This window comes from Malaclemys terrapin, chromosome 21 (assembly GCF_027887155.1).
Source record: "Malaclemys terrapin pileata isolate rMalTer1 chromosome 21, rMalTer1.hap1, whole genome shotgun sequence".
NCBI classification, from domain to species: Eukaryota; Metazoa; Chordata; order Testudines; family Emydidae; genus Malaclemys; species Malaclemys terrapin.
The window spans coordinates 13821963-13892762 of record NC_071525.1 but is presented as its reverse complement, the minus strand read 5'-3'; the positions used below and the strand labels follow the sequence as shown (position 1 = coordinate 13892762).

Below are 70800 nucleotides of genomic sequence, written 5' to 3'. Positions count from 1 at the left end.
AATGGTGATCATGAAGCTTGGTTGAGGTGGTGAAGTCAGAGGGTGGGATATTTCCCAGGGAGCCTTACTGCTAAATGATGAACTAGCACTCGGCTGAGCCCTCAAGGCTTAACTCATTGTTAATGTAGCCTCACACTCTACAAGGCAGCATGGAGGGAGGGGACACACACACTATTTCCCCTTTAAGTATGCTGACTGCACTCTTAAGTACATTGCCTTGTTAAGTTAATCAGCAAGCTGAGCTGCAGCTGCTGCCAGGAAGCTCCTTCGTCCTGACCCCTGTCATGTGTCCCCCCTGCTCTATGGAGATGGGGTAAACAGTGGGGAGGGGGACACCCTGACATTAGCCCCCTTCTCTTCTCTCCCCCTCCCCCCGCCCCCCCCCGTGCGCACAGCAAGCAGGAGGCTCCAAGGCAGAGGGCAGGAGCAGCACATGGCAGTGGGGGGAAGGACAGCTGAACAGCTGGCAATTGGTAGCCTGCTGGGTGGCTGCTACACAGGGAACTTAGGGGAATGGGGAGCTGATGGGGCTGCCAGTCCACCCTGGTTCCAAGCCCCCATCACCTAGCTGCAACGAGCTGCTCTTCCTGCAAGCAGTGGACAAAGCAGGCGGCTGCCAAAGTTTATACGGGAGCATTGTACAACTTGAAACGAGCATGTTCCCTAATTGATCAGCAATGTAACAACATTAACCGGGATGACTTTAAATGAGGAGTTACTGTACTTAACTAGATCTGGTGCATTGTGTAATGCTAGTAGCCATAGTTACTTCCTGGGCACAGCTGGGTCCAGAGTGGCTTCTTATAGGGTGAGGTGCAAAAGTCACAACTTTCCAAAGTGCCTGAACTGAGGCCTTACTACTTTTGGCAGGGTGGGTGTGGGTGGGGGGAGGCAAGATGGCTGTACCAGAGCCCCCAAAACCTCTCTGTAAATAAATGGAAAAGGGTGGGGCTCCAGTGACCATGATGTATTGGGGGGCAGGGCCCCAAACTTCTCTTGACAGGCTTAGGTTTTTTTGGTGCCCAATTTCAGACTTTAATGGGGTTTGGGTTTTTTTGTGTGCCTCTTCTGGAACTGTCCCCCAAAACTGCTAGCCATTCCCAGAAATCCAGGCTGGCCCAGGGGCTAGGACAGTAGCTTAAGACTTGGCAGACCTAATCTGCCACTGCCTTCTTGGGCAAGTCAGTCTGTGCCTCCCTTTCCCATCTGTAGAACGGTACTAACAGCACTGCCCTGCCTCCCAGGGGGTGTTGTGGGGATAAATACACTAAGGAAGGTGAGGTGGCCCAGTGCTATGGTAATGGGGTGGCATAGACAGACACTAAGTTAGCTGTTTGCCCTCCTGGATTTAATGTTCCCCTGTGTTGTGTTCCAGATGTGCCAGCCAAAAAACTGTTACTGTGGCTTATCCTGGCCTTGCTATTGGGTGAGTAAAGGGTCTGAAACTGATTAGCTAAGTGTGCTAATGAATGGGCTAGTGCATCCACTGGCGAGGACAAGCCTGGGACTGCTCAGCTGTCTCATGCTCCCTATAGTGTAACATCTTGTGATGTTTTTTGTTTAAGTGATCTAGGTCCTATTTCACTTGCTGCTGAGCAGTGACAGGGTTGTAACCACCATAAGGTTTTGAGCACATGGATTTCTGCTGCTACAGTCTGAGCTTAATAAAAACCCTAGACAGGGCAGGGACTTACCCATGGTCACCAGCAGAACTGGAAAGAGAACCCAGGTGTCCTGATTCTCAGCCTTATTCACTGGGCCACACTGCCTCCCCTAGGCTAATGGAGCATATAGCCTTTTGCAATGTGCCTCACCCTCAGGGCCAGCCAAAGTGAACAGACTACTGCTGCTGGCTAGTGGAGTTAATCCCTTCTAAATCCTAGAGGTCCAGGTTGTGGCTAATAGGTCCTGAATTGATACTAGAGTTGAGTCAATAGATTTTTATTGTTTGGGAACCAAACTGTGAAATCCAATCTGATTCAAATCAAAATCAACTTGGAATAAAAAACTCCAGTTCATTTTGGTCAAAACATTTAAGTTGTCTCAAAACAACTTCTAAGTTTGTCTTTTCAGTTTGACCAGCACTGGGGTGTTCATCCTCTTTGGCTTTAAAAATCAGCAAAATTTTGAAATTAAATGACACTTTGCCTCTTCTGGGAAGGAAGAAAAATCAGTTTTCAGTTCAATTTGACACATTGTCAGATTTCAGAACACTTCGACAATCTAGTTGAGAACTTCACCAGCTCTCATCAAAACCCTGCCAGTGACCCACGTTATGTCTATATCAGGCTCTATTCTTTTCCTGCTAGGACCCTGAACAGGGCAGGGAGGAACTTACCCCAGTAAACAGACCTGATTCATCTCCCTCCAGGTCCTTGCTCGGCAGACCCACTGGGCAAGGACTTTGTCACTGTTTTCATGCAGAACTTTGTCTCTTCCTACGGCCTGCCCAACCTGGAGCTCCACATTGCCAGCTACTCGCCTAACACCACGGTTGACATCACAGTGAGTAGCTCCTCTTTCCACAGCCGGCTGCTGCTGCTCCAGCCGGGGGAACCAGTCTCTGTGCAGCTTCCCTCCTACACAGAGATGCTACGCAGCTCCAGAACCAACCACACGGTTCTGGTGGTGGCAGATAAGGAGGTCTCGGTTGTAGCCTTCAATGATAAGCTCTACACAACAGCTGCCTCTGTTCTGTACCCAGTGCGGGAGTGGGGCCAGGAGTACTACATCTTCACCCCATCTGGATCAATAAAGAACTTGAAGCCGTCTTCTAGACTCCCGTGCCTCCTTGGGGTAATTGGGCAGCTCCAGGGGGAAACGAGCCCATTTGGCTAACAAATGGCGACTCCGCCGGGACTTCTCTCCCTGTAGAGGGCACTGACCGACGGCCGAGGGCGATTCCGAGGAGTGGCCACCTCGAGCGGTTGGTTTGCTTGGGCCTCGGATCGTCACAATCGGCCGGGGCGGCTGTGTCCTCTCTAAAGAGAACTCTGAAGGACACGGAAGCAAGACGGCTTCAGAAGAAGGGGAAGTCTGACTGCCGGACGCGGCCACTTCGGGCGGTAAGTGCGTTTACCTCCTGGGTTTGAGGAATAATGCCCCCGAGGTGTGGGTTGGACGGTGGAAATCCCCTAGGCAGCCCGTATAAGGGAAGGTATATTAATATTGTCGTAGTATTGTAAGTGTATTGTCGTCGTGTTTGTGGGTAAAGGGAAAGCAGCCAACGGCCAATGAGTAACGTCACTAACTCCACTAGTTCATGGGCCGTTCTTAACAACTGTTGGGACTTGGAGCAGCCTCAGGGATTGCTCTTGTTTGTGGGAGGGGTAATCTTGTTTCTCCTCTTGATGGTGTGTTGGAAGCCAAGATTGTAACTGATTAAGGGATCTGTGTAAAATGAGTAAGTGCCGCTGACAGGTCTGAGGCTTAAGCTGACTTCAGCCGCCCCAAGACTCCTGCAAGGGGAAACCCGGTGACCAGGATATCTTGATTGCAAGGGGGGTCAGCTGAACCTCGTGGCCCAGTGGATATCTGAGTTAAAACTAGATCCCTAAAAACCCCTTGATACCTTTGTCTTGAACGAACCCCTGGGTAGAACATAATGGGGTCTGGACAAAGCTCCTTCTCCAGTACGCCCCTGGGGTGTATGCTGGATAACTGGAAGGCGTTTAGACGCCAGGCTGATTATGGAACTGTATTATGTAAAGACAATCTTGTAAGATTTTGTACTCTTGAGTGGACAACCTTCGGGGTGGAATGGCCCGAAGGGGGGACACTCAAGCCAGAAATTGTACAAGCAGTACATAGCATTGTGACCCGGGATGGGCATTGGGACCAATATCCCTATATAGATATATGGCAGGACCTCGTAGCCAATCCTCCCCCATGGTTACAGAAATGTAAAATACAAACTATTAAAACCTTAAGGGCCCATGCCCCTGTTAGGAAACCCTGTTTCCCTGTTAAGAAATCTTGTCTGCGGGCTGTGATTCCCTCTGCCCCTGATCCTATGCCCCCTCCCCCTTTGTATCCTGGCCTCCCCGTTCTGGCATCCTCAATTGAAATCCCCACCCCTCCTCTGAGGATAATGCCTCAACTGAAAGGGGTGAGCCAAGCGACCAGGACTTTTCCAAACGGGAACCCCCTCCGATCTCTCTGAGCTCCCAGGTGTCTAACCACACCAGGAGAAAGACTGGCCCTGTGACAGCTCAGAGCTCCGAAACGCAGTGGAACTTGTCATCTGACTATAACCCTGGGGATATTCAGTTTACCCTTATTAGCTCATCGAGCAAGGGTGGCCCAGTACTCCAAGGGCCCCTGCAACAGAATTATTTGTGTCCACTGCGGGAAACTGTAGCCCCTGAGGGCAATCTCACTATGGTATATGTTCCCTTTACCACTAGTGATCTATATAATTGGAAGCAACAGAATCCCCCGTTCTCGGAAGAAAGGGGCCTGCATTTTAGCCATGGCCCTAAGGGAAGGATATGAAGAAAGGGGGGACAAAGTTAAGGGACGGCCAGGGCCACCGGGGCCCCCGCCTGGGTCGAAATCAGTGCGCTATCTGTAGGAAAGAGGGGCACTGGAAGAATGAATGTCCCCGGTGACAGGCCATGGGAAAGGAACGTAAAGATAAAACCCCGTCCCTTCCCATCCTCTACAACAGTACAGGACGTTCAGGGGAGGGATCTTCCCCATAGGGAAGCTGAGGGACCCAGCGGCCCCTCCTGGCGGCACAAGCTGCCAGTCTGGATCCCACGGTAAAAATTAATGTGGAGGGCCGCCCAATTGAAGCCCTTATTGATACTGGGGCCACTCTTAGTTTGTTCCCCCTTAGTAAGGCTCCCCGAGGTAGAGCTCGGGAATGTGCCATGGTACAGGGGATAGAGGGACAAACTACAGCTTTGGAAAAAACTTTGCCTCTCCTAGTAAAGGTAGGGGACCGCCAAATTTCCCACCAATTTGTTTGCAGCCCCTCTTGCCCCATCGCGCTGCTCGGACGAGATATTCTTACTAAACTACAGGCAGAAATCTCGTTTGATAAAGGGACTATGGAAGTTAGAATCCCTAAGCAGCAAGCCTCAAATTACCAGATGGCCCTGATAAGTGCTGGAAATCACTTCCCGGAGTGCCGGGGGAGGAATGAAGAAAGCCAGCTGTCAGGGGTTAACCTTGAGGTTTGGGCAGAGGAGGGAGGCGTCGCTCGAACCCGGAATGCTTCACCAGTGCATATTTCCCTTAAGGAAGGAAGCAGCCCGGTCCGAATTTGACAATACCCTCTTAAGCTGACTACTAGAATCGGGTTAAAACCTCTGATTCAAAAGTTTCTGCAGTGTGGGTGGATCAGGGAAGGCACGTCCCCATATAACACTCCGATAATGGGAGTGCCTAAACCTAATGGGCAGTATCGGTTGGTCCAGGACCTAAGACAGGTTAACAAGTTAATAGAGGCTCCCTATCCAGTCGTCCCAAATCCCCATACTATTTTGGGCCAAGTTCCCAAAGAGCACAGTTGGTTCTCTGTAATAGACCTAAAAGATGCCTTCTTTTCCATCCCCCTTGATTTGGAATCTCAGAAACTGTTTGCCTTCGAGTGGGAGGACCCAGATACTCACTATAAGGCTCAATACCTCTGGACCGTGGTCCCACAGGGACTTACCTGTGCACCCGAGATTTTTGGCAGCCAGTTAAGAAGGGACCTTGCCCCATTCCTGGCTAGACACCCCTCATGTAACATAGTCCAGTATTGCGATGATTTGCTCTTAAGTACTGAAACAGAGGCAGCCTGTAAAGAGCAGACTGTAAAACTCCTGAATTACCTTGGGGCACAGGGGTATAAGGTCTCAAAGGAAAAAGCCCAACTGGTTAAGCAGCAGGTCACTTTCTTGGGTATCATTTGTGTCAGGGAAGTCGTAGTCTAGGTAAAGAAAGAATCCAGGTGATACTCAATAGCCCTCAACCCCGGCACCCCCGAGAATTAAGGGCTTTTCTGGGATTGACTGGCTTTTGTCGGCTCTGGATCCCTGACTACGGGGGACGAGCCAAACCACTGTATGAATCCTTAACTAAAGAAGGTCTGCTCCATTGGACGTGGGAGATGGGAAAAGCATTTCGAGAGCTAAAAGAAGCCTTGGTTCAGCCTCCCGCTCTAGCCCTCCCAGACCTCCGGAGGCTGAACAACGTAGATATAATACTATGGAAACAGGTTTCCGGGTTGCAATCTGTCTTGTTGCAGCTTTATCGATACGCGGCGCCATTCCAGGCTCTCCCCTTGGACCAGACCGTGCATCCGTTCCAGATCGGTGACCAGGTCCTTGTCAAGAAGTGGAAACGCGACCCCCTTACACCACGGTGGGACAGCCCGCACACTGTCTCGCTCATCAGCCAAACTGCGGTCAAAGTTCTCGGGAGCGACAAATGGACACACCATACACGGGTAGAGCGGTTTCTGAGCCCTAGCCCGGAGACTGAACTAGCAGAAGAGGACACCGGCCCTCTGCCCACCCCGGCTCCGGACGCCCGGGGTGGCACAGGTGAAGACTCTACCTGGGAGTACCAGTACTTGGACGGACTAAAGGGACTGTTTAGAAAGAGATAATGAAATTGCTGCTAATATCTTTGTTTATATGCTTCCACCACTATTATGGTTGGGAGAATAGGTTTTTATAGCTAGGGGAGACAATAGCGAGTTCCTTCAATCTTAGTAGCTGCTGGGTTTGTGGAGGTCCAGGGGATTGGAATGAATGGCCTTGGGTAGCCCAGCCAGTGCCAGCTAAATGGTGGATTAGTAATTTAAGTATAGTCCACAAAGGAACAGAAGTTTGGGATGAGGATAGTATCCCTTGGCGACTCTATTCCTCTGAGATGGGGATCCTTTGTCTCAACCGAACAAAACCAGAAGGGGTGTATGTGGGCAAAAGCCAATGTGACTGGACTCTATGACTAGGATTTGACTGCTATGATCACCCTAGTTGCCATACGTATGACTGTTCTAAATATCAAGGACGGTGGAACCATACCCACGTAAAACTCACTAATCATAGCTGGGTACAATGTTCCTACCAACAGCATACTGGCGAAGGCTGTAAGGCAGTTGGACAAGATGGGTTCTTTGATGCCCTCTTTCTAAGTTGCCAGCGAGATAATACCGACAGTAAGGATCACGTGGTACGCTGGTATCAGTGGGCATGGCAACATTCTAATGGAACTCGGGTAACCCATTTTAATCATTTTTGGTCTACTACCAATAGCCCTAAATTTGGTTGTAATTGCGCTTGGAAGGAAGGGGCTGGGCCTTGGAAATGTGACTATTGTAATCCTGACGGTACATCTATTGTATTAGGGGGACCCCTGGAGATGGGTAACTCTTTGTATTACGAAGAACCAGGCCCCGAGGACTATCCCGAAACCTGGGATGGCCCCTTTGCGAATGGACAATGGGCCCTAAAAGGCCATTACTGGATATGTGGGCAACATGCTTATCGGAGATTGCCTCCAAATTGGTCGGGAATATGTTATGTTGGGTACATTAGGCCCTTGTTCTTTCTACTACCCCAAATTCAGGGAAATAAGTTAGGAATTAAGGTATATGACTTGATTAGGGAAAAGCGGTCCGTTGATTCCGCATTAACAGCTGGAAGCTCCCAAAAGTGGGGAGCTCAAGAGTGGCCCCCTGAAAGAATTATACAGCATTATGGTCCAGCCACATGGAATCCTAATGAGTGGATATCAGGGGCAAGGGAGCCCATTTACAATTTGAATCGGATAATTAGGCTGCAAGCCATCTTAGAAATAATAACTAATCAGACGGCTGCAGCTCTTGATCTTTTGGCCGATCAGTCCACTCAGATGAGGAATGTGCTCTACCAGCACCATCTAGTTCTTGATTATTTGCTGGCAGAGGAAGGGGGAATCTGTGCAAAATTAAACGAATCTAATTGCTGTTTACAAATAGATGATAATGGAAAGGCGGTAAAACAGCTAACAAAAGAAATGAGGAAGCTAGCCCATGTCCCAGTCCAAGCATGGGGTGGGTGGAATACGGACTGGTTCCCGTCCTGGTTACCGCAACTGGGATGGCTCCGAGAAGGCCTTCTTCTCTTTATACTCTTTATTACAACCCTATTATCCCTAGCTTGCTTTGCTCCCTGTGTAGTTGCATTAGTCCGACGAATGGCTAATCAAATTGTACGCCAACGCATGATGGCACTATATCAACCGGTTAAAGTTGAGGATTGGGGGCCATAGGGCTCTCAAAATGCTTTTAAGGGGGGAGAACCTTGTTAGAACAAAGGCCAAATACTCGCCTATTATTTCAGCTGTTCCCCATGGCCATAAACTCCCTTTCCCATATATGAACATATAGCAAGACAATCAATCAAAGAGGCTCAACAAATGTATCCTATTTACGGCCCCAACAGATGTATTCTATATACCCCTAAAAGGGAATTTAAAAATTCCATAGGTCAGCAGAATGTATGCACGTTAAGTCATTTGTTACTGGGTATAAAAAGGCTTGCTCTACGCTTGTAAGGTGTGCTCCTCCCTCTGGCATGAGTCGAGGGGGACACCCGCTCAGCTGACTGATCAATAAAGAACTTGAAGCCGTCTTCTAGACTCCCGTGCCTCCTTGGGGTAATTGGGCAGCTCCAGGGGGAAACGAGCCCATTTGGCTAACACAAGGGGTTCACATGTCTATCCCACCACATGTCTTGGTTGGACACTCTGATTACCTTCTCCAGACCTGAGACACACTTTTGGGCTTCAAAGCTCTCCAACAGAAGTTGGTCCAATAAAATATTACCTCACCCACCTAGTCTGTCTCCAAATCTTGGTTTTTGGTCTCCATGTGATGGGTAAGGTAATCTTTTTAGACCAACTTCTGTTGGTGAGAGACTGCTTTTGAACATTGCAATCAAATTTCACCTACAGGGGAAGCCATCCTAAGATCTGCACCTTCATTTCCATTATGTGTGGCTGGCTTCCAGCTGCAGTCCCCATATTTGCGTGCAGGTAGTTGGCCCAGCATGCTGTCTAATAGTGGCAAAGCCTCATGCATGCACCTCCTTTATTGCCTTGGCTAGAGCCATGCAGGAAAAGGCTCTCACATTCTGTGCAACTCCAAAATGTCTCCTTCCAAATCCGAATGAAGAAAAACCATTGAGATTTTTCACAGGCAGCAAATGCTAGAAAACTGGCTTAGAGAACCAAAACAGGACTGGTTTTTAGGCAGCTGGAGAGGTGCTCTGGTGGGTGCTAGTCCTAAGCAGGAAAACCCCACAAACAGAATTCCTCTGTTCCCAACCCCTGCAGCTAATCATGTCCCTCTGTCCCCTTCCAGGTGGATGGGATATTGGTCCACCTCCCCTATCTCCTGAAGAACCAGCTTGTGGTCTTCTGCACCAGCTGGGACGTGCTGGTGAAGACAGACTCTGGCCTCATGGTTGCTTTTGACTGGGACAGTCAGCTCCAGCTCAGCCTCCCTGCTGCCCACATTGCTGGGGTGTGTGGCCTATGCAGCAACATGTCTGGGAGCGGAGGATCAGCCACAGGAGTTGGGGGAGAGGCACTCCCCCAGAGTGTGGCCCTGCCACGTGCAATGGGAACTGCACTGCTTGCAATGGGACTCAGAGATACAGGGCCAGGGACCTCTGTGGCATGATGATGGCTGAGAACGGGCCCTTCATGTGGTGCCACAGCACCATAGACCCCAACCAGTATTTCCAGGTCTGCATCTCTGACCTCTGCTCCCACCAGGGGAACGAGACTGTTCTGTGTCGTGCTCTGGCAGCTTACGCAGCTTCCTGTCAGAAGCTCAGGTGCCTGTCGGCCTGTGGAGAAACCAGAGCTTCTGCAGTAAGTGGAAGGGCTGGACCTGGGAGTGGGGTCTGGGTAGAGCAGGCAGGCTGGGAGCCAGGATGCCTGGGTTCTGTTGCTGGGCAGTGAATGGGTGGCCCGGGGCTCCCATCTACATGAGTGTGAAAGGGATGGGCAGGCTGGGGGGGAAGGGGATGGGATCCAGACTTTCCCTCCATTATATGGGTTTTGATCACTGCATCCACCTCCCAGCTGTGCTGTTATTGCACAACAGATGGGAACATAGGTGGATCAGTGGCAAGCCCAGACCTGAGTCTGCCCCTGTGCATTTTTTGGGGGGGCAGTGGGGGGGGCAATACTCCTGTTTGGAAATAGGAACAGGGGTCTGAGCAATCTCCACCTAGACAACCATGGCTCTTCTCCATATGCCCCCCAGTGGGGTGGTGAAGCCCCAGAGAGCCACCTCCCCTCACACCAGTGGAACCCTCCAGTGCTGGAATAGGGTGGCACAGTGGCTGCAGGGGGGTGCTGTTGCTCATACAAGAGGCTGGGGGTGGGGATAAGTTGCCCCTCTAGCTCCAGTGTCAAAGGCCCTGGGCTCAGTCCCTGCCCATGGTGGGATGGTCAGGCAGCATTCTTGACGCTATTGGGGGGAGGGGAGGACTTCACCCAACTCTCTGCCTCTCTTGCAGGTCCCAACTGCCCTCCAAACAGTCGCTATGACCCCTGTGCCCCAGCATGCCCTGCCACCTGCTGCACTATCTCCTGCCCACTGCCATGCCAGGAGGGCTGTCAGTGCACCCCAGGCCATGTGCTCAGCGGCAACCAGTGTGTACCCCAAGCAGGCTGTGGCAACCAGTGTGTACCCCACTAGGCAGCTCCTTCTACACAGCAGCCTGCGAGGAGAGGTGCAGCTGCCAGGCCCCTGGGAGGGTGGCATGCAAGCCCCACGCCTGCAGGGCCCATGAGGAGTGCAGCATCCAGGCAGGAGTGCGAAGCTGCTACCCTGCCCTCTTCAGGACCTGCTCAGCCTTTGGCAGGAGCAACTACATCTCCTTTGACCAGACAGCATTCTTCCTCTGGGGGAACTGCAGCCATGTCCTGGCTGAGACACAGGCTGGGGGTAACCTGACCAGCTTTGCTGTCTGGCTGCTCAGAGGTCTATGGCCATAGACTTACCTTGTCCCAGGGCACCGCAGCCATCCAGGTGAGTAACAAGCATGTCCTGTGGGCTCTGATGCTGGTTTGGATGGAAAGGGGGGGGGAGGCTAGTGGCTGGGAGCAGGGGGTCAGGATTCCTGGTTTCTCTTCATGTTCTGGGAAGGGACTGGGAGCTGCTGCCAGAACAGGGAGTTGGACTCCTTGGTCCCACTCCAGGAAGGGAGCATGGGCTGATTATCCCAAGCTTGTGGGGGTGGAAATTCCAGCCTGGTCCCTGATCTGAGGTTGAGCCCTCTGGGACTCATGGTACCCCCTCACTAAAATGGGGTTAATCCCATCTGAGATATCAGCAATGCAATGTGTGCCCTCCCCCGAAAACTGATGGAGCAGAAGACCTAGGAAGTGAGGGTTTGCAAAACCTGGTGCAGGAGGCTTCCCGCCAGCTGAGATTGCAGATAATGGTGGGGAGAGACTGAGATCTTCTCTTCCCTCCCCCCCCTTGGCTAGCAAGGAGATGGCCAAGGCAACCACAAGTACTGGGCCCATGTCCATAGCTCATAGTGGCTGCTCCTGCAAAGAACAGCTGCCCCCTGCTAGCTCTAGTGGCCGCCCTGTGCCAAAGACCGATTCAGATCCCGCTGGTGACCTGAGGGTTGAGGTTTTTATAGCCCACGGCCTTGCTGAGCACAGGTGCCTGTTCCTCCCCAGGTGGGATGGGGTGCAGGGCTATCTGCCCCTGGATCTGAGTGGCTCAGTGCGTGTCTTCCTGCACGGCAGAATTCTCCGCCTGGAGACTGACTTCAGCCTCCAGGTTGCCTATGATGGGGCCTCGCTTGTAACGATCAGCATCCCAGGACCTTACCAGGGGCACGTGGCTGGCCTCTGTGGCAATTACAGTGGTGTCTCGAGTGATGACTTCACACTGCTGGATGGCTCAGTCTCACCCAACGCATCTGCCTTTGCCTCTGCTTGGAGAGCCGACGTGGGACGGGACTGCTACACGGAAGAGGGGGGCTGGCAGCCCCCATGCACCAGCCATGAAAGCCAACATTGCCGCCTCCTCCTGGCCAGGGATGGCCCATTCAGCAGTTGCCACTCTACTGTTGAACCCACAGCCTTGGTCAATGGCTGCCTCTATGATGTCTGCCTGGGGAACAGCACCGCCATACACTGCAGTGTGATGGCAAGCTACACAACCATGTACCAAGGTGCAGGGGTAACAATTGGCCACTGGAGGGACCTGGCTTCCTGCTGTGAGTTCCACCCTCCCCTTCCCTGGAATAGATGGTGGGTGGGCAAAAGGGAATGGGTTAGTGGAACCCTTCCTCAGCCAGATCAGAACCAGCACTCTAGGAGAAAGAGGGTCCAGTTATGCCAAGCACCATGCAATGTAGTGAGGCCTCTTCCCAGGCAAGGACTAAAGGAAGGTTCTACCTCTGGGTATGGTGCTACACAGCAGTGTAAGGCCAGGGTTTCAAGCCTGAGTCAAGCTGAGACCCGGGATTCAAGCCCTATTGCTTACCTGTGTAGACACAGCCTCTGAGGATCACCTAGACGAGGTGTGAAATATTCCAAACTCCCACTGAATTAGACCATGTCTAAGGTCTGGTCTATGCTACAGGCTTATAACATGTATGTCACTCAGGGTATGAAAAATCCACAATGTAGACAACAAGAGCCTCTCCTGTCTAATCCTCCTCCATGATAGGCAGTAGGTATGTGACTAGTGATGGAGCATTCTCCCATCAGCATAGTCTTCATAAAAGCACTGCAGCTGTGCTGATGCCATGTTGAGTGTAGGTGTCAGGGGTGTGAAGAGGTGTGATCCCTTCTTCCAATGTTGGAAGAAGCTACTCATGTAAATGCAGCTGTACCAGCAAGTTGATCCATTTTAATTTTGTAGTCTAGACATGCCCATACAGAGCTAGTCAAACTTGCATCAAAAATATGTGGCCTGAGTATTAACTTTCACAAAGCTTCCACCTTGATCAGAACTGTCTCCTGTCCAACCAAAGCCAAATTGAACTTTAGGGGATTTTTTTAAAAACTTTTCTGGAGTTGATTAAATCAACACTTGCCCATGCAGGGGAGAACTGGCTTTGAGATCTCATAGACTCATAGACTTTAAGGTCAGAAGGGACCATTATGATCATCTGGTTTGACCCCCCTGCATGCTGCAGGCCACAAAACGCTTCCCTGGACTCTGCCGTTGAAGTCCCCAATCCTGTGTTTCCGTGACTTCAATCGGCAGAGACCCTCCTGTTAGTGATCCCTGCCCCATGCTGCGGAGGAAGGCGAAAAACCTCCAGAGGCTCTGCCAATCTACCCTGGAGGAAAATTCCTTCCCGACCCCAAATATGGCGATCAGTAAGACCCCGAGCATGTAGGCAAGAGTCTCCAGCCTGACTCCTGTTGGCCATTATACTATTTACGTACCATTACTTGGTTTTCCTTGGCTACTATGTTTTACCATTAAACCATTCCCTCCATAAACTTATCTAACTTAATCTTAAAATCAGACAGGTCCTTCGCCCCACCGTTTCCCTCGGAAGGCTGTTCCAATATTTCACCCCTCTGACGGTCAGAAACCTTCGTCTAATTTCAAGCCTGAACTTCCCCATGGCCAGTTTATATCCATTCGTTCTCGTGTCCACATTAGTACTAAGCTGGAATAATTCCTCTCCCTCCCTTGTATTTATCCCTCTGACATATTTAAAGATAGCAATCATATCCCCCCTCAGCCTTCGCTTTGTCAGACTAAACAACCCAAGCTCCTCTAGTCTCCTTTCATACGACAGGTTTTCCATTCCTCTGATCATCCTAGTAGCCCTTCTCTGCACTCGTTCCAGTTTAAGTTCATCTTTTTTAAACATGGGAGACCAGAACTGCACACAGTATTCCAAATGAGGTCTCACCAGCGCCTTATACAAAGGAAGCAGGACCTCCTTATCCCTACTAGATATCCCTCGCCTAATGCATCCCAAGACCGCATTGGCTTTTTTCACCGCCACATCACATTGTCGACTCATAGTCATCCTGCGGTCTACAAGGACCCCTAGGTCCTTCTCCTCTTCCGTTACTTCTAACCAATGCAACCCCAGCTTGTAACTAAAATTGTTATTAGTCATCCCCAAGTGCATCACCTTACACTTTTCACTATTAAATTTCATCCTATTTCTGATACTCCAATTCTCAAGCTCATTCAAGTCTCCCTGCAGAATATCCCTATCCTCCTCCGAATTTGCAACGCCTCCCACCTTCGTATCATCCGCAAACTTTATCAGCCCACTCCTGCAATCGGTTCCGAGGTCAGTTATAAATAGATTAAATAAAATGGGTCCCAAAATCGCTCTAGTAAAGACTCTGGTATCTACCCTGGTGTAGAGAATCTCCCCACAGTGTGGAGGAAGCTTTTATTGGCTCAGGCTGGTAAGGATTCACTTGATATCACACCATAACCTGGGCAGTGTGGCCTAGTGGATAGGGCTCTGGGATGCAGGAGACCAGAGACCTATTCCCAGCTCAGTCACTGACTTCCCAGATGCTGGGCAGGTACGGCCCATCTGTACAATGGGGATCGTGACTTGTTTTGTGAAGTGACTTGACATCTATGGATGAACAGAGCTATAGAAGAGCTGGGTGTTATGAATGCAGGTGCTAACAGTACTGCCTAGTAGTTAAGACCCAGGAGTCCTGACACCCAGCACTCTGCCCAGCTGTAGGCAAGGAGTGGGAGCTGGGGGCCTGGGCTCCTGGGTTCTGTTCCTAGCTCTGGGAGGGAGAGTCCTGTGGCTGGAGCAGGTGAAGTCAGTACAGTGGCATGTCCTGGCAGGGCTGGCTCAGCTTTTTTATGCCCCGAGTGGCAAATGGAGAGAGGGCCGCAATCAGCGGCACTTCAGGGGCTGCTCTACCGCACTGCTTCATTCTTTCTTTAGCAGCAATTCAGCTGGTCCTTCCCTCCAGGAGGGACTGAGGGACCCACTGCCGAAGACCTGGACGCACCACCCCTTTCCATTGGCTGCCCCAAGCACCTGCTTCCTGTGCTGGTGCCTGGAGCCGGCCCTGTGTCCTGGTGCACTAGAGTTGCAGACTGATGTCTGGCTTTTTCCACCTAGCCCTGGCCTGCCCTGAGAACAGCCACTCTGCTCTGTGCATGGACCCGTGCTCTGCAGCTTGTCTGGCAAAGGAGGCTGGAGTCCCATGTCAGCGGGGGTGCATGGAAGGCTGTGAGTGCCACAGGGGCTACTACTGGGATAGCCAGGCCTGCGTAAGGCCAGGAAGCTGCAGCTGCTACAGCAATGGCACCACCTACAAGGTAGGGAACAAACATGGCATTGTCACCACAGGGGCAGTGTCCCAGCCTTTCCCAGAGCTGCAGCTGGGAATCTGAAAGGAAGCTGATGGTGCTTCATCCTATGGGAAAAGCTGGGTGAGGCCAAAACCACCAAGCTCTTCCATGGAAGCAACTTCCCAGTGACTGCTTTGCCCAACTGCTCCAACTCAGCTGAAGATAGGGCTTGATTGATGGGCTGGCTGCAACAGCAGGGACTGATGTGCAGGCCTGTGTGAAGAATGGGACTTGGGTCCAGACTCTCCATTGTAGATCATAAAATATCAGGGTTGGAAGGGACCTCGGGAGATCATCTAGTCCAACCCCCTGCTCAAAGCAGGACAAATCCCCAGACAGTGGTATTGAGTTTTTTGTTTGTTTACCCCAGTTCCCTAAATGGCCCCCTCAAGGATTGAACTCACAACCCTGGGTTTAGCAGGCCAATGCTCAAACCACTGAGCTATCCCTCCCCCTTCCAATGGCACCTCTCTAACTACAACAGCTCAGTACACCGCTAGCAGCCTCATCTGCCCCCAGGGGCACAGATCCTGCTGGGATCTCCTGGGCACTGGCAACAGGAGAAACTGAAGTGTCTTCTGCATGTGGCATGCACACTCCTCCCTGGAGACTCTCACTCTAGTCTAATTGCGGTCGTTGGGCCCAAGACCAGGGCATCTGGGTGAAACTGATGCTGCCTTCTGGCCTCAGGATCCCAGACTGGAGCCAAGCAATGGCATGTTGGCCTGTTTTTCTCCCCTAGCCTAGCTCTAGGCAAAGCCGGCCCTGCTGGAGATGAGGTTAAAGGCAACCCTCTAACCCCAATGGGTTATGCTAGCTCTGCCTGGGTTGGCACTAGGTCTCCCTGCAGGTAGCTGGCATAATGGCACTAGCCTGGCTTCAATTCCTTCTACCACTGTCCTCTTCTCTCCAGCTGGGGGAATCACTCCTGTCTGCCTCCTGCAACCTGCAGTGCGTCTGCCTGCCCTCAGGGAGTCTGACCTGCAGCCCTCACCGGTGCCCCAGCAGGAAGCCCTGTGGGCTGAGGAATGGCGTGCAAGGCTGCTACGCAGAGCAGCATCCCTGCCTGGTGGCCCCCGGGCAGCTCCTCTCTACCTTCGATGGCTTGTCTGGAGCAGCCCCGACCAGTGGAGCCCATGATGTGAGCAGGGTCTGCAAGCAGAACGCCACCAGCTGGTTCAGGATCCAGCTAGAGAGCTGGCAATGCCCGCCAGATGCCAGACATGTGGCCAGTGTACATGTTCCTCAGTGCAGTCTTCATTGCCATTGACACAGAGGGCACAGCCTGGGTAAGGACTGCCTCAGCAGGGGAGGTTAGATGATCCCTTTGATCCATGGGGCTGTAATTTAGGATTGCCTTTATCCCAAAGGCACAGATCTAGCCACTCTAGCATCAGGAAAATCACCTGGCTCCCTGCAGCATAGGGATTATGAAACATGGCTGGACAGCTTTTTCCAGCCAGTAGATCGCAATAGTACACTAGCAGGACATCTCTAGCCACATGAAAACTACTGAATGGTGAGGGAGGTGACTCATACATGAGAACCAAAGGCACTGGGATGAGGAGGTAGGCCAGGCCAGGCCAGGGGCCCATTTACTGTGGTATCTGGTCTCCAAAGGTGCAAGCAACCCGACAGCAGCCAACATCTAGAGAATCAGAAGTGAAGCACTAGAAGGAACCCCAAATCCAGCCCTCTGTGTTAAGGCATCTTGCTCAGCTCTGGTCTCTAGAGCTTTGTAACCGCCTCCTAATCTGTTCCTTCTCCTCACCCATTAGGTCAATGGCCACACGGTCTCGCTACCCACCAGCATCGATGCTGAACTGTATCTAACCAGGTTGCAGCAGGGCATGGTGGTCCAGTGGCTGGAAAAAGTGCAGGTCCATCTCAATGCCAGCAGGGTGCTGGACGTGGCTGCAAATGGGTCCTACGCTGCTGAACTCTGTGGCATTTGTGGGAACTTCAATGGTGATAGCATGGATGACTTGATGACATGTGGAGGGACACCAGCCTCAGACACCCAGGAGGTCCTGGCTTCCTGGGTAGCTGAGGACTTTGCCTCTTCATGGTAAGTCTTAGCTAGCAGGGTGACACATTCCCTCTGGGGAGGGGATGACAGAGGGCTGCTATACAAGCTACTTATAGAGGCAGGATGGCAGTTTTTCAGGGACTCAGACACAGGTTCAATTCCCCAGCTCTACCACAAGCTCCATGTGACTTTGGGCAGTCCCTTAGCTTCTGTGTTGGTGCCCCATGATCAGGGCCGGTGCAACCCATTAGGCGACCTAGGCAGTAGCATTTGGGGGGCAGCATTTCGGGTCCTTCGGCAGTGGCCAGATCTTTGGCCGCCCCAGTCGTCATTGGCATTAGGCAGAGGGAGCTGGGGCAGGGGGGTGCAGGGAGGGCCACCTACAGCAAGTAAGGGGGGGGGCAGAGGGGGCATGCAGGGGAACTCCCTGCCCCAGCTCACCTCTGGTCCACCTCCTCCCCTGAGCACACTGCCCCGCTCTGATTCTCTCCCTCCCAGGCTTGCAGCACCAAACAGCTGATTGGCGCCGCAAGCCTATGAGGCGGGAGAAGTGGAGCGGTAACGACGGCGTGCTCGGGGAGGAGGCAGATCAGAGGTGAGCTGGGGTGGGGAGCTGCCACGGGGGGGGGGGACTTTAGGGCAGGGTGGGGGAAGTTGCCACAGGGCTTGGGGGTGGGGGGGCAAGGTGGAAGTCTTGCCTAGGGCGTGAAACATCCTTGCACCTGCCCTGCTCATGGTACAAATGGGGCACTATTAGCCTCCCACCCCTGGGGAGATGGGGTAACAGAAATATAGGGCAGGAAGAGACCAAGAGGTCATCCAGTCCAACCCCTGCACTGAGGTAGGACCAAGTAAACCTAGACCATCCCTGGCAGGTCTGTCTAACCCAGGGCTGGGCAAACTTTTTATCCCAAGAGCCCCATCTGGGTGGGGAAATTGTATGCAGGGCCATGAGCATAGGGCTGGAGCATGGGGTTGGGGTGCAGCAGGGGGCTCAAGGGAGGGCTTTGGGGTGCAGGCTCCAGCCTGGCACTGCTTGCCTCAAGCAGCTCCAGGGTGGCAGCAGGGCTGAGGCAGTCTCCCTGCCTGCCCTGGCTCCATGCTGCTCCCAGAAGTGGCCAGCATGTCCAGCAGTGGCTCGGGGGGGGGGGGGGGGGGGCAGGCAGCTCCACCACATGCTGCCCTTGCCTGTGGGTACCCCCCCCCCAAGCTCCCGTTAGCTGCAGTTTCCTGTTCCCAGCCAATGGGAGCTGTGAGGGGCAGTGCCAGTAGGCAAGAGCACTGCACAGAGCCCTCTGGCCGGCCACAGGGACATGGTGCAGGCTGCTTCCAGGAGCAGCACGGGGCCAGGGGAGGCAGGGAGCCTGCCTTAGTCCCACTGCACCCCAGAGCTGGCAATCCTGTGGATAGGATTGAAAGCCCTCATGGGCCAGATCCAGCCCATGGGCCATACTTTGCCCTCCCCTGGTCTAACCTGTTCTTAAACCTCCCTGACGGGGATTCCACAACCTCCCTTAGGCTCTGGAATAGGCTTCCAACTTGCCTTACAATTAAATTTTGTTTCCCTAACTAATAAAATAAAAAAAATCTCCCTTCCTGCAAATAAAGTTGCATTATTGCCTGTCCTACTTTCAGTGGACATGGAGACCAATTGATCACTGTCCTCTAACAGCCCTCAGCCTTCAACTATGTTCTCAGGTCCCCACTTGCTCTTGTCTCAAGACTAAAGGTGCAGTTTTTTAACTTTTCCTCATAGGTCAGGTTTTCTAACCCTTTGATCCTCTTTGTTGCTGTCCTCTGGTCTCTGTCCAGTTTGGCTCCCTCTTTCCTGCAGCCTGGTGCCCAGAACTGGACACTGTACTTGAGCAGAGCAGGACAGTGACCTCCCATGCCCTACATACAACCCTCCTGTTAATACAGCCCCAGAACGATATTAGCCTTGTTTGCAACTGCATCATATTGGACCAGATTCAATTTGTGATCTTACACCCAGCTTCTTGTCAGCAGTGCACCCAACTTGCACTAACTCCCTGGTTTGTAGCTGTGCATTGGGCTTTCTCCTTCCTAAGAAGTTATGGGCTGGGTGCAGGATCCCTGCCTGATATCTAGTCTGTGCCATGCAAGTGCTCAGACTGGATGGGCCATCATGGTCCCTCCTGCCCTTAAATCTATGAAGCAACTTCTCCAGCTGGCTCTGTGGACCAGCCACTAGATGAGGGTGTTGCCCTTTGCTATATAAATGTGAAGCACTTGGCTGCTGGCTTCCTCCCTGACCCAGGCTCATGTCTACAGCTGGAGCTGAGAAAGACATGCAACCCTAACCCCAACCCAATACCAACTGCTGCCTGGTTACTTGCTGTGTAATGCCCTCCACATGGAAGGGCAAGTACCACTAGTTCCTACCCCTCCTCTTGGTAGAAGGGTCTAGTGGGTAGTGCACAGGGGGAGGGAAGGATCTGGGGGCCAGGACTCCAGGCTTCTGTCCCCTGTTCTGGGAGGGGAGTGGGTTGGAGACAGGGGGATGGGTTGGGGCACTGGGCATCAATTCCTGGGTTCTAGTTAATTCTCATGGGGTGGGGGAGCTGCTAGGTGTGACGCGCTCTTGAAATCTGGTGACACCGGGTATGATCCTGACTGCAACTAAACTAAACTGCACTGGGACTAGAGCCATGCTCCTAATCCAGGCATAAGAAGAGCTTCCACTTGCAGGGGGACTCAACTGACCTGCTATGGCATCTCCTGAGGCCACTTGTTCCAGCCATGTCAGACCTACTGCTCCCCACTGATCTAGATTCCCCTTGGCTTTTTTTTTTCTAGCAGTGGCAGAATCCTAACTGGAGGGTCCAGTCCAGATCAGAGGCTCAGAGCTGCAAACTAAGACTTCAGTGTTCAAATGTAACCAAATAAAGCTGAAATCTCTTGGAACAGTCTGGTCCCTTGTTCATTCCTCTGGTGTCACCTTCAAGTGCCAGGGCAGTGTTGTCAATAAGGACCTAATACAAGGAAACATTGAATGATTCACTGCAGGGGAACATGGATAACAGAATGTACTGCATGGCATGTCACACTGGGGGCAGCCCTGACTTTGAGGCAAGTTCAGGTCCATGTATAGTACTCGCCAAGCCATTCACATGCTGTGAACTAGATCTTGGGGGACTCGTCCAGCTTTACACTGACTCTAATGGGAGTCGCTCTGGATTCACACCAGAGAACTGGGGTGTCCATGTACCATGCAAAGGGTGATCTCTGCTGTGTTGCCCAGACATGAGACCCTCATGGAAAGGTGAGTTTCTAAACTTCACTGCCCTCCTACCATCCATACAGCTAGTGGAGGTTTTCCAGCCTCTCCAACTAGGGGTTTTTGGCAACTTTTCTCAAAAGAAAATTGGGGGGGAGGGGCTGACTCTCTGGCTATTTTTTTTTTCTCTCAAAAATAAAGCTTTGCAGTCATGGGCCATGCTCAGCTTCTCTTCTTCCATTCCCTGTGTTGGCTGGGCTGGGGAGGAAGGCACTTTGTAAGAGATTGGTCTGATTTTTAGGGTGGGGGTGGTGCTGGTGTCTCCTGACATGCATACAGGAGGGCAGACTAGAGCTGGTGACTTCCCCCTTGCTAACTTGCCATGTAATGCCCTTTACATGAAAGGGCAGTACCACTAGTTCTACCAAGAGGAAGGGTCTTGGGGCGGGGGGGTAGGCCCAGGGGGAGGGAAGGAGCTGGAAGCCAGGATCAGGGCGCCTTTTTAAGTTATTCAGCCTTTCTCCCACCCCAGGGAGCAGGGCCGGCTTTAGGCCGATTTGGCTGAATTGGGCCCCGTGCCAAGAGGGCCCCGCGCTGCAGCTCTCCACCCCGCCCCCAGCTCACTTCCCCCTCCTCCCCTCTCCTGAACGCTCCACCCTCTCCCCTGCTTCCTGCGAATCAGAGATTCGCGGGAAGTCTGAAAAGAAGCAGGGGCGGGCCGGCAGCACCAGGTAAGTGTGGTGGTGGGGGCGCAAGAAAGGCTCCGGGGAGGCGCCGCCCGTTCCCGCCAAGCATGCAGGCCCCAGCCGCTCTGCCCCGGGTCGGGCCCGGCCCGGTCCCCGCGGCGCGGCTCCAGGTCGGACCCAAGCCCGTCAACCTCTGCCGGAGCGCGGCTCGATTCCTGGGGGCGGGGCTTGCAGCAAGCCCCGCCCCCAGGAATCGGGCCCCGCTCTTGCTAAAGCTGGCCCTGCCAGGGAGGTGGGAAGAAACTAAGGAACAAGCTACACTTTTTGGGGCTTGGTGTTCAGTGGCTTTTTTCCTCTCCACTTGTAAGACTTTTTTTCTCTAAGGCAGTGGTTTTCAACATGGGGGTTGCAGACGGTCTCAGATTTCCAAAGGGGGCTGCACCTTTATTTGAGATTTTTAGCAGGGCTGGAAATGAGAAGTTGAAAATCACTCCTCTAGGGCATAAATCAGGGATCTTTCCAGAGGAGGAGGAGCCTCAATTGTCAAACGCTCACAAAATCTCTACTTCCAGGAAATGTAGGCTGAGCTCAGCCTACTGCTCCTTCTCTCATCCCCCTCTGTCTGAGGGACTCTGTCCTCCTTTACCATCACCACAGCAGCAGGTCTGTGCCCCCCACACTTATCTCCATTCTTCCCCATGCCAGGGTCCCTGTGGGTACCTCCTTTCTGTGAGGTTATTCAGGTTTTCAGCCTGTTAAAAGCCAGTGAGAGGATGGGCTGAGATGGAAGGGTCTTGACAGAATAAGGAGTAATGGTCTCAAGTTGCAGTGCAGGGCTGGAAATGAGAAGTTGAAAATCACTCCTCTAGGGCATAAATCAGGGATCTTTCCAGAGGAGGAGCAGCCTCAATTGTCAAACGCTCACAAAATCTCTACTTCCAGGAGATGTAGGCTGAGCTCAGCCTACTGCTCCTTCTCTCATCCCCCTCTGTCTGAGGGACTCTGTCCTCCTTTACCATCACCACAGCAGCAGGTCTGTGCCCCCCACACTTATCTCCATTCTTCCCCATGCCAGGGTCCCTGTGGGTACCTCCTTTCTGTGAGGTTATTCAGGTTTTCAGCCTGTTAAAAGCCAGTGAGAGGATGGGCTGAGATGGAAGGGTCTTGATAGAATAAGGAGTAATGGTCTCAAGTTGCAGTGCAGGAGGTCTAGGTTGGATATTAGGAAACACTGTTTCACTAGGAGGGTGGCAAAGCACTGGAATGGGTTACCTAGGGAGGTGGTGGAATCTCCATCCTTGGAGGTTTTTAAGGTCAGGCTTGACAAAGCCCTGGCTGGGATGATTTAGTTGAGGTTGGTCCTGTTCTGAGCAGAGGGTTGGACTAGATGACTTCCTGAGGTCCCTTCCAACCCTGATATTCTGATTCTCTTTAGTGGAAAGTAATAGACCTGGTTGCAGCTGTTCAATCATCAGCTGTGTCCTTTTTCTCTTCTCCTCCCCCACCCCCTATCAATTTTGAACCAAAATGGCTAGGGTTGTGCGTAGGGCTGGCAGAACCCTTCCTGATACTAAGACTTGATCTACTGTGGTGTCTAAAAGTTGTTTAAGGCCTTACTGTGCTTAGTCAATGGAAACACGGCCTGATGCAAAAACCCATTGATTGACTTCTTAAAAACATCCATCAGTTTCCTCCTGTAAGCTCTGGAGCCTGGCCAGCCAGTGAGAGTTGTCCTAACAGTGCTTTGAGATGGCCTTGGACTGAAAGGCAGTGGAATATGCCGGTTTGAATCCCAGATCTACCCTGGGGCTTCCTTCAGTCAAGGTGACTTCATGCTGCTGATGGCTATCTGAGAATCAGGAACTCTGCCTTGGTTCCCCATATGTGATCATTTCACCTATTTATACCATGGGCTCAGCAGGGTAGGTACCAACATGGCTGGCCCTGTTCAGACATAGTGAGGTTCTGATCTGTCTAGGACTCTATTGTGTGCTGGAGCAGAAGCTTGGTAGAGGTTCTTCAATCTCACAAACTAAGGCCTAACAAGATCCAAGGGATGGAAACTGATATGTTCAGAAGTAAGGCGCAAAATGTTTAACGGGGAGGGTAACTAACATGGGGGAACATTTTACCAGGGGTCATGGGCAATTCTCCATACACTTTTAAATCAAGATTGGATGTTCTTTCAAAGAGATCTGCTCTCATTCAATGAATTGGTGTGGGAATTAAATTCAGTGAAGTCCTGTTTTCTGCAGGATTCCAGTGTGTGTAGATGACTACAATGGTCTGGGCTTGTCTATGAAATCACAGTTCCCTGTGGCTCTGAAATGCTCTGCCAAAACCTTCCGCGCATGCCTTGCTAAGAGGGATAACGAACACAGGGTGAGACAATAAAGCTGCACAATGGTATTGGAAGGATTGCAAGGATTTATTGCTCTAGAGACACTGACTGATATTACTGTGTCTTACAACTGGCCCTCAGGTATCACAAATACCTTGGGGTGGTTAGCAATTGTTTAGACAATGGGCCGAGTCCAATGTAGATGCAGGGTTGATCTTTGATGGTTCCAGGTGGAGCTGCTATTTGCTAAAAGAGAGAAAATAGTAATTAGCATCCACATTGATCAAAAACACCCGTGAACTAGAGCTGGGCTGCTGCTGGGTTGGGGGGTCCGCAGGGCAAAAATTCATTTTGGGTCGGAGCAAAAAGGTTCAAGCTCTCAGCAAACTGAAAACTCAAAATTGGTGTCCGCTGGAACACAATTTGTTTTGACCAAATCAGAACAGTGTCTGGCCACATTTAAAATGTAACGGAGGTAAAGGAGACCTTGAAAAGTCCATTTGGAAGCAAAATCAAAACTTTTTGTTTCAAAAACTGTCAAAATAATGTTTTAATTTAGCAGAACTGTAAAAGGTTTTTACACACGCAAACAATTCAACAGTCAAAACTCTTTCATTGTTGCTCAATCTGCATTTTTTGGTGCCAAAAATTTCAAGCAAAAAGTTTCACCCAGCTGTAGAAGATAGAAGCGGCCACACTGCATCAGACCAATGGTCCATCCCAGCCCAATAGCCTGCCTCTGATGGGCCAATGCACCAGAGGGAATGAAAAGAATGGGGCATTTTAGAGTGATCCAGCCCCTGTTGTCCAGCCCCAGGTTCTGGCAGTTGGAGGCTTAAGGCTTGTGTTCCTGGCTATCCACCGTGAACTTCTCTAGTTCTTTTTGAACCCAATTATACTTTTGGCCTTCACGAGACTAGAATAGACTCTACCCGTATGGGGGGACCCTTTGCTGAGCACTTCAAAATACTTGGACCATCTGCAGCTCCTGCTACAGCTGCTCTATCTATTCCTGGAGGGCTTGGGTTAGCATACCACCCCATGCAGAAGGTTGATTGCTCCACCAGTAAGATGTAGAGCCAAGTTTTCCAGGAGTTCCAGGCAACCTGCAGCCCTGTCTACACCACCACCACCCAGAGAGAACCTCCATCTCAAAGAGGCCTCCTTTCCCCCCAGAGATGAGCTGCCCCGTAGCAGCATCACCGTCCTCCGCTATGATAAGAGATGGGGGCTAGTAGAGTGACGTGTTGGCAAAGGGGAAGCATGGGGTTCTAGGAGGGAAGAGTTGGTGATTGGAGATGGAAGAATTGTTTGATCTAGTGCATCAGAGCTGGACGGGGACCAGGAGCCCCTAGGTTCTATCCCCAGCTCTCCCACAAGCCTGCTGGGTGAGCTAAAGCAAGTCTCTGTGCCTCCATTTCCCTATCTGTAAAAGAGGGTAACTCTGACATGCTTTGAGATCCACCAATAAAAAGTGCCACAGCAGAGCTTAGGGTTACTAGGAGTACTGAACTGATGGGTTCTGAGAGGGAAAACATGCAACTGCAAAAGACATCAGTTGTCTTTAGTGGGGAGAGTAATTTTTCTTTTTTCCTGTCGCTAAAGGGGAAGGTGTCTTTGTATTTTTCCCGTGGAAAAATGATAAAAAAATGAAAATGTTGGGGTCTTGGCAAACAGAAAATCAACAACAAATTAGGGTTGGGTGAAAAATTTTTCCCGGAAAACTGAATGAATTTTCTGCTTGTTGTCCATCGAACGTGTTTGGAGTTTTTTGGTCAAAAAAAAACAAAGCCCCCAAACTGAAATATTTCAATTTTGAAATGTTGTTGCAGTACCTTATGGACGCTGTAGTTCAGGTTTCTCATACCCATTCTCTTCTATAGGCCAGGCTCCCTGGCAGGAATATATCTCCCATGATGCACCAGTCTTTCCTCTTGGTGAAGGGAGAGGGTCTATCATGGCAGTCGCCTGGCTGTGCTGTATCATGGGAGATGTACTCCAGCAAAAGAGCCCAGCCTATCCACAAGAATGGTGACATGAGGCACCTGAACTACAACGCCCATCAAAAAGAACAGGAGTACTTGTGGCACCTTAGAGACTAACAAATTTATTTGGGCATAAGCTTTCGTGGGCTACAGCCCACTTCTTTGGATGCATAGAATGGAACATATATTGAGGAGATGTGTATATATACACATACAGAGAGCATAAACAGGTGGGAGTTGTCTTACCAACTCTGAGAGGCCAATTAAGTAAGAGAAAAAAAACTTTTGAAGTGATAATCAAGCTAGCCCAGTACAGACAGTTTGATAAGAAGTGTGAGAATACTTACAAGGGGAGATAGATTCAATGTTTGTAATGGCTCAGCCATTCCCAGTCTCTATTCAAGCCTAAGTTGATTGTATCTAGTTTGCATATCAATTCCAGCTCAGCAGTTTCTCGCTGGAGTCTGTTTTTGAAGCTTTTCTGTTGCAAAATTGCCACCTTTAAGTCTGTTACTGAGCGACCAGAGAGGCTGAAGTGTTCTCCTATTGGTTTTTGAATGTTATGATTCCTGATGTCAGATTTGTGTCCATTAATTCTTTTGCGCAGAGACTGTCTGGTTTGGCCAATGTACATGGCAGAGGGGCATTGCTCCCATCAGGCACTATAGCACCAATTCAAAATCTAAATATTTTGGTTTTCCAGTATTCAGTTTTCAATTAATCTCTTTGTCATAGGAAACGGACACTTTTGGGGAGAGAGAGAGAGAGAGAGAGAGAGAGAGAGAGTGTGTGTGTGTGAATGAGGAAATAGTTTCAACATAACCCCAATTTTTCAAATCAGTTTTGGTAGAAATTTTTCAACCTATTCTAATTTTTACACAAGGCTCATCCCATCCCCACACGGTGGCCTTGTAATTAAAACACTGCATTCGGATGTGGGAGATCTCGCTTCAGTCCCCGGCTGGGAAACAGGCTTCCTAGGTTCTCAAATGCTACAGCAGTCTCTGCTCCTGTTCTGGGCCATGTTGTAAATCACAATTTCTGGGTCTCTTGTTTCCCCACGTATGAAACAGGCATGATCATCCTTCACTTTGTCTAGTTGGAGACACTGGAGCAGGGAGCTCTCTTGCTATGTAGCAGGAGATCTGTGTTGGTGGCAGCGGGAGGCACCTGCAATTCATGCAATCGCAGGAGGTGCCTGACCTGGTGACAAAGGGAAAGCATCCCAGAGGGATGGGGGGCAACACTGCCAGGGATCCCGGAAGTGAGCTCTGCAGTGGGCACCACTACCAGAGTACTGATAGAGCTGAGATATGGTGGGAAGCCATGTTGGCTAGATGGCTTGAGAGAGAGGTTGGGAACGAGTTGGGTGTGGGTCTGAAAATCAATGGGATTTGGGCATCCTCTGGAGACGCAGAATGGGGTGTTGAGGTTGCCAAAATAGGCTGTCTGCAGAGCCACTCACCACCCGGAGAAATCTCTGGCCTTCCAGGCAGCAACGACCTCCATGAGGTTCCCCGTGACCTGCCCGCTGGGCAGCCGCAGGTCATCGGAGATGTCGCTGTTGAAGTTCCCACAGGGTGCGCACAGCTTGTTAGCTAGGCTCTCAACAACTCTCAACGTCACCTCCCCGCTGGGGCCGAACAGAACCTGCAGTCCCGAGGCCTGGACCACGGCCACACCGCCCTGAGACTCGCTCACAGACACGTTAGAGATCTTCGCTGGGAGCGGCACCGGACGCCCGTTCACCTGGAACACACAGACTGGGAGGTCAGGAAGACATGGGGATGAGTGAGATGGAGCGACATCGCAGGGCAGCGGGGCCTGGAGTCCGTGGGCCGTGTTGCAGGGCAGCGGGATCAGCTGGTTCCATCAGAAAGTGGAATTCCTCACCCCTCCTATTTGGAAAATGTCCGGTTTGGGCATAGAAACAATTTGATAAATTGGTGAAAAACGTCAAGAAAAACCTGGCCCATTTCCAAAACGGGCAGCACAAAAATTGCTTCCTGTGGATGTTCGATATTCCCACGATTTTAATTTCCAGCAGCTCTGTCTGCAATAATTGTAAAAAGCCGCTATGTCCACGCACAACAGGAGGGGCAATGGACGTCTTGGGTCTGTGCAGAGTCAGTTCTAGTAGGTTAGAGGAGTTGGGTAGGGAGGGTTTGAGAGCCAGGACTTCTGGGTTCTGTCCCCCGCTCTGGGAGGGGAGTGGGGTCTAGTGGGTTAGAGCAGGGGGGCTGAGAGCCAGGACTCCTGGGTTCTGTCCCCAGCTCAGGGAGGGGAGTGGTGGGGTCTAGTGGGATAGAGCAGCACAGGGGGAGAGGCTGGGAGCGAGGACTCCTGGATTTTATTATTTAGTTAGAGCGTGGCTCTAATAGAAGGAAGCTCTCCCCTGTGTCTCAGCCAGTTCTGACCCGGTCCCCTCTTACCCACGTCTCCTTGTTCCTCTTGACAACGACAAAAGCCTCCTGGAAGAAGATGTAGACGGCTGCACCAGCCACCACTCCCCCGTTGCTGCACTGCTGGACCTCTACCACCACCCTAAACCAGGAGGGGGCGCTGCTGTTGCAGAGTGAAGCCACCTCATAGGCCCCACTGTTGAGGATCTTCCCCGAGGCACCGTCGAAGGAGGTGAGCCCGCCTCCAGGGAGCAGTGTGCACCGGCCTTCCCGCTTCACACAGCCACGCACCCCATCCTGGAGCGCGCAGGCCTCTCCAGCAGGGCAGCTGTGTGGCTCGCAGACGAGCCCGCTTGAGGCCTGGCAGGTGCACTTCTCAGAGCAAGCGCCGGAGACGACGCTTTCCCCGGCCTGCAGGGAAATTCCCAAACAACTTCGTTAAATTTTCACTGGCGAGAGTGTCAAGTCTCCATATCAACGGCAGGAAGCAGCCATATCTCCCTCCCCAACACTCCTGATGCAGGCAACGGATGGGGACTCTGCTAAGAACAGATGCAGAAGCACTGATAATACCAAGACAGACTGCCCAACTCAGCTGGGAGAGGCCTGATTTCAGGTGCCCACTCCCAGCCTCTCAAGCAGCTGCTTGTCTCGCCCTTCATCTTTCAGCTTAAGGGAGTCAAATCTCAACATCTCTGGAATCAGTGATATCAAAACACCCCCCTAGAGTGAAGCAGCGAGCAAACAGAAAACAGCAACAAAGATACGAGTGAGCTGTGTGAACAGCAATTTTTTTGCCTTGCTGGCAACTCCAAAAGAAATTGTTTCAGGTCAAACTGAAAATGAAATTTGTCAAAACTTTCAGCGCATTGAAAAGTCCAAAAAATATAGTTTTAGGTCAAACCAACTATTTTGTTTCAACAAAATCAAAATGTTTTGTTTCAATGTCCACCATTTTTAAACCCTCGAGATTGGCTTTATTCATACAACTGAAGGAAATTTTGAAACAGAAAAGCTGATTTGGACCAAAAAAAAAAATCAAAATGTTTTGTTTCACAGCTGACCCTTTTAAAACATTTGCGATTGGTTCAAACAGTGGCATGCCCCAGAATTCACAAAAAACCTGGTCCAATTGGCAGCCCATGGGATGGATCCAGCCTACAGGATTATTCCATCCAGCCCACAACCACACGTTCTACAACAAAACAGTGTTCTAATCTCTGCACAATGTAGGGTGACCAGATGTCCCGATTTTATAGGGACAGTCCTGATTTTTGTGTCTTTTTCTTATATAGGCTCCTATTACCCCCCAGCCCCTGTCCCGATTTTTCACACTTGCTGTCTGGTCACCATCCATGCGAGGTCACTCCACATGGAGGAGGCACTTCTGTGGAACATCACTAAAAAGGTTGGACAACCAACAGCGTGGAAGCGTAAAATTGAATCACCCATGATAGGACAGAGCCAGTGGCAGGAATTCTTCATCGGGATGGAAAGTTTAGTGCAAAATTTGTTCATTTAAAAAGTTGTTGCATGCCTCACTCATCACAAGCCACTGGTCTCAAGATTTCCTTTAATTTTATTAACAAAAACAATCACAACTGTTTGAGACCTCTCTGGCTTTAAGATTAAGCTAGATAAGTTTATGGAGGGAATGGTTTGATGGGATAATGTGATTATAGTCAATTAATCAACAACGTGCCATCGCTAGTAAATAGTATCAATGGTCAATGAGGGTCTGGCTGGAGAATCTTGCCTGCATGCTCGGGGTTCTACTGATCGCCATATTTGGGGTCGGGAAGGAATTTTCCTCCAGGGTAGATTGGCAGAGGCCCTGGAGGTTTTTCGCCTTCCTCCACAGCATGGGGCGGGGGTCGCTAGCTGGAGGATTCTCTGTGACTGAAGTCTTTAAATCACAGGATTTGGGGACTTCAACAGCTGAGTCAAGGGAAAGGGGGTGGGTCAGCTTTTGTGGCCTGCATCATGCGGGAAGTCAGACTAGATGATCATAATGGTCCCTTCTGACCTTAAAGTCTATGAGTCTATGAGAATGCTCAACACGGAAACAAAACTTTCCCATATTTTTAGTTCAAATCAACTTGGTTTCAAAAATTTCCTTTAATTTTATTTTAAAAGAGAAAACCAAACTGAAAAATCAAAATGTTCCATTTAGAAAATGGTGAAACGAAACACTTGGATTTTTTCTGAATTTTTTGTAAGTTTGTTTTTGGCTGAAACAATTCAGCTAAACCAACACTAATTCGCAAAACAATTTGATGTCACTGAATCTGCATTTTTCTCCAGTGGGGGGCAAAAGGTCTTGGGCAAAAATTCACCCAGCTCTAGTTGCAAGACCACCACTGCTCCACAGATTTCCAGATGCAAAGGACAAAATTCAGCCAGGTCGTGTGGATTGCAACCCTCTGATGTTGAAAGAAGCTGTCAATTCATTAGTTCAGAGCTAGAAATAGCCAGATGCAATTAGTTCTATAGTAGGAATTTCAGAGTTCTGTGTGCATTTCCCAGTTCCTGCCCCTAGCAGCCATTAGTCCCTGGCTGGCAGCTGCAAGGAACCAGCTTTGAAGGTCTGTACAAGCCAAGCAGTGACTCGTGGGCGGAGCTTATTCTGTGGGTGGAGCTTAGGGAAGTACTGTGCCCTCTTCTGTTTTTCCAGTTAAACCCCTTGTGTCCTCAACTCAGCTCCTCTCCCTCTTCCTCCCGCTTCAGTCCTGTGCTAACCCTGCAGGTCAGCAGGTAGCAACGGCAGCAGCCAGCCTGAGAAACTTCACACCCTGATAACCTAGCACCCACCTTGATGTAGCGTCCGTCGCGCACACAGCCGCACCTATCCATGGCCACGCACCCCTCCCCATCGGCCGCGTAGCCCACGTCGCACTGGCAGCCTTCAAAGCACTTCCTGGTGCATTGGGCAGGGGTGGACAAGCCAGCACAGGTGAAATCACAGGATCTAGTGCACAGCTCGTAGTGGCTGTTGGCTGGGCAAGCCAGGGCTGGAGAGAGAAACAGATGTGAGAGAGAGGAATAAAACAGAGTAAATGCCCAAGCAACATTGCAGCGAACCCATGTGTTTTAGATCCATCACATGCACCCACACATAGGGGAGTGGGTCTGGTACAGCAAAGCCAGGTGAATAAGGGTATGTCTACGCTACAGACTTAAGCCGACCCATGTAATTACTGCCATGGCTGATGTCCACACTACCCTCCTTCTGTCAGTAATGCGCGTCCTCACCAGGAGCACTTCCACCGGCTGAAGAGGGCCAGTGAGGGGGGCTGAGCGCCAAGGGTGTCGGCTCCCTGCAGCTCCCCGCTGGGAGCCCATCTGCCCTTCTAGCTCCCGGCTCCCAACTGGGTGCAGGGGCCAGCCGCCTGGGCTTCTTGGCTCCCTGCTGGGATTAGGGAGACAGCCACTCGGGCTTCTCGCCTCCCTGAGCAGGGAGCTGGGCAGGCACAGCCTGGCTCAGAGCAGGGAGCCAGGGGCAGCTAACTGCCCAGCTTTCTGCATGGAGCCGTTTAAACTGAAGACAGCCAACAGCCGTGGTAAGGAGCACAGTGTCTACACAGACACTGCCTTGCCCTAACTACACTGACAAAAGCCCGCCGCCGCTAATGGAGGTGGAGTTATGATGTCAGTGTATTAAGGCACTTACACCTGTGGGACAAGGCTGTAGTGTGTACACTGACCTAGCGAGGTCGCCTATGCTGCTACAGCTGGTACAAACAGGCAACTTGTGGTTATCTGTCAGCACTTTAGCTTATAACAGCACTCTTGACATCTTGAGACAGATGGTCACAAGACACCTTTTGGTTAGTTGCTTGTATCAAATCTTTAGGCCTTGAACCTTAGCTAGTTTGGCGATGCTACTGTTACAGGATCCTGTAGGCTTTTCCATTACTGCCTTCAGCCACACCTACAACTTACTTAGCGTCTGCCCATATACCTATAGCAACATGGGTCAATAGCAGTGCAGATGTTCCCACCAAGGCTCTGAGACCCACCCCCCGAATCCTATTCACAGCCTGAGCTCTGGTTTTTTGGCTGGGTCAGTTGGTTGGTTGTGTTGCCATGGAAATGCACCTTTTAAGACACCAGTGTTCTGGGTTCAATTCCCAGCTCCACCAGGGACTCCTTGGCCTGAGCAAGTCAAGTTATTTTTGTTTGGGTTTTTAAAGACCAAGTTGCTGATAATAAGCAGGTTTTTGGGGGGATGGGGCAGTGGGAGGGTGGAGAGAGGGTTGGGATCAGGAGATCTGAGGTCCCAGGGAGTGGGGATGATGGGGGCGGGGGCAGACAGAGGAGGGAAAAGGTCAGGGAAGTTATCTCAGCCCAGGGCTGTAGGTTGCTCTATAAACTTACGGCAGAAGGAGGCCGTTCTCCAGGCTCTGATCTTGGCCCCAGCTGCCTGGCACGCGGCCACGTAGGACTGGAGGCTCTGGCACAGGGTCTCTCCCGCTCCATTGGTGGCACACATGTCGTAGAGACAATGGTTGAAGTACTCAGCAGGGCTGACCAGCAAGTGACAGTCTCTGAAGGGACCTGCGGCGGCTCTGATCAGTCCACAGGAGCTCTCGACCTGGTATGGCGCCGTCTTCGCTGCATCACAGACGAGGCATCTTTCCCCACAGCCATCGGTGCACGTGGCACCATCAACGGGCACCTTCCAGGAGGCCCCAAACTCATCTGCGTTCCGGGTGCTCTTCCCACTGGGCAGCAGGAAGTCGTCGTTCTTGTCGCCATTGAAGTTGCTGCACAAGCCGCACACATGTCCCTTGTAGGAGCTGGGGACAGACACCAAGGCGTAGTAGGAAGCATCGTAAAGGACTTTGAGGCCAAAATCGGTCTGGACAACGACATTCTTCCCCTCCTGGTTCACATGGATTCTCCCGTTGTCTAGGGCCAGCGGCAGAGCATAGAGCTCCCTGTTCACCTGTGCCAAGGAAAGGGACGTTCACCCATCACTGCATTAGATTCCGGAAAGACTGACCTGAGCTTTGTCATGTAGCTTCCATAGGCTGATTTACTGGGGCTTCCTGGGACTCTCCTCTAGCTAGTCCTCCAGGACACACACCTGGGTGAGACAAATCACCAAGGCCTCTCTCATTGCTGTCAATTTCTTTATTTATCTCGTCTTAGCTTAATGCAGGATCTTGATTTAAATGCAGTTGGTAGAGGTTGGGTGGATTTTGGGGAGAGGCTGCCCTAATGTTCGTGAAGACGTAACCCATACTACCACCATTTTTGGTCCCACTCTTGGGGCTAGACTACATCTAGACTCGGCGTAGAAGACCACCAGCATTTCTGAGTTAGTAGAACTGCTCTGAAAATGGGCTTTTTCCCACCCCGGCCCCAAAGAAAATTTCAACTTTTTTCAGCAAAACACCAAATTATTTCTGACATGGTGCCGCAGGGGAGTTTGTTATACAGTTGGGGAAAATGAGACACATAAAGGGGAAGGGACCGGCCCACGCTCAACCAGCAGAGCAGCTGGGAATAGAGCCCAGGTGCCCTTGCTCTATTCTAGGTCCTTATCTGGCCTGCATTAATTTGGTATCTGAGCAGCACTTTAGCATATTTATTGGGACAATCTGCCTGGGAAGCAAGGCAGTGCCATTATCCCCATTGTACAACTGGGGAAACTGAGGCACAGATGGACAAAGAATCTGTCTTCATTGCACAGCTAACCCGAGTGATTGGTACTCGATTCTGAGCTTAGCCGAGCCTGGGTGTGTCCCTCCCCACTGCACAGCCCTCCCCACATTCCCAGGCCCTTGCCCTCACCAGGCTCGCCCTTGTCTGCCTGGGGATGTAGCTTGAGTGATGAGACACTCTGGGATCCTTTCCCAGTCAACTGCGAGAGAACTTGCCTGTCCTTAGGCAGGGATTGTGGGAAGGCACTGGAGGACCATCCACACTTGAATGACTGAGCCTGCGTCAGCTTCCAGCCCACGCTGAAATTCTAACCCACCAGGAGCTAGATCAGCTAGCCAGGGTTTAAAGCCCCAGCTCAGAGGTTTTTCCATGTGGACTGTAGAAAGGTCTGGGCTAACACACAGGTTACATGTATAGGGACTTGCTCAAGGTCACACAGCAAGCCTCTGACGGAGCAGGGACTGGCACCCAAATCTCCAAGCACCCTCACCACGGGGGCTATCCCTCTCTTCCACTCCAGCCACTAAGCTATGCTACCTCTGGACGTCAGGGCACCCAGGTCAGGCTGAGGAACAACCAGCAAACGTGGAGTTGGCCAGCAACGGGGCTCAAAGCACACAGGGACCTTACCACGACTGTCCATTTCCTCCCCCTCTCCACAGTGATGGTGTAGCCTTGGACAGAGACTACCAGCGACCTCATCCGAGCCACGCGACCATCGCCAGAGCTCTCCTTCTCCACCACCAAAGAGAAGTTCGCCAGTCGGGGGACACTGCTGCAGAGCTCGGCTAAGGTGTAAGTGCAGGAGCCCTGGAAGTCAAAGGCCCGTCCATCGAAGGTCAGGTAGTGGGAATCGCCAGACACTACACATTTGCCGCAGTCCATGGGGTGGCAGCCTAGGATTCCATTCTCCACCCTGCACTGCTCATTGGCTCCGCAGGAGGCCTCCTGGCACTCGACGACCCCGTTGTCTTTGCATCGGCACCACTTCTGGCAGGAGGCGCTGGCATAGAACTCCTCTTCCTTCCTGTAGTACCTGCCCTGGTGCACACAGCCGCACTGCGCGACGGGGACACACCGGTCTCCGCTCAGGAGGAACCCGGCGTCGCAGAAACACCCTTCGGTACAGGGGGCATCGCAGCTGTCCGGCGCCGAGAGCCCGTGGCAGGTAGCAGGGCAGCCGCTCCCACAGAGCTCGTAGTGGGAGTTACGGGGGCAGGTGGGGCCTGCAGGAGAAGATCAGAGGGAACGTGCAGGTGTGGGTGAGATAAAAGGCCCATTAAGGTACAGTGGACAGAACTGGGGTGGGTGTGAAACTGGGAGTCAGGACTCCTGGGTTCTATCCCTGGCCCGGCTGCATGAGCCTCAGGCCAATCTCCATTAGATAACAATAAGCCACAAATGTGAGTGGCATGTGGGTGAGAAATTCTGAGACACACCCACCGCGTCCCCAGCAGCAGGGCTGGTGCGCCTGCGCCCGTCCCTAAAGCAGAGTCCCAAAGGCAACACTCACTGCAAAATGAGGCCATTCTCCAAGGCCCTATCTGGATGCCCCCAGCCTGGCAGGCTGTCGTGTAGGCACCGATCGCGTCGCACAGAGCCGAGTGATGCCCCTTGTACTGGCAGGTGTCGGAGAGACAATCATTGAGGAAGGGGGCTGGGTCGATGGCCCCATGGCACTGTCTGAATGGCCCGTCCCCTCTGGTGATGACCCCGCAGTACTGGTCTCCCTTGTAGGGTTGTCTCTGAGCCTCACTGCAGACTAGGCAGTCCCCGGTGCAGCTGTCCGAGCACCCTGGGACCTCCCTCACCTTCCAGCTCTCTGCGAACTGGACAGCATTGGCAGCCCGGCTCCCATCCCTCATGATCAGATCTTGGCCGGGGCTCTGGTTGCCGTTGCCACACAGACCGCAGAGGGCATTGGTGTAGGTGTTGGGCATGGTGACCCTGACCAGGCCGCTCCCGTCGAAGGTCACCCTCAGGTCGAAAGCAGTCTTGATGAGGACTTGGGCTCCGCTGACGTAGGCCTGGAGCGTCTCCTCGTGGTAGAAAGGCAGGTCCACAAAGACTCCATCCACCTGGAACAGACATGGCAGAGCCTGGGCTTAATTTTGAATGAACATCGCAAGGAGGGGGCAGGGGACAGGGACCCAGGACTCCAGAGTTCTATCCTGTGATGAAGTTGAGGATTTTTGTCGTGTTTCACATGACTAGTGTGTGTGTGTGCCTCAGTTTCTCTGTGTTGCCTGTTTAACAAGGTGGTGGGAGAGGGTTTGTTGTTGCAGAGGACCAGGGGAGACCTCGCAGCCGGAACCCCCAGACAATGGCCTGGAGATGGGGAACCCTAACAACTGGTGACCTTGTGACTAAGTGGCCCATCCCAGCTTGGCAGTCAGCTGGTTCTGGCCAGTGGGAGGACAAAGGACTGAGGAGAGAGGACCCCGGTGACCCGACCAGCCAGAGGGGAACAAAGGACGGAAGAGAGAGGGACCCAGCGACCTGTCTACCTGGGACAGAGGACAAAGGACAGGGGAGGAACTGTTGGGGGAGGGGATATAGGATGCCTAGCTGGAAGGAGGGGGCTGCTGGACTGGAGAGAGAGGGAGCAGGCAGAGCCCACCTGGATGCAGGGGAGATTTAGATGTTCTGTGCTGAGGGAGGCCAGGCCTGAGGGCCCTGAGAGTTTCCTGTGCTGGGTTCAGATGCTCAATAAACCCTCCTGTGTTACTCTGGCTGAGAGTCGCTCCAGTCTAGAGAACAGGGTGGCATTGTTCCCTCTGAGTATGGAGGCCCTGGGGGTCCAGAGCGAGTGGACTCCCTGAAGAGGCCCACGGCGAGAGACGTGCTGAGGGCTCAGGGAGGTGCGGTTCCAGGAGGAGGAGGGGCCTACAGCTTGACCCCCAAGAAGGGCTGTCGCACTGAAGGAGGTTGCCCCCAGGTATCGTATGGAGCTGAGAGAGAGCACGAGTCCTGTGAGTCCATGACACATCCACAGCTCTGGGTGGGAGTGGTGTCTAGTTGTTAGGGCTGGGAGCCAGGACTCCTGGGCTCTATTCCCAGCTCTTCCACTGACTGTCTATGTAATTTTGGGCAAGTCTTTGTCCTGCTGTATGCCTCAGTTTCCCTGTTAATTAAACAGGAATGATACGTATTCTTTCTGCAGAGCCTGGAGACCTGTGCCTGAAAATCACCAAGGAACGGCTGAGTAGAATCCATGACCGTTGTAACAGTAATCTCCTCCCCGTTCCCTGCACCACAGCTCTGCGCTGGGCAGCTGGGCTGAGCACTGACATCGAGGGGAGAGCGCCCCCTACTGAGCCCCCACCCCCATTATGTAGTGTGGATCATACACACAACATGGCACTGAAATTTTCCAACATACCAGCTACCTGCTTAACTATGGGCTCCTTGGTTTACACAGACATCAGAGCTCACATCCTCTGTGGATTTCCACCAGCTGGGATCTGGCCCCATTGACCCCAATAGAGCTATGGCTGATTGACCCCCGCTGGGATCTGGTTCTATTGACTCCAATGGAGCTATGGCCGATAGACCCCAGCTGGGATCCGGCCCCATTGACTCCACTTCAGTGATGGCCCATTCCCACCCACTGGGGATCTGGCCCCAAGAGCCCCGCTCTTCAGAGGGCCATGGTTGCGTCCCTACCTGGATCCTGCGAGGGTGCTGCTGGCTGACAGCGATGGTTCTGCCGTACACCTCCACGGTCACCACCTTGGCAAAGGACAAGGCCCTGCTGCCACGGTTGTTCCAGATTGTGATGTTGAACGGGGTGAGCGTGGGGTCCTTGGAGCAGAGCCCAGCCAGCTGGTAGATGCACGTGCCCTGGAAGTCATATCTTCGCCCAGTGAAGGTGGTGTAGTGGTGGTCCCCGGAGGCCGTGCACGTGGAGTAGCTGATTGCGTGGCAGCCACGGACCCCATTGATCACGGCGCATCTCTCGCTGGCCTTGCAGCTGGTCTCCTGGCAAACCACCATGCCCAAGCTGGGGTCACACCTGCACCGAGAGCGGCAGTTCTCATCGGCCCAGAACTCCTCACTAGGTTTGTAGTATCGGCCGTTGTAGTCGCATCCGCAGCTCCCCACAGGGACACACTGGCCAGCACTGAGGATGTAACCATTGTCACACTGGCAGGTCTCCACGCAGGGCTCCCGGCAGGAGGAGGGGGCAGTTCGGTCAGAGCAGCTGGCAGGGCAGGCGTTCCCACAGGCCTCATAGTGGCTGTTCTCAGGGCAGGGCAGGGCTGGGATCAGAGTTGGGCGAGAATTAACAACAGCCAAACTGATCAAACAGCTATCCTGATGCATAAGACCGTGGTCCAGCCAATTCTGTATCCCACTTCCCTTTGAGGATGCTACACACTCAAGTATCACACCTGCAGCAGCTAGCTGCAGACTGGAGTAAAATCCCTTCCTGACCCTGCAGTCAGTCATACCCTGAAACCTGAGAGCTGATTGAAAAATGAGGGCTTTCCCCCCATGGAAAATGTCAATTTTGGGTGAAAATTTCAGCTGACAACAAAGAAAGAGAAATCTAAAAAGTTCTATTCAGAAATGCTGTCCTAGTGCCTCCTGGGGGCCATAGTTCAGGTGCCTCATTCTCCTCCATAAACCAAGCTTTGTGTTGGACTGCATCACTTTTGGAAAGGGGGAGCAGTGCATCATGGGAGTCGATAGCCCTGGTGCATCATGGGAGATGTAGAGCTGAGGATAGAACCCAGAAATCCAGACTCCCAGCCCACCCTGCTCTGACCCACTAGACCCCACTTCCCTCCCACAGATGGGATAGAACCCATGAGTCCTGGCGCCTAGCCCCCCCGCACCCTCCCCGCTCTAACCCTCTCCCCACTGGCCCCACACTCACTGCAGCCGGATTGCGTCCTCCAATCGCGGACCACGACCCCCTCCTTGCGGCAGCTGGCAGCATAGGCACCCAGCGCCTGGCATAGCATGCTCTTGGCACCCCCGTTGAGGCAGACATCGTAGATGCAGCTGTCGAAGAAGTTGTCCGGGCTGAGCTTGCGGTGGCATTCGCGGTAGGGGCCATCCACCTTGGCAATCAGCCCGCAGGCCTCGTCCCGGTGGTAGCGCTGCCGCTGCTCCTCCTCGCAGGTGGGGCATTTCCCCTGGCAGACATGCCAGCAGAATGGGTCGCGGTCCCTCACCTTCCAGCTGGCGGCCCACTCCACCACCGTGCTGAGCCGGGCACCGGCCGGCGTCGCCATGTCGTCTGCTGGGTCCTGGTTGTAATTCCCACACAATCCGCAGGTGGCGCCATAGTAGCTGCTGGGCAGGGTCACCTGCAGCAGCCAGTTCCAGTCGAAGGAGACCTCCAGGCCAAAGGCAGTCTGCAGCACGGCGCTCAGGCCGCTCTGGAAAAGCCGCAGCTTGCCGTCGGCCAGGGTCAGTGGCAGGCTGGTGACGACATCATTCAGCTGCAAAAGGTAAGGGTGGGGGCATTAGGGTCGCGGCCATCCACACCCGGGACAGGAAAGGGCATGCATGACAATGCAGCGGTGGGGCGCAGCACGTTAGGGTACGGGTACTCCGGAAGATGCTCTATACAATATAGGTTGGCGTTGTGTGTTGTGTTAGGAGTACACATGTATTGGAAGATGCCATACACAATACATGGTAGCCTTGTGTGCTGGGGGTATGGGTGCTACAGAGGATGCAATACACAGTAGAGTGGTAGTGTGGTGTGTTGGGGATGACAGTGTATTGGAAGACTGGGGAGGTCTAGGTTGGATATTAGGAAACACTATTTCACTAGAAGGGTGATGAAGCACTGGAATGGGTTACCTTGGGAGGTGGTGGGATCTCCATCCTTAAAGGTTTTTAAGGCCCAGCTTGACAAGGCCCTGGCTGGGATGATTTAGTTGGGGTTGGTCCTGCTTTGAGCAAGGGGTTGGACTAAATGACCTCCTGAGGTCTCTTCCAACCCTAATCTTCTGTGATTCTGTGCCATACACAATACAGTGGCAGCCTTGTGTGCTGGGGGTATGGGTGCTACGGAGGATGCAATACACGGTTCAGTGGTAGCGTTGTGTGTTGGGGGTGACAGTGTATTGGAAGATGCCATACACAATACAGTGGCGGCCTTGTGTGCTGGGGATACAGATGCTATGGAGGAGGCTATAAGCAATATATTAAGTGTTGTGCTGGAAGTACAGGTGTATTGGAAGATGCTATATAGCACACAGTGGCAGCATTGTGTGTTGTGTTGGGAGTACAGATGTTACAGAAGATGCTACACAATACAGTGGTGGTGTATTGTGTTGCAGGTACCAGTGCTACAGAAGATGCTATACACAATACAGCAGCAATGTTGTGGTGCTGTGTTGTGTTGAGGGTACCAGTCTATTGGAAGATACTATATTCAATACCATTGCAGTACTGGGTGTTGTGGTGTGTTGGGGGTACCAGTGCTACAGAAAATGCTATATAGAATATTGTGTCAGTGTTGTCTGTTGTGGTATATTGTGTTGTAGGTGCTATGGAAGATACTATACACAATACAGTGGCAGCACTGTGTGTTGTGTTGGGGGTACAGGTGTATAAGAATATGTTGTGTTGCTGTGAAGTGTGTTGTGGTGGCGTGATGCTATGTGTGCTGTCTGGTGCCACGGATGCACTGTGCAAAGGTGCGTTGTATTGCCATGAGGTTTTGTGTGTTGCAACTGTGCTATGCTGTGTTGTGTTGGTGTGAAGCATGTTGTGTTGCAGTTGTGCTATGCTGTGTTGTGTTGGTGTGAAGCGTGGTGTGTTGCCCTTGGGCTGGCTGGAAGCCCGACCCGACCCGGGAGACTCACTCGGACTTTGCCGACTTCTTTCTTGTAGATGGAGATGTTGTACCCATAGACGTAGATGTTGGTCAGGCGCACGTAGGAGACAACCTGGTTACCCCCTCTGTTATCGTTCTTCTCGTCGATGGTGAAGGGCTCCAGGGTGGGGTCGGTCCCGCAGTACTTGGCCAGGGTGTAGGTGCAGGTACCCTGGAAGTTGAAGTTCAGCCCGTCGAAGGTGTGATAGTGTGGGTCCCCCCAGCCCCAGCAGGTCGTCTTGTAGTCAGGGACACACGTTGCACGACCATTCTCGACCTTACATGTCTCCTTGGTCCGGCATCTCAGGGATTTGCAGGGGTCTGAAGGGAGAGAGCCCAGCCGGGGCAGGACAGAGGGGTAAGAGCTGGTTGGGGAGCTGGCATGGGGTACGCTCAGAGCCGCCCCCATCAGCCTAAGGAGGTGTCCAGCCAAAATGTTCAGCAGAACTTAGCTCAGTAGAACAAAGCAGTTAGGGCTAGACTTTAAATAACTGCAAGGCAGTAGCAGATCTGGGGAAAGAACCCAGGAGTCCTGGCCCCTAGCCTCCATTCCTGCTCTAACCCACTAGGCCCCATTCCCTGCCCAGAGCTGGGATACAACCCAGGAGTCCTGACTCCCAGCTCCCCACCCCAACCACTAGACCCAACTCCCCACCTAGAGCTGGGATAGACTCCAGGAGTCCTGACTCCCAGCCCTGCCCCCCGCTCTAACCCTTAGACCCCACTCTTAGCTGGTAGCATTGACAATCATCTATATACTCTGGTCCCGATAACCCCTCACAACATGTTTACATCAGCCACTGTCCTTTACCTTTGTTGATGCAGCCCATGACACCATCTTTGATCTCACAGGTTTCATCACTGGCACAGCTGTGGGACTCGCAGCTCAGCCCTCGGGCCGGGCTGCAGCTGCATCTTTGCTGACACTCGCTTGCCAGCACCGTCTCGTTGGGCTGTTTGGAAAAGGGGAAATAATCCCATGTCACAGAGCAGAAAAATCAAGTTTTCAGTTTCACTGGTGAGAACTTCTGTTGGAGATAAACCAAAGCTAAGGATAGAATCCTGGCTGTCAGCCCCCCTGCTCTAGCCACTAGACCCTGCTCTCCTCCCAGAGCTGGGGATAGAACACAGGAGTCCTGGCTCCTAGCCCCCTCCTCTAACTCACTCGACCCCCTTCCCCAAAGTTACCCCTTTTCTTTCCCAATTGTAAGAAACAACTCATGGTGTATTAAGCTAGAAAGAAGCAGAGATGTGGAGGCATGAAGTGAGGCCTGGATGATTAAGAAGGAACCATCCATTGCCTCCTTTAGACCCGGAGAATACATGGGTCACTCCCCTAAAATTGATGGCCAGAGAATTTAGGACATTCTGCTTCATCAACCTGTGGAACCCACTGCTGCAGGAGGTTAGAGAGAGGATCCTGCAGTGGGAGCTTGCTTAGATTTCTACTGGATCATCTCGTCTGATCTCCTGTAGAACACAGGCCAGGGAACTTCCCCCAGTTATTCCCGGGTTGAGCCCAATCACTCGTGTTTGGCTAAAGCATCTTCCACAAAGGCAACCAGACAGGGTTGGAAGACACCAAGGGACGGAGAATCCAGCACTTCCCTTGGGAGTTTGTCCCACTGGTTAATCACCCACGCTGCTAAACAACTGTGCCTTATTTCCAATTTGAATTTGTCTGGTGACAAAAAGAAGAAAGAGCAAGTTACAGGAGGTTCCGGTCTCTTTCAGGGAACAAGCCAATCAGGGAGATGACCCCAGCACTGTGGGATAGTGTTGACCAATATATGTGGGGCTAACATTTAAAAAATCACATTAATGATATGTATTATTCCCACCACGCACATTAATATGTGGGGGTCAGGATGGATAATCAGCTAAACATGAGCCGTGGCCAAAAGAGCTAATGTGATCCTGAGATGCATAAACAGAGGAGACTCAAGTAGGATCAGAGATTATTTTGACCTCTATATCTGGCCCTAGTGCGACTGATGATGGAATCCTGTGTCCAGTTTTGGTGACTGCAGGTCAAGAAGGATGTTGATAAATTGGAGAGGAGACAGAGAGCAGCCAGGAGAATGATGAAAACATTAGAAAACACGGCTTCTAGTGATAGACTCAAGGAGCTCAGTTTCTTTGATCCCAGTCTATAAGTATCTACCCAGGGAACAACTAGTTAATAATGGGCTCTTTGCTCTAGCAGAAAAAAATCTTACATGATCCAATGGCTGGAACTTGAAGCTAGACAAATTCCGACGGGAATGAAGGCATCCATTTTTAATGGTGAGAGCAATTAACCACTGAAACTATTTCCCACGGGTGAGGTCCATGACTGACAATCTTTAAATTACGACTGGATGTTTTTTTCTAACAGATCTGCTCTAGGAATGGTCTGGGGGCAGCTCTCTGGACAGTGGTCCTTTCTGGCCTTGGAATATACAAATCGATTAATCGATGACTATGCATTAAGCAGACAAAGCACTATAACATTATATTGTGTGCGTATTTCTGGCAGTTTCAGGGCCCGAACTGGCCTACATCTTCCTATAAACCGGTTTACTTGTGCTAAGTATCACATAATGCCCTGCATTGACTTTGGCTGAAGCTGATAGAAAAACTGTCAGGATTAAGATAGGGGTGTTACCCTGGTACAAGCCGAAGAGATGCCTTCACACCCATGTGTCAGAACACAGGGATAAGAGGTACACCACGGTACCCAAAAAACAAGATACAAAGATGATTGGTTACATCTAGCCTCCGGATGATGCTTTTTATCTGTAAACAGGATGGGCGTAAAAAGGAGCAGTAACTTTGGACACATACCTTCTTTCTAGGGGGAATTCAACAATGTGGCATGCGACAACTTCCCAGAAATTTCTATTGTATTGAACTCTTTTTTCCTGTACTAGTTTTTAGGCTTGGCAGGATTAGATTTGTACCGGCAAATGTCAACAAACATTGTTTTCACCATACACACAAACCAAGGACAAAAATATTTCCATCCATAATAGTCGAAATTCGTAGCTAGGCAAAGTAAGAAAAATGCTGCAACTTATCAGAGTTTGATTTAACGCTGTTCACTTTGTGTATTTTGATGTGAGGTTGACAATTTGTGTTTTAATGGTTATAAAGTTTAACTTTTTGAATCTCAGCAGCTACTGTCATTAATTAATTATAGTGTGACACCCCCCCCCATAATTTTGTGCAACTGTGAAAACTTAAATCCGTTAAAAAAATTAAAAATGCTTCAAATCCACAAATGTTGTGCAACTGTTCATTTTTTATATTTATTTAAAGTTTAAATGGTTAAAACCCACAGCTTTGCACAACTGTGAAATAAGCCAAAATAAAATGAATGTTTAAAACCCACAATTTTACAAATTGTGAAAATTTAAATTGATTAAAAACAAAAATTGCTTAAACATAAACATCGATATTATCGGTTGAAATTATAAAACCATAAAAACCAAATTCTGCCAAGCTGAACTGCAAGGGGGTGACAACACTCCTATAAAGGACGACGAGAAGACCTCCCACCACAGTTTACCCAGGAATTGAAGGAGATCATCAAATCCTTCCCCAAACAACTCCAAGAGAAACTCTACAAACTCATCCACTCTCCAATATCCTGGGACAGACACCGCTACACCCACACTGCATCAGCCTAGCTCTACTGCTATTCACTGTTATCGAGAAAGCTAACTGCGGTTGGTTATTTGATCTCTTGAGTATCTTTCACAACACATCAACGTGTGATCAAGGAGCTGACTACAGAATGTAGCGACAAGCGGCACATCAGGGTTCTTTGCTTGTCTCTAGAGCATGGCCAATGGTTTGGATGCCAAGCCCAGGGGACCAATGTTTTGATCCAGCATACGCGCCCCTGGACTGTAGATCTGCTTCATCCCAACTGAGGAGCTAGCCTTTCCCAGTTCGGAGGAACAGGATCAGATCCTCATCTACCAGCAGGGGGCAGTACCTTGTAGTATCTCCCCTCCTCGAAGCAGCCACAACTCTCCACAGTCACGCAGCCCTGGCCATTGAAGAAGAAGCCATCGTCGCACTGGCAGCCTTCGGCGCAGATCTCCAGGCACGGGGTGGAGTCGGTGATCCCGGCGCAGGTCGCAGTGCAGAGGTCGGCACACACCTCATAGTGGCTGTTGGCTGGGCAACTCAGAGCTAAAATAAAGAGAGAAATTATTGATTCACAGAGCCATAGATTTGCAGGAACCATCCTGAGCAACCAGTCTGCCCCAGCCCAGATCTGATGGTCGAGCTAGAGCACAGCTTTTAGAGGGAGATCTCCCTAGAAAGCCTCAGAGGCCTGGAAACTGCCCTGTCCTGGGGCAGCCATTCCCAGGGTCAGTTCTCCTCCCTGGGGAAAATCTGCCCTTTATTCCCAGTCTCGATTTCTCTGACTTCATCCCCCAACCCACCAACCGTCAACTCTCGCTCTGCTTCTGTCTATTGGGTTAACGAGCCCTCCGCTCCCCGAAATCTCCTCTCCAGGTAAGTGCTGATAGACCGGGACTAGCCTCTGAGCCTTCTCTGAGTTAAACACACTAGATCGAGCTCCTTCAGTCCCTGACTCTCGGGCAGGTTTTCCAGCCCTCAGATCATTCCCGTAACCCTTCTCTGACCCCTCCCCCATTTCGAACGTCCTGTCTGACGTGCGGCACCCCAGAGCTGGGCACAGTCTCCAAACGTGGACTCCCCAATGCTGTATCTCAAGGGGACCCCATCTCCCTGCTTCTCCTCACTATCCCCTGCTTCTCCAGACCAGGGTCATGCTCACCCTCTTGGCCACAGCTCATGGGCAGCTGCTTTCCAGGGTACAGCCCCTCCCCCACAATCTGCGAATCTGACCCACAGTCTGTATCCCTCTGTGCATAACTTTAGGACTAAGGAACATGTGGCTCAGATTATTCTGTGCACCAGCATGGATGGAAAGGGAGCAAAAGTGGGAGGGTGAGGAGAGACTGGGTGAGAAGAAACAGATAAGCTGTGAGATGCCCAGACCTGATGCTCCCCAGATCAAGGGGGGGTGAGCGGGACAGCCCCCCACACCCCATCAGCATCGCAGCACTTACGACAGAAGGAGGTGCTCCTCCAGGGCTGGATGGTGACCTTGGCCTCTTGGCAGGCTGTCACGTAGCTGTGGATGCTCTGGCACAGGAGCTGGGAGTCCCCGTTGCCCAGGCACAGATCATACAGGCAGTTGTTGAAATACATGCTGGGGCTGACTGTGCTGTGGCAGGCGGCAAAGGGACCGTCGGGGGCCGTGAGCAGCCCGCAGTAGTTGCGCTGTTTGAAGATGTCCTTTTTGGTCTCTTCGCAAACCGGACAGCTGTTCCCAGCGCATCCGTCCGCACAGGCCACGCCTGGGACTGGGATTTTCCAGGCGGAAGCGAACGCTGCCACGTTAGGGGCCGCCCTGCCATCGGGGAGCAGGAACTCATCGTCCCGACGCCCGTTGTAGTTCCCGCACAGGCCGCACATCTGACCCTGGTAGTTCCCCGGGACGGTGACTCTCACGTTGTACAAGAGGTTGTAGCTCACGGTGAGGCCGAAGTCGGTTTGCACCAGCACGTTCCCGCCGTGCTGATACGCCCAGAGCCTCCCGTCGGCCACGACCACAGGCAGGTTGTGGGACACCCCATCCACCTGGGAGAGAGAGAGAGCAAGCATTCCCTGTGAGTGGGGGAGCGGACACTGGGGCGGGGGAGAGATCATAGAATCATAGAATATCAGGGTTGGAAGGGACCTCAGGAGGTCATCTAGTCCAACCCCCTGCACAAAGCAGGACCAATCCCCAACTAAATCATCCCAGCCAGGGCTTTGTCAAGACTGAGCTTAATGCAACAGGAAAACATGCAGGCTGAAATCCACTCTGTTCTACGCGCGTAAATCCCAACAGAGCCAGGGCCAGATTCGGTGTAAATCCAGAGTCACCCCTGACTGCAATAGGGTCAAGGCTGGATTCTTATTGCAGCTTCCCCAGGATAAATCCAGAGCCGGCTCACAGATTTCAGAGGGATGACTCCAGAGTCACTCAGGATCAACCCCTCTCTTCCCACACCCCAGGTCTCTGAACCCGTGTAGGGGGTCTAATTCTACGGCCTTGCAGGGGCCAGTCCCAGATGCAGACGAGGGACAGAGCTCAGCTGGGGGCACCCCTCTTAGGCAGCAGGCACTCTGCTGTCTCCGATATGTAGGGACCAGCCCTGCTGTTCTGCCCACCCCACTATGGAGTCCACCCCTCCTTGGCCCATCCCATGAGCAAGACTTACCCCGATCAGCCCCCTCATGCCCTGCAGCAGGGCAAGGGTGGTCCCATAGAGGCGGATGGACACCAGCTTGGCCACAGAGACCTGCCCGGTGCCCCACGGCTTGTTCTCCAGGTGGACAGCGAAGGGCGTCAGCGTCTGAGCGTTGGGGCAGGTCGTGGCCAGGGCATAGGTGCAAGTACCCTGGAAGTTGGCGGCAGTGCCGTCGAAGGTGATGTAGCGGGAGCTGCCAGAGATGGTGCAGGTGGCGGATCCCACAGGGTGGCATCTCCGGATGCCGCCCACCACCTTGCACTCCTCGTTGGGGCCACAGGACAAGCCCTTGCAGGCCACATCCCCACCGGCCCGGCAGACGCACTGCTCCTGGCATGTCGGGTGGAAGGTCTCCCCGGCCTGGTAGTAAAAGCCCTGGTGGATGCAGCCGCACTGGGACATGGGCACGCAGCGGTCGCCGCTCAGCACGAAGCCCTCGTCACAGATGCAGCCCTCCCAGCACTGGGCTGAGCACTGAACTGGGGCGTAGAGGCTGCTGCAGGTCGGCTGGCAGCCCTGGGCGCAGATCTCATAGTGGCTGTTCCGGGGACAGGCTGGCTCTGCAACGGGAGCAGAATGAGGTGACATTGCAGCAGCTTCTGATCTCAGCTGGCGCCCCCTGAAGGGGGGGCATTCCCTGCCACCCTGAGCCAGCCAACCCAACAACCTGGGGCAGGATCAGAGCCGGCACCCCCTGGAGGGGAAAGGCCCCATGCCCCATTCCCCGCTCCCCTCCCCACCCCCTAGCCAGCCAGTCCCTGCCCTGGGGCTGGATAGGAACCAGCACCTCCTGGAGGGGAAAGAACATAAGAATGGCCGTACTGGGTCAGACCAAAGGTCCATCCAGCCCAGTATCCTGTCTACTGACAGTGGCCAATGCCAGATGCCCCAGAGGGAGTGAACCTAACAGGTAATGATCAAGTGATCTCTCTCCTGTCATCCATCTCCACCCTCTGACAAACAGAGGCTAGGGACACCATTCCTTACCCATCCTGGCTAATAGCCATTAATGGACTTAACCTCCATGAATGTATCCAGTTCTCTTTTAAACCCTGTTATAGTCCTAGCCTTCACAACCTCCTCAGGCAAGGAGTTCCACGGGTTGACTCTGCGCTGTGTGAAGAAGAACTTCCTTTTATTTGTTTTAAACCTGCTGCCCATTAATTTCATTTGGTGGCCCCTAGTTCTGATGATATGGGAACAAGTAAATAACTTTTCCTTATTCACTTTCTCCACACCACTCATGACTTTATGTACCTCTATCATATCCCCCCTTAGTCTCCTCTGTTCCAAGCTGAAAAGTCCTAGCCTCTGTAATCTCTCCTCATATGGGACCTGTTCCAAACCCCTAATCATTTTAGTTGCCCTTCTCTGAACCTTTTCTAAGGCCAGTATATCTTTTTTGAGATGAAGAGACCACATCTGTACGCAATATTCAAGATGTGGGCGTACCATGGATTTAAATACGGGCAATAAGATGTTCTCCATCTTATTCTCTATCCCTTTTTTAATGATTCCTAACATCCTGTTTGCTTTTTTGACTGCCGCTACACACTGCGTGGACGTCTTCAGAGAACTATCCACGATGACTCCAAGATCTCTTTCCTGATTAGTTGTAACTAAATTAGCCCCCATCATATTGTACGTATAGTTGGGGTTATTTTTTCCAATGTGCATTACTTTACATTTATCCACATTAAATTTCATTTGCCATTTTGTTGCCCAATCACTTAGTTTTGTGAGATCTTTTTGAAGTTCTTCACGGTCTGCTTTGGTCTTAACTATCTTGAGCAAACTTTGCCACCTTACTGTTTACCCCTTTCTCCAGCTCATTTATGAATAAGTTGAATAGGATTGGTCCTAGGACTGACCCTTGGGGAGCACCACTAGTTACCCCTCTCCATTCTGAAAATTTACCATTTATTCCTACCCTTTGTTCCCTGTCTTTAACCAGTTCTCAATCCATGAAAGGATCTTCCCTCTTATCCCATGACAACTTAATTTACGTAAGAGCCTTTGGTGAGGGACCTTGTCAAAGGCTTTCTGGAAATCTAAGTACACTATGTCCACTGGATCCCCCTTGTCCACATGTTTATTGACCCCTTCAAAGAACTCTAATAGATTAGTAACACATGATTTCGCTTTACAGAAACCATGTTGACTTTTGCCCAACAATTTATGTTCTTCTATGTGTTTGACAATTTTATTCTTTATTATTCTTTCAACTAATATGCCCAGTACTGACGTTAGACTTACCACTCTGTAATTGCCGGGATCACCCTAGAGCCCTTTTTAAATATTGGCGTTACATTAGCTAGCTTCCAGTCATTGGGTACAGAAGCGATTTAAAGGACAGGTTACAAACCATAGTTAATAGTTCCGCAATTTCACATTTGAGTTCTTTCAGAACTCTTGGGTGAATGCCATCTGGTCCCAGTGACTTGTTAATGTTAAGTTTATCAATTAATTCCAAAACTTCCTCTAGTGACACTTCAATCTCAGGTTTGTCACCTACAAAGAATGGCTCAGGTTTGGGAATCTCCCTAACATCCTCAGCCGTGAAGACTGAAGCAAAGAATTCATTTAGTTTCTCTGCAATGACTTTATCGTCTTTAAGTGCTCCTTTTGTATCTCGATCATCAAGGGGCCCCACTGGTTATTTAGCAGGCTTCCTGCTTCTGATGTACTTAAAAAACATTTTGTTATTACCTTTTGAGTTTTTGGCTAGCTGTTCTTCAAACTCCTTTTTGGCTTTTCTTATTACATTTTTACACTTAATTTGGTAGTGTTTATTGTCCTTTCTATTTACCTCTCTAGGATTTGACTTCCACTTTTTAAAAGATGCCTTTTTATCTCTCACTGCTTCTTTTACATGGTTGTTAAGCCAGGGTGGCTCTTTTTTAGTTCTTTTACTGTGTTTTTTAATTTGGAGTATACATTTAAGTTGGGCCTCTCTTATGATGTCTTTGAAAAGTGTCCATGCAGCTTGCATGGATTTCACTCTAGTCACTGTACCTTTTAATATCTATTTAACTAACCTCCTCATTTTTGCATAGTTCCCCTTTCTGAAATTAAATGCCACAGTGTTGGGCTGTTGAGATGTTCTTCCCGCCACAGGAATGTTAAATGTTATTATATTATGGTCACTATTTCCAAGCGGTCCTGTTATAGTTACCTCTTGGACCAGATCCTGCGCTCCACTCAGGACTAAATCAAGAATTGCCTCTCCCCTTGTGGGTTCCCGTACCAGCTGCTCCAAGAAGCAGTCATTTAAAGTATCGAGAAATTTTGTCTCTGCATTTCATCCTGAGGTGACATGTACCCAGTCAATATGGGGATAATTGAAATCCCCCACTATTACTGAGTTCTTTATTTTGATAGCCTCTCTAATCTCCCTTAGCATTTCATCATCACTATCACTGTCCTGGTCAGGTGGTCGATAATAGATCCCTACTGTTATATTCTTATTAGAGCATGGAAATACTATCCATAGAGATTCTATGGAACATGTGGATTCATTGAAGATTTTTACTTCATTTGATTCTACATTTTCTTTCACATATAGTGCCACATGACCCCCCCATTGACCTGTTCTGTCCTTCTGATATATTTTGTACCCCGTAATGATTGTTTCCCATTGATTGTCCTCACTCCACCAGGTTTCTGTGATGCCTATTATATCAATATCCTCCTTTAACACGAGGCACTCTAGTTCACCCATCTTATTATTTAGACTTCTAGCATTTGTGTACAAGCACTTTAAAACTTGTCACCGTTTATTTGTCCGCCCTTTTCTAATGTGTCAGATTCTTTTTTATGTGAATGTTTCTCATCTGATCTGGCCCCTACTTTATCCTCTTCCATCCTCTCCTCCTGACTAAAACCTAGAGAAAGGCCCCATTACTTGCCCCCCACCCCCACCCCTCGAGCCAGCCAGTCCCTGCCCTGGGGCTGGATGGGAGCCAGCACCTCCTGGAGGGAAAAGGCCCCATGCCTCATTCCCTGCCCACCCTGAGCCAGCCAGCTCCCCACCCTGGGGCAGGATTGGAGACAGCGCCCCCTAGAGAGGAAAGGCCCATTCTCTCAGCCAGCTCAGGGGATAAAAACAGAGCAAAACCTCAGTTGCTGTTTGTCGGCGTAACACAATTGGTTTGAATGCAATGGTGCAGATTCACACCAGCTGGGATCCAGCCCCATTGACTCCAATGGGGCTACAGCTGATTGACCCCAGCTGGGATCTGGTTGGACTTATCTAGGTTTATAAATATTCTACCTCATCAGGGATAAAGCAAGGCATAGGGTCATGCATTGGAGCCCAGGAGGGCACCTCATGCCAGCCAGCCTGCCCTGTGCGGTAGCCCGGCTCAGGAACCCTGCCCAGCGGACACTCACTCCAGAAGACGTGGTATCTCCAGGGATATACAGTCAGCCCAGCGGCCTGGCAGGCTGAGGCGTAGCCGGCGACCACCTGCCCTAGCACAGCCAACTGCCCCTTGGATGCACAGTAGTCGGACACGCAGTCGAGGAAGAAGCCCTCGGGGTCAATTTTGTTGTGGCACTCCCTGAAGGGGCCAGTTTTCTCCAGGATGATCCCACACTCGGTGTTGATGCCCCGCTGGCGATTGGCGAGGGCTTCCAGGTCGGGACAGGCCCCCACGTCGACTTCGCCGCAGCCCAGGGGCTCGGCCACCCTCCAGCTGCGTCCGGCACCCGCGCTGTCCTTCCCAGCTGGCTCGTCACTCCTGTCCCCATTGAAGTTGCCGCACAGACCACCCAGGGCACCAGCGTAGGTGCTGGGCACGGTGACGGTGGCCCGGCTGTGCCAGTCAAAGGTGACAGTGAGGCCAAAATCTGTCTGGATCACGGCATCCCAGCCTCTCTGGTACATGGAGATCTTCCCTGTGCCTATTTGGTATGGCAGATTGGTCAAAACACCATTCACCTAGGGATAAACAGACACCTTGATACAAGACTGTGCAGCTTTCACTGAGCCCCAGTGCAGAAATGCAGTTGCCTCTAAGGTGGGGCAACTGGGGAACAGCCACACATAATGCCACATAGGGATGGCTCGCCCGGCTCTGAGATGCAGCCACATCTGGGGTAGGGCAGCTGATTCACAGACCACAAGTTACTGAGGAGGACAGATGGTCTCTAGGTTAAGGCACAGTATTGGGAGCTCTGGGTTCTCTCCCCAGCTCTGGGAGGGCAGTGGGGTCTAGTGGTTAGAGCGGAGGGGGCTGGGAGCCAGGATTCTTGGGTTCTCTCCCTGACTCTGGGAGGGGAGTGGAGTCTAGTGGGTTAGAGCAGGGGGTGCTGGGAGCTAGGACTCTTGAGTTCTGTTCCCATCTTTGAGGTGAGTGGGGTCTACTGGTTACAGTGGCGGTGTAATGATAGGTTCTAGTCCAGACTTGCTGGGTGATTGTGTGACAGTTCCTTAATCTGTCAATGCCTCAGTTTCCCCAGCTGTGAAATGGGCACTTCCCAGCCTCAGGAAGGGGTTGTGTCGACGTCTGTGCTTTGGACTTCTCTGATAGGGCCGGGTGGAGGCTACTACTGGACAGAGAGTTTAGGACAGGAAGTGTAGAAACTCAGGATGATGTAGAATCAAACCAGCTGGGGAGCCAGCCCTTGCCCTTGACTGGTTGGTGTCTCCCCAGTCCAGGCTCACAGACTCACCATGATCTTGCCTCGATAGGCCCAGCTGATGGTGGTCTCCACTCCGTAGACATGGACCTGCACTACTTTGCTGAAGGACACCGATCGGCCACCCCGACGGGCGTTCTGCACCAGGACCCGGAAATCCACCAGCTCCTGGCTCTTCTTGCTCAGCCCGGCAAGTTGGTACTGGCAGGTGCCCTGGAACTCGAACCTCTGCCCATCAAAGCTGCGGTAGTGGGAATACCCGCTGGTCGCACAGCTGGCGTAGCTGATAGGGTAGCAGTTCTGGATGCCTTTCTCCACCCGGCACTGCTCCCCAGTCCTGCATCCCGCGACCTGGCAGCTCGCCTGCCTGCTTTGTGGGTTGCAGATGCAGCGTCTCATGCAGGCACCGTCCCCCCAGAATTGCTCTCCAGGGGCGTAGAGGCGGCCCTCAAACTCGCACCCGCAGCCAGCCTTGGGGATGCATTTCCCAGCATCCAGCACGAAGCCCTCGTTGCACTGGCAGGTCTCCACGCAGGGCAAGGAGCAGTTGCTAGGGGCTGCTCGGTCGTTGCAGGTGGCAGGACACGCGGAGCCACAGAGCTGGTACCGGCTGTTCTCCGGGCAGGGCAGAGCTGTCAAAGGGATGGGACATGGGTCACTGGGAATATTGCTGCATTCAACACATGCTGCAGCTTGAACCACCAGCTTCTTGCATCAGCCTCAGAGACAGGATAAGAGCTCTACTATTGCTGCCCACTGAGGGAGCTCTCCTTTAGCTCAAGCACCAGAGGCCAAGCATGACACTTAAAATAATCCCCCTGCCAGCCCACTGAAAAATGGAGAGATTGGTCAAAACTCATAAAACTTTTGTAGGTTAAATTAAATAAATATCCTGTGTCAGATGGGCGTTGGTTGTTTCCAGCTTCTGTAACCTGCAGCTCCACACCACCAACAACAACTGTTGTTAGGAGTTATCTGCAACGCGGCAGAGGCCAGAGTCCTGAGAAAACAGCCCTGTCCTGAGGGAGGTGTGGGAGGGTGCATTGCAAAACAGTCTCAGGTTAAGAGAGAGAGAGAGAGCGAGAGAGAGAACACTGCCCTCTGTTGGAGGGGATGGGTCCTGCTGTGTGTGTGTGTGTACACTGCCCCCTGCTGGAGGGTATGGACACTGATCTGTGTGTGTGTCCCTGCTGCCCCCCTTTCTGCTCCATCTTTTCCTTCCTGCCCCCTAACCTCAGACCCTTCTGGACCCCAAACATCCAGCTTTCCACTCATCTGCTCTCCCACATTTCTCCCCACCACACTCTGTCCCCCCCAAACTCTCCTTGTCCCCCATATTATTCCCCCCACATTCCTGTCCCCCAGACCCTTTTCCTTTCCCTCCTGCCTCCCATATCTGTCTGCTCCCTAGTCTCCTCCCTGCTGCCTCCTCTACCCCACAAATTAACCATCTTCCAAGCTTATCCCCCCATCCCCCATTGCCTGGAAGCAGAGCCCCATAAGCACATCCTGGTGTCAGTACCACTGGAGGGGGTGGGAGTTGTTGCCTTATTTATTAAGGGCAACGTTGTGATACCATGGCGCGCAGTGGTTCTCAACCTGCAGCCCAATCAGCACACAGCTGCGGCCCATGTGACACCCTCAGGGCCATACAGGTCGTATTAGATGCAGCCCATATCATAGGCACCAACTCCGTGGGGAAAAATTAGTGGGTGCTTTGCACCCACTGGCAGCCAAGCTCCCTGCCCAGCCCAGCCCAGCCTCACCTCACATCCTCCTCTGCCTCCTCCCCTGAGCATGCCACGTCCCTGCTCCTCCATCTGCCTCCCAGCGCTTGCCGCCACCAAACAGCTGTAGTAAACTCCGGGAGGGAGGGGGAGGAGCAGGAACGTGGCATGCTCAGGGGAGGAGGTGGGGAAGGGGTGGGGCCTGGGGCGGGGATTTGGGAAAGGAGTCAGAATAGAGGCAGGGAGGGGGCGGAGTTGGAGCGGGGACTTTGGGGAAGGGGTTGGAATGGGGGCGGGAGGGGGGGCGGCAGGGGTGGAGTTGGGGTGGGGCCGGGGGCAGAGGGGGATCAAGCACCCACCAGCGCCATTAGAAGTTGGCACCTATGGCCCACATAACACATTGTTATGCAGCCCACCATGGTAAATAGGTTGAGAACCACTGTTGCAGCTCTGAGGGGCGACAGACGCGGCTTCCAGGTCTCCTCCCCAAACCGGGTGCGCTAGTAAATGGATCCGTTCTCTCCAGCCCCTTGTTACAGGCAAATGTGTAACAAGGATCTGCCACAAATTCCTCGCCAGAATCGGGCCAGCATGTTCCCACCTCCCTAAAACAGCCCATCTCCCAACGGCGCCCCCTATAGGGGAAAGGCCACATGCCCCATTCCAAGCCCCCCCAGAGCCAGCCAGTCTCCCCCCTGCGGCCAGATGGGAGCCACTGCCCCCTGGAGGGGAAAGACTCCATGCCCCATCCCCTGAGCAGCCAGTGCTCTGAATTTCTTTGGCACTAGCTGCCATGATCAAACCAGGGGTTAACCCCACTCACTGCAGCCTGTGAGACTTCTCCACTCAGAGATATCCACCCCCTCTCTCCGGCAGGCATCAGCGTAGGCCGTCAGCGCCCAGCACAGCATCTCCTTGAGGCCGTCATTCATGCACAGATCATAGACGCAGTTGTCCAGGTAGATTTTGGGGTCGATCACGGAGTGGCATCGGCTGAAGGGGCCACCCGCCCCTTTGGTGATCCAGCCACAGAAGGGCTCAGCTTTGTACCTGCCGACCAGCTCTGGGGAGCAGCTCTTGCACACCCCATGGCAGTCGTCCCAGCAGAACCTGTCCCCGTCCTCCACCTTCCAGCTCTTCCCGAACTCCACGGGACTGGCAGCCAGTGCCCCCGTGGGGGTGGCAAAGTCATCCCCAGGTTCCCCGTTGTAGTTGCCGCACAGGCCACGCACACTCTCCCAGAAGCTGCTGGAGATCTTCACCACCAGGGAGCTGCCCCAGTCATAGGAGACCCTCAGGGAGAAGTCAGTCTCGATGACCACAGAGCCCCCACTCTGATACACCCTCAGTTTCCCCTCCATCAGGGAGATAGGAAGGCGGGAGTGCTGGGCATTCACCTGGGAGGGCAACCACAAGCAATGGTTCAGGCAAACCTTTCAGCCTATGTCCTATTCCCAGCAACCTCTCCCTAAAAAAACAGGCAAGTCCAAAGCCCACCCTGGCCAAGTCAAGAGAACCCACTTCACCTTGAGCCACCTGGTGTTTACAAGAGATATTTCCCAGGGCAGGTAACTCTGCCACCACCTCCCTCAGGTTCCCTGCACCTTCCCCTGAAACATCTGCTGCTGCTAGAGGTGGGACCCTGATAGGTGGACCCCCAGCCCTGCTTGGCAATAGAGCCGGGGGAAATTTTCAACTGAAATAGTTTTTCAGCCCAAAAAAAAAGCAGATTTGGTGACACCAAAACAATTCAGTGAAAAAGAAAAATCCTCAAAAAAAATTTCTGGAAAAAATCTAAAGGTTTCGGTCTTTCAATTCGAGACAACTTCTCAATTCAAAAGTTCCTTTAATTTTTTAAAATGTAATATGTTGAAATCAAAATGAAACTTTTGTTTAACCCAAAACAAAAAAGTCAACTTTTCAATTTGTGAAAAATTTCTAATTTATTTTTGTTTTGACCTGAAATTACTTTTTTATTTTAGAAAAGAAAAGAAAAGAAAAGAAAAGAAAAAATGAAGAAAGAAAAAAAGGAGAAAGAAACATGAAGGAAGAAAAAAGAAAAATTAAGAAAGAAAAGAAGGGAGAAAGAAATGAAGGAAGAAAAATAAAGAAATGAACAGGGAAAAGCAAAGAAAAGTTCGATGGATAGCTAAGAAAGGGGATGGGTACACTCTTACCCTCACAAGCCCGTATTCATTTCTAACCACAGAGATGGTGTAGCCGTAGACCTGCACGGTCACAAAGCCCACGTAGGCAACTCTCTGGTTGCCCCGGTTCTCGTTCTTAGCCGTGACGTGGAAAGCTGGGAGAGCTGAATCTGAGCTGAAGGTCTTGGCCAGAGTGTAGGTGCAGGTGCCCATGAAGTCATAGTTGCGCCCATCGAAGGTGCGATAGTGGGGATCACCAAGCGCCCAGCAAGTTGCCACAGAGGTGGCCACACACCCGGGTCTGCCATTGGTCATCTGGCAGGTCTCCTTCTTCCGGCACTGCACGGAGCTGCAGGAGGGCACCGGGGATTCTGGGGACAGGATGGGAAGGAAAGGGCGAGCAGAGAGATAGACAGGACATTATAACAGGAAGCAAACTGGCCACCAGGTCAACCCTTAGGGTCCAGTGGGCATTATAACATGGTGAAGTATGGAGGGATGGGTGGAAGGAAAGAATGGTTGGTGGGATTGATTGGAGATGGATGGATGGATGGATTTTGCTGTGAATGTTCGTTGGGGTGACCATAGCAGGATCATGCCAGGCTCCCTGTGCAAGCACCCCTGCCCTAGAGACACCCCCACGCCCATCCATTCATGGGGTCCCCCGTAGAGGCTATTCACACTGCTCACCACCCTAAGATTTCACAATTACAACAGGACAAGCACCCAGATACACCCCCATAGCCCCCTTTTCCCTCAGATACTCACCACTCTGGCAAAGGGCGGCCACGCCATAGCCGTTCTGCTGAGCGATGCCGACGCTCAGCAGCCCAAAGGTGGCACTGGGATGCTCCACCGAGCGGGCACTGGCCCTGCTGCCCAGGTTGAACTCTCCCCAGGAATACTCCGTGCCAGGAATCAATTTCCAGCGCACCCCGCTCAGGAGTCGCTGATCCATGGTGATGCCGGCGACCGATGCAGTCTTGGCCACAATGATGGCATAGTTTTGGAAGCCCTGCTGGCCAGCAATGGAGTAGGAGGCACAGTAGCTGGAGACATCCGGGATGCTGACCAAGAAGGGGTCGTAACGCATGATGTCCTGGGTCCCGCCGGTGCAGAAGAAGAAGACTTGAATGCCGGCACTGGCGGAGATGTACAGTGGTTTGGCCAGACTCACCTCCAACTGCAGGACCTGCCCAGACACCAGACCCTGTCTCCCCTGGGCCCCGCCAGAGAGGTAGGTGAGCTGCGTGGCTTGGGAGGCGACCACGTATACCAGGTCGTAGCTGGCCTGGAAGGGCATCGGTGGCACGAAGAAAGCCGTACCCCACTTGGAGACGGGCAACAGCTGCTCGGCCACATGGTTGCACTTGGTGTTCTTCTGGGCACAGCTGTGCCCGCTCTGCACTGCCACCGGCTTCAGGGACACCACCCGGGTGCCAGACAGGTCCTGGCTGCTCTGGAATTGGACAGCCTCGTAGGGTGCAAGGGAGATGGTGATCTTGCTGCCAGCCCGGTAGACCTGCTCTTGGAACCTCACACTGCCCTTCAGGTGGATTTCCACGGTGGTGGGCTCCCGCCATGCCATGACAGAGAACTCTTTGTAGGTCCCAGAGACATCTCCAGCTGGCGTGAGGATGTAGTACTCTACGCCCAGGCTCTGGACCGGGTACACCACACCAGTGTCAACCGTCAGCTCCTTGGCATTGAGCGACATCACTGAGACATCCTTGTCCGCCTGCACCAGGACGGTGCTGCAGAACTTGGTGGTGCCGGACATCTCAGCGCTGGCCGGGATCTTCACTGAGACCGTCTGGCCCTGGCCAAGCTGGAAGGTGTGGCGGAACTGGGACTTACGCACCTCAACGGTGACGGTGGTGGAGGGCGAGTAGCCAGAGACAAAGAGCTGGAAGTCAGCCTGGGAGTAGCTGATCTGGTAATTCTCCATGAAAGCCGTGATGAACTCCCGGCCCGTGGGGGCAGCCGTGCCGGGGCCTGAGGGGAGAAGGACAGAGAGGGGTCACCAAGTCGGCAGCTCTAGTGGGTCTTGCAGCGGCTTTTATGTGTCTTAGTGATGGAAAAGAGCTAACAGCAATGGCTAAAGCTCTCCATAACCCATACACTGCTCTGCCAGTGCCCCTCAGGCCTGACCTGTAGACCCCAGCCATGGGCAACCCCACACACAGCTCTGCTGGCCCCTCAGTGAGGCCAATTCACCTCTCACTCAGTGTAGTGTGATGAGGAGTAACCCCAAGGAAGTTACAGTTGGGTGTGCGAGAGCTGAGTCCAGGTGCTGCTGTTACCATCTGGGGCCAGCTCATCTCTAAAGCCAGTGGATTTACCCCCAGTGAGCTGGGAAACCAGATTTCAGATTCCAAATGTAAGGGGGCCTGTTGTCTAGGGTTACCATATTTTAAGCCTCCAAAAGGAGGACACTCCATGGGGCCCCGGCCCCGCCCCCAGCCCCGGCCCCCCCCAACTCCGCCCCTTCCCCAAAGTCCCCGCCCCAACTCTGCCCCCTCCCCTGCTTCCCGCAAATATTTGATTCGCGGGAAGCCTGAAGCAGGTAAGGAGGGTGTGGGGGGAGGAGACGCGGCCCAGTCTGGCCCCCCCCAGCGTCTCCAGCCTGGGTCAGCCCGCCCAGCACTGCCGGCCCCCGGCCAAGCACCCCCGGCCCGCCCAGCACCGCCGGCCCCCGGGCCCCTGGCCGAGCACCCCCGGCCGAGCCCCGACGACCGCCGGCCCGGCTCCCGAGCCCCCAGCCCGGCCCAGCCGACTGCCAGCTTCCGAGCCCCCAGCCCGGCCCAGCCGGCCCTGAGCCCCCGGCCCGGCCGACCGCCAGCCCCCGAAACCCCGGCCCGGCCCCGCCGACCGCCGGCTCCCGAGCCCCCGGCCCGGCCCCGCCGACCGCCGGCCCCCGAGCCCCCGGCCCGGCCGACTGCCGGCTTCCGAGCCCCCGGCCCGGCCCCGCCGGCCCCCGAGCCCCCGGCCCGGCCGACTGCCGGATTCCAAGTCCCCGGCCCGGCCGGCCCCGAGCCCCCGAGCCCCTGGCCCGGCCGACCGCTGGCCCCCGGATGGGGATTTGGAGCCCAAAAAGCCGGACATGTCCGGGAAAATCCGGACGTATGGTAACCCTACTGTTGTCCCCTTACTAAAACTCAGTGGGGTGGGTTTGGTTGGCTAGCTCCCAGTACTAAAATAAAGGGGAAGGGTCAATGGGAAATCAGGACCCTGAGATTGACAGGGCAGCCAGACTAATAAGGTAGTCAGGAGGCTGGGGGGGTCCCGTCCTCCGCATGAGCTGGAATTGCCTGGGTCAGACAGGGTGGGGCCGAGCTAAGGAGAGAGCAGGGGCCCGAATGGAGCTGAGCCACACCAGCCAGAGAAGCAGCCCAGGAAGCAGGTCAGAGCTGGGAGTAGGGCCACAGAAGCGTCCCGGGGAGCAGACCTGCGCTGGGATGGGCAGAGCTGTAGCAACCAGAGCCAGAGGGGCCAGAGAAACAGCCCAGGGAGCTGAAGGCAGAGCAGCAGCAGCCGTGCTGAAGCAGAGTGAAGTTGGGGCTGAGCTGGGGCTGGAGCAGTCCGGAGCCGGGTGCGGTGAGCAGCTGGGGAGAGTGAGGGGGACCCTGGGCAGTGGGCCCAGCGCAGGGAGATGCCCCCAACCAAGAGGCCTTGCAGGCCAGACTCGGAGGGGGATTGTCACCCTGACAGTGCGGGGGTGATGCTGGGAAGAAGGGTCCTGCCACCTAGAGCCTGAGAGCGTGGGACCACCGCCAGAGCAAGTGTCTGACCCGCAGCATCCCTGCAGCGCAGCCAGGGCCTGGGCAGGGGCCTGGGATGTGTGAGGAACAGACCAAACTTCCCTGACATCCCAGAGACGCTGGTTGTGATGGAAGGGGAGCCCCTGAGGTCAGGCAGGCCTCTGGGTAAAGGGAGAGGGAGCGAGGACTCAGATCCTTTCAGTAGCCCATTTCACCAGGGTAGTGTATAAGCCAGGAAAGTTCCCCACAATAGCGGGATCATTCCCCTGCTTACACAGATACTCCTGGCTCTAACCACTAAAACATCTCCCTGAGCTGGGGATGGAACCCAGGAGACCTGGCTCCCAGGCCCTTCGCCACTCTTGCGAGCCTCAAAGCCCAGCTTAACCTTGGGAGGAAACACCCCTAAATCTGGAGTAACCAGGTCTGGGGCGGGACCCCCATGCCCCTCCCTGCCACTAGCACCGCTGTGGGCAAGTGAGGCTGAGTGTCGGGGAAAAGGCATGGCCAGAGGGGAACAGGCATGGTCGAATGGCAGGTGTGTCCAGGTGGGAAAGGCATGGCCAGAGGAAGAAAGAGCGTGGCAAAAAGGGGAAATGGGCGTGGTCAGAGGGAAGGGGTGTGGTCAGAGGGAAAGGGGTGTGGTCACAAGAAATTCAAGAGTGACCAGGGGAAAGGGTGTGGTCAGAGGGGAAAGGGGCATGGTCAGCAGAAGAAGGGTGACCAGCAGGCAAAGGGGTGAGTTCTGAGAGGAAAGGGGTGGCCAAAGAGGAAAGGGGGTGTGGTCAAATTGAAGTGGGGCGTGGCCAGCAGACCCTTGCTCTGTGCCCATCCTCAGCTGTATTCGCAGCCCCTTCCCCAGCTTGGAGGCAACCAGGCTGCAGGAGGGGCAGGGCAGAGGGGAAGAGCTAAACCACCCATGCACACTGACATGCACACACGCTGACACACACAAACACAGACACACAGACATATGCTAACACACGTACACACATGCTGATGTGCACACACTAACGTACACACACACACACTGATGCACCCAGAGAAACATACACTGACATATGCACAGAGATGCTGACATACACACACACACACACACACTGCCATGCATAAAAATCCAGTCACACTGACACACAGAGACACATGCTGACTCACACACTGACACACATACACACACAAACATGCAGATGTACACACACATTGACACACACAGACACACTGACATACACAAACACACACAGACACATGCTGACACACACAAACACGGAGACCTACGCACACTGACATACATATCTATGATAGCATACGTGCTCACATGTGCACGAGCACACACACACACACTGATGAGCTCTGTGCAGCTCCCCCTCCCCCTATTGCATGTGAAAAGTGAGTGTGATGCGCCCTCTGAGTGTGCAAACTAAAGCCACTTGAACTTTGCACACCTGGGGCATGGCCCCAGCCAGGGTGGGCAGAGGGGTGATGCCCCAGTAGAGTGTGGCAGTAGCTGAAGTTATGCCACACCCCTTCCTCAACATGGGGGTGTGGCTAAGGCAAGGGGGCGTGGTCCCAGCCACCCACCCCCTGGAGCAGTTTGCAAATGTTACAGCAGCCCCAAGGCTGTGTGAACTGTGCCCCTCTGGAGCAGCACCCCTAGGACCCCAGCTATGCTGGGCACCGGGGAGGTTGGCTCAGGGGGCTGGCCCAGCAGTGAGCTTGAGTTTACATAGAGAGAAAAAATCTGACCCATCGACTCCAGTGGGGTTACTCCAGATTTATACTGGGGTGAGCAAGAGGTGAATCAGCCTCATTTACCCCAGTGAAGTCACTCCTGATTTACACCGGTGTGTGTGAAAGGGATCAACCCCACTGACCCCAGTGGAGCCACTTCCGATTTACCCAGGGTGATTGGAGAATTTTCCGTCCCTCCCTGCCCTGTGGTTCCCCCCTTGCCTAGGTCCCAGCCCCTGGATGCTCTTTACTGCCCCACTCCCAGCTCTAGTAACCCCATGCCCTGCTCCGCCCCCAGGACCCTCCCTCACCCTGAGCTCCCCTGGCCCTGGGTTGGATCCCCACTCACCCGCCAGCAGCGCCAGCCCGGCCCAGAGCAGCAGCATCCTCCTTGTCGCCATGGCTGAAACACAAGGGAGTTAATCAGGGGAGACGGAGTGGGGGGCTTGGGGTCACCTTTGCCCCAGGAATTGGGGAGCCTGGGGAGAGCGGAGGTGGGCAGACCAGGGGACCCACTGAGTATGGGGATGGGGGGAGGCAGTACTGATGGGGAATTGGGATTCCCAAGGCAACAGGGAGCCAGGATTCCTGGGTTCTACCCCAGCTCTGGGAGGGGAGAGGGGTCTAGGGGATCTATTCCCAACTCTGGGAGAGGAGTGGGGTTTAGTGGGTTAGAGGGGGGGCTGGGAGCCAGTACTTCTGGGTTCTATTCCCAGCTTTCGGAGGGTCTCCTGTCTGTTACAGGTTAATGCAGATGAATCTCACCCTCCCTCAATCTCTCCCACACAGGGCCGGCTCCAGGGTTTTGGCCGCCCCAAGCAGCCAAACAAAAACAAAAAAAGCTGCAATTGCGATCTGCTGCAGCAATTCGGCAGGAGGTCCTTCGCTCCAAGCAGGAGTGAGGGACCGTCCGCCGAATTGCCACCAAACAGCTGGACGTGCCGCCCCTCTCCGGAGCGGCCACCCCAAGCACTTGCTTGGTAAGCTGGTGCCTGGAGCCGGCCCTGCCCACACCCCAATACTGTCCCAACCACAATGGGTTAAAATAGGACCATCCACCCCTAGATCGCCTTCGCAAAGTGGTAATGGACATGGTAGGAGGAGCTGGAGACCCCCAGGCATGTGATCTCCCTGAGACCCATCCCTCCTGGCATGAGGTCAATCAGCAGTTTCCCCTGTAGCACATCATTCCTTCATTGGCTATCAGGTGGTGTCCTGCACCTACTCTAATGCAGCTGGGACTAGTCGCTGTTGGCAACGGAATACCAGGGTAGATGGGCCCATTGGTCTGATCTGTTCCCCTGGGTCTAGAGGGAGGTGAGGCCTTATATGGGCCCTGCAGGATGCTCCCCACCCCAAAACAGCACCCACGGAAGCATCCCTGTCTGTCATTTATCTCTCTGGTCCTGCTCCAGAGCAACCCCCTTCTCTATTCCTTCCCCATCTACCCATGCTCTCCTCTGTCCCCCTCCATTATCTGAGTATCTGCTCCCCTCTTGTCTCTCTCGCCATGCCTCAATGCACATCTGTCTGTCCATACATACCCATCATCTGACTAGCTAGCCGCTCATCCATCCCCATGTGAGCCCATCAGCTTTCTAGCTATATATACACCTTCTATCTATCCCTATATACAAACATTCCCCCCCCCTTATCCCCATACACACCCTCTATCTGTCTATCTATCTGTCTGATGCCCACTGAATTTGAATCCAAGCAGCATTAAATCTCCTGCCCCCAAAATGTCCCCTCCGGTTCCCCTACCCCACCCCTGTGCAGAGTGAGTGGCTGGGGCAAGAGAGAAAGGAAAGAATTTGCACTCACCTGCTGGGAGCACCTGGCTAGCTCAGCAGCGGAGCCTGAGGGGCTTATATGGCAAGGGATTCCCCCAGGCGGGTGGTGACACCCATGGGTGAGGCAAATGGGTCGGGTTTCATCACAGCTTCCTGGAGGAGGGCAATTCTACACAGAGTCAGCTCGGGGCAAAGGGAGCTGGAGAATGAGGTGTAGAGAGATGACAGATAGGAGGGGCTGTGTCAGAGGGTTACAATCTCTAGACTGGGAGAGAAGGCAGAGTCAGGTCCCTTTACCCTGTCATTCAAAGAACGAGGGGATGGGACAATGCAACAGAGGCCTGTGGAACTCCTCGCCACATGGTGCCCTTGGGATCAAGGACTCAGCAAGGCTTGCAAAAAGGGCAGAGTTCTTATGCAGTTGCTGCAGTTGAGGAAGGATCATCAAAGTATTATGGGATAGAACCCCACAATGCCTCGGGTTAAAGAGAAATGCCCCACCACCACCACCAAATGCCACTAGCGGGTTTCTTTACCTTCTTGTGCCAAACCCTAATCCTAAAACCACCAGAGACAGGATTCTGAGGTAATGGGCCCCTGCAGCATCTGTGAGGGGTGGACATGGCAGAGACGGGGGATGTGGGTCGGATGCCTCTCCTGGGAGAAAATGTTTCACCAATTTCTTTCCTCTCCATTCACCCACGATTAACGGGGCCACTGCTTGACTTCCAGCTACTTAACCCCCCTCACTTCCCAAAGCCAGGGATATAACCCAGGAGTCCTGACTCCTAGCTCCCCCTGCTCTAACCCACCGGACCCCATTCCCCTCCCAGATCCAGGGATAAAAGCTAGGAGTCCTGGCTCCCAGCCCCCCATTCCCGCTGCCCCCCTGAATCCTCATCCTTTCCCTACCCCCCCATGTGGCCCCACCCCTTGGCCCAGCACTCCTGCATTAGTGTCAATATTTGTGACTCTTTTCACACAGGCTGGGTCAGGTCAGGGCCACCGCAGGCATAGCTTCCTCATCCCACCTCTGACGCCAGTGGAGGCAGTGCAGGCACTGTCATAGCAGCTCCACTGCCAGGACCTCTCCCTGAGTCCCCTTTCCCCCCTTCCTGTGCTCCTCGGGCATCTACCTCTGCCAGGATCCTTCTCTGATCACACCCGGCTGCACTCCCCATGCCTCCCCTCCTCCCCTGTTTCCAGGATCCCTCTCCCCTCCCTCCCCCCAGCCTGCACTTCCCACGCTGCCCACCTCCCACGCTGCCAGGATCCTTCCATTCCCCTCCCCCCCAGCCTGCGCTCCCCACACCACCCACCTCCCCTACTTCCAGAATCCCCCTTAACCCTCCGCTCAGCCTGCACTTCCCACGCTGCCCGCCTCCCACGCTGCCAGGTTCCCCCATCCCCTCCTCCCCAGCCTGCACTCCCCACGCCACCTGCCTCCCACACTGCCAGGATCCACCCGTTCCACCCCAGCCTCCCCCGCTGCCGGGATCCCCCGATCCCTCTCCCCTCCCAGCCTGCGCTCCCCACGTCACCCACCTCCCCCACTTCCAGGATCCCTGCCTGGTGTCGCTGTGGGGGTGGGGACCCCAGCACACTGCCCTTTCACACAGTGGGTATGGCAGTCCCCACATGTCCATCGCTGGCACAGCCGGTTCCCGCCAAACTGGCCACAGTTGAGTGAATGGCAGGCGGACCGTGGTCCGTCACAGCTCAGAGGATCCCGCGGCCTGGACACTGTATCGCACAACCACCTCTGTTTGGGGAACTTCTCTGTCTGACTGCAGGGAGCGCGCCATATGGGGCCATACCCAGCACCCAGCCGGGGGGAGGGGGGCGCTGCCGTGAGGAGCCAGGGCTGTGAGCATCCATGAGAGGAGGTGTGGAATGAGCACCTCCACGGAGCCCCCACAGTGCTCCCCACAGCACGGCCCCCCATTGAGCTGCCACCCCACTGCCTGCAGTATGGCGCCCCCTGCTGAGTCCCTCCTGCCGAGTACCTCCTGCCACCCTCCCTACAGCACAACCCCTACTGACCCCTGCCCCGCTCCCTGCAGCACAGCACCCCCTACTAACCCCCGCCCCGCTCCCAGGAGCACAGCACAACCCCTATTGACCCCCCGCCCCGCTCCCTGCAGCACAGCATCCCCTACTGAGTCCCCTCCTGCTACCCTCCCTGCAGCACAGCGCCCCCTACTGACCCCTGCCCCGCTCCCTGCAGCACAGCGCCCCCTACTGAGTCCCCTCCTGCTATCCTCCCTGCAGCACAGCGCCCCCTACTGACCCCCGCCCCGCTCCCTACAGCAAAGCATCCCCTCCTGCTACCCCCCCTGCAGCACAGCGCCCCCTACTGACCCCCCGCCCCACTACCTGCAGCACAGCATCCCCTACTGAGTCCTCTCCTGCTACCCTCCCTGCAGTACAGGTGTTCTTGTCCATCCTCCCTGTGGAAGGAAAAGGCCTGAGTAGAGACCGTCGAATCGTGGAAGTCAACGAATGGCTACGCGGGTGGTGTCGGAGAGAAGGCTTTGGATTCTTGGACCATGGAATGGTGTTCCAAGAAGGAGGAGTGCTAGGCAGAGACGGGCTCCACCTAACGAAGAGAGGGAAGAGCATCTTCGCCAGCAGGCTGGCTAACCTAGTGAGGAGGGCTTTAAACTAGGTTCACCAGGGGAAGGAGACCAAAGCCCTGAGGTAAGTGGGGAAATGGGATCCTGGGAGGAGGCACGAGCAGGAGAATGCAAGAGGGGAGGACTCCTGTCTAATACTGAGAAAGCAGGACAATTGATGAGTTATCTTAAGTGCCTATACACAAATGCAAGAAGCCTGGGAAACAAGCAGGGAGAACTGGAAGTCCTGGCACAATCAGGGAACTATGATACGATTGGAATAACAGAGACTCGGTGGGATAACTCACATGACTGGAGTACTGTCATGGATGGATATAAACTGTTCAGGAAGGAAGGCAGGGCAGAAAAGGTGGGGGAGTTGCGTTGTATGTAAGAGAGGAGTATGACTGCTCAGAGCTCAAGTATGAAACTGCAGAAAAACCTGAGAGTCTCTGGATTAAGTTGAGAAGTGTGCGCAATAAGGGTGATGTCATGGTTGGAGTCTGCTATAGACCACCAGACCAGGGGGATGAGGTGGACGAGGCTTTCTTCTGGCAACTAACAAGTTGCTAGATCGCAGGCCCTGATTCCCGTGGGAGACTTTAACCACCCTGATATCTGCTGGGACAGCAATACAGCGGTGCACAGACAATCCAGGAAGTTTTTGGAAAATGTAGGGGACAATTTCCTGGTGCAAGTGCTGGAGGAACCAACTAGGGGCAGAGCTTTTCTTGACCTGCTGCTCACAAACAGGGAAGAATTAATAGGGGAAGTGAAAGTGGATGGGAACCTGGAAGGCAGTGACCATGAGATGGTCGAGTTCAGGATCCTGACACAAGGAAGAAAGGAGAGCAGCAGAATACGGACCCTGGACTTTAGAAAAGCAGACTTTGACTCCCTCAGGGAACAGATGGGCAGGATCCCCTGGGAGAATAACATGAAGGGAAAAGGGGTCCAGGAGAGCTGGCTGTATTTTAAAGAATCCTTATTGAGGTTGCAGGAACAAACCATCCCGATGTGTAGAAAGAATAGTAAATATGGCAGGCGACCAGCTTGGCTTAACAGTGAAATCCTTGCTGACCTTAAACGCAAAAAAGAAGCTTACAAGAAGTAGAAGATTGGACAAATGACCAGGGAGGAGTATAAAAATATCGCTCAGGCCTGCAAGAGTGAAATCAGGAAGGCCAAATAGCACTTGGTATTGCAGCTAGCAAGAGATGTTAAGAGTAACAAGACCGGTTTCTTCAGGTATGTTAGCAACAAGAAGAAAGTCAAGGAAAGTGTGGGCCCCTTACTGAATGAGGGAGGCTTCACAAACAAGGTCTGCTCCCAGACTGCTGGACTGGGCAGCACAGAATGGGGAGGAGGTGACCAACCCTCCGTGGAGAAAGATGTCATTCGGGACTATTTAGAAAAACTGGATGAGCACAAATCCATGGGCCCGGATGCGCTGCATCCGAGGGTGCTAAAGGAGTTGGCGGATGTGATTGCAGAGCCATTGGCCATCATCTTTGAAAACTCATGGCGATCGGGGGAGGTCCCGGATGACTGGAAAAAGGCTAATGTAGTGCCCATCTTTAAAAAAGGGAAGAAGGAGGATCTGGGAACTACAGGCCAGTCAGCCTCACCTCAGTCCCTGGAAAAATCATGGAGCAGGTCCTCAAGGAATCAATTATGAAACACTTAGAGGAGAGGAAAGTGATCAGGAACTGTCAGCATGGATTCACCAAGGGGAAGTCGTGCCTGACTTACCTAATTGCCTTCTGTGATGAGATAACTGGCTCTGTGGATGAGGGAAAAGCAGTGGACGTGTTATTCCTTGACTTTAGCAAAGCTTTTGATACGGTCTCCCACAGTATTCTTGCCACCAAGTTAAAGAAGTATGGGCTGGATGAATGGACTGTAAGGTGGATAGAAAGCTGGCTAGATCGTTGGGCTCAACGGGTAATGATCAATGGCTCCACATCTAGTTGGCAGCCAGTTTCAAGCGGAGTGCCCCAAGGGTCGGTCCTGGGGCCAGTTTTGTTTAATATCTTCATTAATGATCTGGAGGATGGTGTGGACTGCACTCTCAGCAAGTTTGCAGATGACACTAAACTGGGAGCCATGGTAGATACGCTGGAGGGTAGGGATCAGATACAGAGGGACCTAGACAAATTAGAGGATTGGGCCAAAAAAAAATCTGATGAGGTTCAACAAGGAAAAGTGCAGAGTCCTGCACTTAGGATGGAAGAATCCTATGCACTGCTACAGACTAGGGACCAAATGGCTAGGTAGCAGTTCTGCAGAAAAGGACATAGGGCTCACAGTGGACGAGAAGCTGGATATGAATCAACAGTGTGCTCTTGTTGCCAAGAAGGCTAACAGCATTTTGGGCTGTATAAGTAGGGGCATTGCCAGCAGATCGAGGAACGTGATCGTTCCCCTTTATTCGACATTGGTGAGACCTCATCTAGAATACTGTGTCCAGTTTTGGGCCCTACACTACAAGAAGGATGTGGAAATATTGGAAAGAGTCCAGCGGAGGGCAACAAAAATGATTAGGGGGCTGGAGCACATGACTTATGAGGAGAGGCTGAGGGAACTGGGATTGTTTAGTCTCCAGAAGAGAAGAATGAGGGGGGATTTGATAGCTGCTTTCAACTACCTGAAGGGAGGATCCAAAGAGGATGGAACTCGGCTGTTCTCAGTGGTGGCAGATGACAGAACAAGGAGCAATGGTCTCAAGTTGCAGTGGGGGAGGTCTAGGTTGGATATTAGGAAACACTATTTCACTAGGAGGGTGGTGAAGCACTGGAATGGGTTACCTAGGGAGGTGGTGGAGTCTCCTTCCTTGGAGGTTTGTAAGGCCCGCTTGACAAAGCCCTGGCTGGGATGATTTAGTTGGGGATTGGTCCTGCTCTGAGCAGGGAGTTGGACTAGATGCCCTCCTGAGGTCCCTTCCAACCCTGAGATTCTGGGATTCTACAGCCCCCTATTGAGCCCCTTGCCCCGCTCCTCACAGCACAGTGCCCCCTGTGGAGCCTCCACCCCACTGCCTGCAGCACGGTGCCCCGTCCTGACCCCCTACCCCACGCCCTGGAGCACAGCGCCCCCTACTAAGTCCTCCACCGTGCTCCCTACAGCACGACCCCCCGTACTGAGCCCAGCACCCTGCTCCCTACAGCACAGTGTCCCCTGCTGAGCCCTCTGTCCCCACCCTGCAGCATGGCACCCCCTGCTGAGCCCCCACCTCCCCTTCCTGCAGCATGGCACCCCCTGCTGAGCCCCCCCTCCCCTTCCTGCAGCATGGCACCCCCTGCTGAGCCCCCACCTCCCCTTCCTGCAGCATGGCACCCCCTGCTGAGCCCCCACCTCCCCTTCCTGCAGCATGGCACCCCCTGCTGAGCCCCCCCTCCCCTTCCTGCAGCATGGCACCCCCTGCTGAGCCCCCACCTCCCCTTCCTGCAGCATGGCACCCCCTGCTGAGCCCCCCCCTCCCCTTCCTGCAGCATGGCACCCCCTGCTGAGCCCCCACCTCCCCTTCCTGCAGCATGGCACCCCCTGCTGAGCCCCCCCTCCCCTTCCTGCAGCATGGCACCCCCTGCTGAGCCCCCACCTCCCCTTCCTGCAGCATGGCACCCCCTGCTGAGCCCCCACCTCCCCTTCCTGCAGCATGGCACCCCCTGCTGAGCCCCCACCTCCCCTTCCTGCAGCATGGCACCCCCTGCTGAGCCCCCACCTCCCCTTCCTGCAGCATGGCACCCCCTGCTGAGCCCCCACCTCCCCTTCCTGCAGCATGGCACCCCCTGCTGAGCCCCCCCTCCCCTTCCTGCAGCATGGCACCCCCTGCTGAGCCCCCCCCCTCCCCTTCCTGCAGCATGGCACCCCCTGCTGAGCCCCACCTCCCCTTCCTGCAGCATGGCACCCCCTGCTGAGCCCCCCCTCCCCTTCCTGCAGCATGGCACCCCCTGCTGAGCCCCCCCCTCCCCTTCCTGCAGCATGGCACCCCCTGCTGAGCCCCCACCTCCCCTTCCTGCAGCATGGCATCCCCTGCTGAGCCCCACCTCCTCTTCCTGCAGCATGGCAGCCCAGTGCCCAGCCCAGCATTCCATAACCTCTCCCCTGCCTGTCTGCAGGCGGGCGAGGTTCAGCAGCTGTATGCTCAGCGCTAACCCCCGTGGTGTTTGAGAAGGAGGAGAGCCCACGTTCCCATGCAGCTCTGCTCACAGCCCAACCACAGAGAGTTCCCTCTCCCCCGACTAGCATGCCTCTGGTCCTGCAGCCAGATCCCCTGCAGGTGTGAACCAGCCCTGCTTCCGTGACTCCGGAGGCGCTATGGCTGCCTGCCAGCAGCTGGGGAACAGGCCCAAAACCCACATGGGCAGAGACGGCCAGATACAGTCAGTGCCAGGGGAGGTTTGAGGGTTATTTTTAGCTGTTTCAATATGTTTAGTGAGTAATGGAGATGCTATGGAGCTGGATTCTCTCACACAGGGTGAATCCGAAATGACGCCCAGTGGAGTCACTCCTGATTTACAGGGGTCACTGGTCTGAGTCCCCT

General features: G+C 53.1%; 1 protein-coding gene across 1 annotated transcript; it reads right to left on the bottom strand.

Annotated features, from left to right (window-relative positions):
- Positions 1-23724: 23724 nt before the first annotated feature.
- LOC128827335 (IgGFc-binding protein-like) lies at positions 23725-63430 on the bottom strand. Its single transcript, XM_054011194.1, has 21 exons — positions 63394-63430; positions 62199-62252; positions 57129-58355; positions 56391-56731; positions 55037-55610; positions 52520-53118; positions 51236-51785; positions 46814-47403; positions 45614-46187; positions 44503-44702; positions 41332-41473; positions 40510-40841; positions 38562-39132; positions 37346-37941; positions 35193-35757; positions 34310-34905; positions 32387-32957; positions 30821-31020; positions 28040-28420; positions 27073-27356; positions 23725-23868 (listed from the first exon to the last, which is right to left on the bottom strand). The coding sequence occupies exons 1-21, from the start codon at positions 63428-63430 to the stop codon at positions 23862-23864; spliced, it is 8991 nt and encodes a 2996-aa protein (XP_053867169.1). The 3' UTR covers positions 23725-23861.
- Positions 63431-70800: the final 7370 nt, after the last annotated feature.

Excerpts from the sequence above, each read along its gene's own strand:
- LOC128827335 (XM_054011194.1), bottom strand. The coding sequence starts at position 63,430 with ATGGGGATGGATGAGCGGCTAGCTAGTCAGATGATGG. Across the intron at positions 62,253-63,393 it reads GCTAGCTAGTCAGATGATGG|CCATGGCGACAAGGAGGATG; the intron begins GTATGTATGGAC and ends CTTGTGTTTCAG. Across the intron at positions 41,474-44,502 it reads AGGAGGGGAGATACTACAAG|CCCAACGAGACGGTGCTGGC; the intron begins GTACTGCCCCCT and ends TTTTCCAAACAG.